This window comes from Lolium perenne, chromosome 7 (assembly GCF_019359855.2).
Source record: "Lolium perenne isolate Kyuss_39 chromosome 7, Kyuss_2.0, whole genome shotgun sequence".
Classification (NCBI taxonomy): Eukaryota; Viridiplantae; Streptophyta; class Magnoliopsida; order Poales; family Poaceae; genus Lolium; species Lolium perenne.
In genome coordinates this window covers 123,087,605-123,159,693 of record NC_067250.2, presented here as the reverse complement: position 1 = coordinate 123,159,693, position 72,089 = coordinate 123,087,605, and the positions used below count along the sequence as shown (strand labels likewise).

The window sequence follows — 72,089 nt, the reverse complement described above, 5'->3', positions numbered from 1 at the left end:
TTGGCGGCGCCGCCACCGAGCCTTCTTCTCCAGCTCCACCGCCCTCCGTCCTTTCCACTCCGCCGTCGATAGCTTCCGGCGCAGGCAATCTTGCTGCCATTGATCTTCGGTCATTCCTTCAGGCTTCTTCTTCGCAGCCGGCGCCTTCCGCGGCTTCGCGAACGGCGCTTTCGCCCCTATCGTCGCATTGCCCGGCGGCTTCTTGGCCGCTTTCTTCGCCATCTTTTTGGGGGCTGTCGGCGGCGCCATGGAATGGGGAGAGGGTAGCGGCGGCGGGTGGACGGCGGGAGGGAGAAAGAAATCGGCGGGATAGGAGAAATGAATCGGCGGCGGGATATGTTTTGGGAGGCCTGTGCGCGGCGGTATAGGCGCGATTTGGCGGGAGCGGCGGGATTTGGCGGGAGTGTGAGACGACTTTTCCCTGTGCCGCTGACGGGTCGGCCCCGCGTCGGTTGGCCTCGCTTTTCGTTGTGTCCGGCGTCCCCCGACCGTCCCCTCGGGGACGGGGACGGGCTCGGGGCGCCGGACACCGTATAGGGGCGCGCCGGACAAAAATGGGCTTTGGGGGACGCGGCTGGAACGCTTTTTTTGTCCGGCGCGCCCCAAATCCCTTTGGGGGACGCTTTGGGGGACGCGACTGGAGATGCTCTGAGAAGTGCATTGTGGCTCTCGGGTGCTACACACCTCCATATTTGGAAAAATAAAAAAATAGTTCAATAAAGGTTAAAAAAATTAAACTTTTTTGAAATCAAACATGATCAGATATTATACTTGTATAAAAATACTTCCCTAGGGAATTACTTTCATTGTATCCTGGGTAAAAAAAATAAACTCGAAACGCTCTATTACCAGATATTATTCACTTTATATTCATCATCATTTTGTTTTTTTTTCCATGAACACCATGAGAATCATTTCCTAGGTAAATATTTTTTTACGAGTATAATACCTGATCATCTTTGATTCTAAAAAAAAACTTTGATTTCTTTGGCTTTTTTAAATGATATTTTTATTTTTCCAAGTATGGGTGTGTGTAGCACGCGAGAGCCAAAATTCCCAGTCCTTAGATCCATAGAATTTTTTCCTAAAAACGATTGTTTGATTTCATAGGATTGTAATTTTTGGAATTCATACAAAAAGATTCATTTGTATTATGTTTTGGAGGAAAATTTCCTTTCACTTAAACCTCATTTTACAATTCCTTTGAATCAAACAAACTTTTAGTCGAGAACCAACCTGAGGTTGGGTGGTTAAGAGGGTGGTTGTACCTCTAGCCCACTAGAGTTCAAATCTTAGGTTTGTCATCTGTGTGTCTCATAAAGGCCCACATCATGTTGTCGCGCTATTTGTTTATGCACTATGTTGCCGAGACAACACACGAGTACCCATCAACTTCCTAGTTTTTTTAAATATGGGATACACTATTTTGATATGGCAAATTAGACTAGTTACGATGGCACATCATACTAGTGTATGATACTATCTCTATGATGCATAGTATCATTTTGTATTAGAATAGTCTATTAATTATATTATGGATTTGTAGAATCTCAATTTACAAATTATATACAAGATTTGTTTGGCATTAATTTTTCTAATTCTACTATGTGTTGTGGCACGGTATCTACCATCATTAATTGTGTGACACACTAGCTTTTCTGCATGCATGTAATGCATAATAGTACTAACTATTATACCCCCATTATGGGTAGTTTTAGGTGGAATCGACGACAATCGGGCTCGATTAGCGCTTCTTATCTATTGTGTTGGCACAACTCTTCTTGGTTTGGTTTCTTCATCTTGTTGGAGCGTTTACCAGTAATGACGATCTTCTCTCCAGCAATGGTGCGAGGCCATCTGATCTTGATGGAGTGAAGTGGTGCGTGAGCTTGATTCTCGAATCTTGAGTGGATTTGGCACTTTGGCGAGTGTGGGCATCGCCATGTGACGTGGTGTTGGTATTGCTGTATGATTTTGGTCCGATTTCTTGCTAATTAACTGGGCATCTTTTAATGGATTAGGCAAAACTTTTACCTTTGGTTTGAAACAAAAATAAAGCTTTTCCAATTTTTTGCAGCATCTTCAGGGCGAACAAATCCCCAGGGAAACAGCACACCCATCAGGTTTCATCTTCATCCATTGTATCATCATTGCGATCAAAAAATTTGACGACAACTGGGCTCGATCATGGCCAGGCCAGGACCGGCAACCACTAGGATTAGCGCTTCTGATCCGTCGTGTTTTGTTTGCCTCGGGAAAAGGTCCCGTTCCCAGTTAGTTCACGCACAGTCGCCGTCGAGGCGGGCCATGTTGCCGGGCCGACGAGGAGCCTACCCACAAGGCCACCAATGGCGGCACCGCCCTCCTGTTCCCTGCGCGCCTGGACACCGCGAGCCCACGCCATCTTTGCTCGCCTGCACGGCTGCGGCACCGTCCCTGTCATTGACAGTTCGAGAGGCAAACTCTCCTCGCCGTCTCTGTCTCGATCCTCCGATGGAGAGCCGGAGGCCCGGGAACGCAGCGACGGCGATCTGTGCCGGAATCGGTCTGGGATTGGATCGCTACACCTGGACTGCAGCCAGAACCGGCACCGGAGCTTTTGTCTGGAGCGCAGGGGACTGCTTTTCGGCCGACCGCGACCGAGGTGGACGCTAATTAGGACAGAAAATTCAGGTCGATCAGATTTTCTGTTCTTGCAGATACACGAACTAGCATTGACAGGTGAAGTTTCTGTGTGAAAAAATGTCGTGGAAAGAGAGAGTATTCCTCGAGAAATGTTGCTAGGTTCTGAATATACTCCGCTAGCTGGTCCCATAGTTCTGTACTCCTACAAGATTGGGCAAATTTAATTCATCCCAGACAAATGGACCTCATTCGAGCAGAGGATCAAGGAGGGCCACCGCCCTGAGCGAGCCCATGACCCGGCGTATTCATAACTTCATATCCTGATGCCAGCCAGACAGCTGATTGTACATGAACATCTAAGTACAGTACAAGATCTTGCATAATTGCGTGCTACCCTACTGCTACCGGCCTACCACCTCAAATATTTGTCGCATTTGTTAAAACAAAACTATTTGTCGCATACGTTTGCATGATCAATTAGCTTATCTAGCTTAATCTGTGCAGCTTATACCCCAAAAAAGCTTAATTTGGGAGCTTACGATACAGTAGAATATGATCAGACATACAGTAAATTCCTGGACATGTACTCATTGATGATGGAGTGACAGTTATCAATCAAACTCAATAGGATTTACCAACTTAGAGCATTTCTAGTTGTGTCCCCTAGCGGTCGGTCAGATCAGGTGTTTGTGGGGCGCCGGCACGAACGGCCACACTGCCCAGCCGCGCCACCCATATGGCGAACAAAAAAGGTTTTTTTTTGCCATATAATTCACACTGTCCGTCACCAAAAACACCGTCAAGTCCGGCGATATATGTTAGAATGCCTAGTGAATCCAAAGGATATCAAATGAAAGTGGGCTCATCCCACACCGGTGTTGGCTGCGGCTCTTCCATGGAAGAGGACTCTTTCATCGCTGCCATCGCCCGCTGGCGTTGCAAGATGGAAGCCCCTTCCTCCATGTACCATGCCTTTGTCTTCTCGTGCATCTTGGTCATATCGGCGGTCATGTAAGCGAAATCTTCCTTCCATTTCTTCACCGCAACCCATTCCTTCTCGAGCTCGATCTTGATGTCTTTTTTGTTAAACATATCCTTCAGCCTTGCGTCGCTCTTGCCTTGCACGACATGACCTCAGCGAGGCACTTGTCAACGATTGAACCCTCTCCGCTTGTGCCGTTGCAGCAACAACCTCCTCTGCCTTCTTGTTTCCGATGGGGCACCCCACTGATGCCGCCACCACCTTGGCTGACCCTTCTTTGCCTTTCTTTTTGAGCATTCTTTGAAGGATCCTCCACTTCTCGCAATCTTGAATCTTGGAGAAGCAACACATCAAGGTGAATGCCTTGTCTTTGCTCAACCGCTTGAACATGTCATCGGCCATGATCTATTCACTAAAATCATGCTCACAAATAGAATGTCAAATTGAACAACAAGAACATTAGATCTGTAGGCTACTTGCCACTCTCGTCTCGCATGTGAATAGTATCAAGGTGGCCTTGGTATCTGTTCACCACGGCTTGAATGATGCTCAACCTATGCGCCATCACAATTTGGGTGTGTTCCATTTGCATATCGCGGTATTCTTTTGGGGGTGCACCGGCTCTCATGAAACCCCGCCTTGATCCTCTTCCAATAGACACACCACTTGTTTGATTTGCATCGCCAATGGAATCCACGCTCACGACCTTCCAAAAATAACAGAAGCACATGTCCTCTAACGACTACCATGATCGGGCCTCGAGATATGCTCATATGCATAATGCCACCTTAGCAAGTAACCTACGTGGCATTTTGCATATGTGAAAGAGAGAGGCATAAAAAATGAGGGGAGTGAGTTCTAATGCAAGAGCTAGCTGCAACACGTGCTATTAGGCACTTTGTAAAAGTGAAATGTGAGTCTTATAACTATAAAGTAGCAACAATGCTACACATATGGAAGGATTTTACTGAATGGCTTACGGACACTGTCGTGGCACCCCTCGGTTGGCCCAAATAGAAGCAGTTGGTTCTCAAGTTCAGCCCACGATGAAGCAAAACCAGCCACGTATGTCTGTAAGAAAGTTTCCTTAGAAACTTGCCCGTATACATAGGCACATAGCATTATCGATAAAGTAGTACACTCTAAGCTAACTATTATGTATATTTGGCTCTAAACTAACTGTAAATAACATGACACTAACTTATAGCCAGGCATTGGCTCTGTTGTTGTTCTTGCTCTCAGCGCCCTCCTTTCCCCTGCAACTTACCACCTTGATCTCGTTCCAACGCTACCATAAAAAGTGAAGCGCGTAGGCTGCCATGTTTGGATCGTTTAGAGCAAAACTGAAAGCTACCGATTGCCCACTCATAGCCGCCAAGACCTAAGTAGCCTCAATTTCAACACTTGGTCATTGCGATCATGCAGTTCATCGGCAGAATTACGGTGGCGCACAAAATGCACATAACGTAAGTGTTTTGCTAACTAGCGCACAAAATGAACATAAAGTCCTCCCCGTTTGGCCTCCATTCCAATCATGCGTCTAGCTTTGCCCGTAGGATGGGTGGAGGTTGTGGCGAATCTCGCTAGATTTGGTATGTGTTTCTTTTGATCTACGTTTTTGTTCACCGATGATGGCTACTGCTCTCTTGTGTTGGTCATTTAGAAGCTTAGCACGACGACTTTCCGTATGTATATCACAATAATGTGTAGTACGACAAGCTTTTAATTGACTCTAATAAGGGAAGGGCGAGGACAGCGGCACGACATCGGCTCGTTGGTCTGCTTGTGGTCTTCAGTGGTTCAAAAAACATTTTCTAATTTTTATTATTTTTCAGATTTTCTTGTACCACTATTGAAAATTATGAATAGATCGGTGGAATTTTTATGAGAGTGGATTTTGACTTACACATGAGCATGGGTGTTTTCGTCACCCTCGATTTATTTCTCGAGATTCGTGCTCATCCGCATCCATGTAACCACAATAAACCGTGACGGAAAACCCCCATACCAGTGCGTGTAGTACAAAAGTATTTCCCTTCATTCAATTCATGATATTTTTGTTAAATCGCATATGTGTAGACATATCATACTGTTTGTACATACGTACCGTACCTGTCCATAAGTGCTCGCTCTCCCCGTTAGCGATGCCTCCTCGGCGCGATACTGTCTACTGTATGCAGCAATCGCCCGTGTACGTACGTACACGTGCGTAGGTCCCGCGGCATCATGTACCGATACGTACACGGCGGCATGGCACCTTCCTCCTCGGTCTCCGCGCGTCGCTCATCATGAACACATACTGTACCGGTCTGCCGGATATCGGCTATATTTGCTACGAACGTACGTACGTGCGCGACATGAGATGATTGAGATCGGTCGATCGCTGGCCGGCACCTCACGCCACGCGCGCGGTGCACGTACAACGGTACAAGTACAATCATGCGCGGAGATAGCAATACGGCCAGGGGGCACCCCAGATATACGGATCGGGGTACATGACCCAGGGCCAGGTCATCGGTTGGATCAGTCGAAACGCGGGCATTTATCTGAGACATTGCGTCCTTGCTCACTTCATGCTAACCATGCACGCACCCACGCTGACAGACGCCACAACACGAGTACATCTTTTAGACGGTAAGTTCTTAATGTCAAGTTCTCAATCCACTCTCAGATGGTTGAATGCGTATACAACTGCATGAGGGAGCGCACTTCTATGCGTTCATCTGAACTGTATGTCCATGTGCTTTGTAAATAGCAGATATCTACATACATATGATTTATGGTTAATATTTCGCTGATTGAGACGTCGACACAACATTCGATTTTTTTTGTACTTTTCACAGTTCACATTTTGTGTCCAAGGATCCCAGTGGGCACACGACGTCTAATATGAAGAAGCGCCGATAATTAGCCTACATCACTTGTAGGTGAAGGGATATACCTGCCGAATCTAGTGGTGTTATCAAAAACCATTCGTTGTTCGTGCTCTTGGTTCGGAAGGATCATCTCTTTTCTCTATGTGTGCTATGTTCTAGGGTCTATCTTGATGATATATATTAGGAAATGATCGATGATTGTCTGTGCTACTTATGTTGGTGCTTATCATTTGTCACACTATGTGTCGATGGGGTGGTCTATTGACCCATGTTCCATGTACTACTTGGTTCACTAACTCCATCAATGGAATTCATATGTTCAATGTAGGTATAAGGAACAAATATGTTCATTTTGCCTCTCTTTGTTGCATTGGTCCATAATTAAATTGTGTAGCCCCGTGTGTTCAAGGGATAATCTTGCAAATCCTAGTGTCATGCATAAATACATTGCTTCTGCATGATCCTTGGTCTTACGGGATTGTCTATTAGCCATATGTGTGCTACGTTAATATAAGGCCCCATTTCTGAATTATGTTTGCAATTTTCTCAAATTGGTCGAAGGTTACATGTGGCACCATATTATGCAAAAGGTTGTCCATAAGACCCTCTCCTTTCTGTGCATGCCCATTGCTTGCACATTTGATGGGATCTTGAAGGCATTCCTTTTGATTTTCATTTTGTTGTATGAGCATATATCTCTTTAACACAATTGCTTGTTCATGTTCTAATTGGGGTTCTTTTTGCAGTGTTTCAGCATGATGATGGGTGATGCTATCCACCACCTTGGTGAAAGGTGTTCCAAGATGCTGGAGAAGGCAACACCACCAAGAAGCCGAGGGGAAGGCCTCCAATCGAAGGTGGGGAAGCTCCATGATGATATTAGTCCAAGTCATTTCACTAAGGTCATAATGGCACCAGGGTTGGATTTGCTACCAATTCATCAAGCCTTCCATCAGTATATTGGCACTGTCGCAAAGATCATCGTCCTGAAAACCACACGTGCTCCTCCTAAATGGTGAAGCTGAAGGAAGTCAACAACAGGATTTCCATGGATCAAGGTTGGGATCGATTTTCAATTGCTCACGATATTAAGATTGGGTACTTCATGACCTTCAAGCCGCTCAAGGGTGATGTCTGCAAGGTCATGGTATTTGACCACAACAAGACTGGGGTGGTGAAAAAGTGCTGACATAATGAGCTAGCCCTTGCCATGATCGACGAATCAACATTGCTCTTGATTATTTGTTTGTCATTCAAAATATATTTACTTTGTATCTATCATCATGAACTATGTTCTGCTAGTTAGCGTAAAATGAACAAAGTAATTTTGGCTATCTTGTTTGTTTACTATGATATAGCTTATAGTGTAGTCTTACGGCTGGTATCCTTACCACTTGAGGAACAGGTTATAACCCCCTCCCACATTCTGCACAAAATCAAACAACGGGTTCGGTATCTTGCAAGCTTAAAAATCTCACAAAACAACGGGCTTCTTTTTCTCCAAGAGTGAAAAGTGGGCTTTCCCTCAACCAAATTATGTCCACAAACAAGCCCAAGACACATTTTCACTCATGCAGAGGGGCATGCGAGCAACCAAACTCTCCCTAATGTACCACGCATGTTGGATCTCAGGTTGGGAGTAAGAGCATCTTTATCGGAGCGACCCAAACAAACTGAGGTGATCTTTTTCGGTCCTTGCGGATAGAAGGAAATCAGTTTTGTGGCCCAACAAGGCAACACACACAGACATACGACGATGGACTGATACATTCATGGCTCAAATTTGGGCTGAAACTTTGGTTGTGTAGACGTGCCACTGACCGCTCGGATGTGTCCACCTATACTCCCCTCAGTGTGCATGTAGCCAACGAGCTCAATGGCGTGCACCTCCATTCCTAACGCCCTCTCACGATCCTTATTTGTTGCATGCGTGGCGATCTTTGCCTACTCGGCATCCATTGAGAACCGCTTGCACAACATGTGTGAGATCTTGGCTCAGGTGGTGATCTTGTGGTGAGGCATGGACACTAGGCTAGGGTTTGCCCTTCGAGGATGAGGCAGTCCTTCGTATAGCCCACGACTAGGTAGGGAACCATGCGGCCACGCGAGAACGTGGTGGGGAGGCTACGCACCTGCTTTAACTTCACACTGTCATCCATGGCGGCGAGTGAGAATACAAAACTACGTAGGCCCGCTGGGTTCACACCCACCCTAGACGAACCATGTGTGGACAGGGCCCTATTTTCTATCCGTGGGTCGTCCTAAATTGACCAAAACGGCACATTCGGTGTCCGAAATGGTTCGTACCATTATAGATTCCCTAACGTCTGACAGAAAAAATGATCGTTAACTTAGAGTGTCTTGCTCTCTCCATTGACTAGGTCCCACACTGTGAGGTTTTCCCCGATGTCCAACACACATGGCACCGGCATGTCGCCCGTGTTGGTAGAGTTGGTGGTGGTCGAGGCTAGACTTCTTTAACCTAAATTGCCCTTAAGGAAACTTTTAATCACCTCATGCCTTTAAAATAACTTTTAAACATCTATGGACTTTCGTGGTCACACCATGTTGGGTGACTTATCTGAAATAGAAGACGCTTCAGTTTAGTTGTAAAGTTTTTATAAATTATGTGCTGAAAATGATTAAGTAATTTGAGTTTAGAAATATTAGATGGCGTGACTTTCCTGATTTCCTTTTTACCCGGAGAGTCCAAGAACATTTTGATAGGACCCAAGATCTTAGAAAATTAGCCAACCTAAACGATGTTACCTAGCTATGTTAGGTCAAAAAGACTAAATCATTTCAGTCCAGCTAGCTCAACTGGTGTTTATAGTGTCCAAATAAGTCAGTCCAACTGGGAAGTCTAAAAGGGACCAGTGATCTTTACATTTTTTGAAAGGGCTAAAAGTTTTTTTTTTAGGGGAAACACATTAATCATCTCTCACACAACAGTATACAGAGTCATGATTACACATTTCCTTAACAACTTCAGGGACAGGGTCTAGCCACACAGTACTGCGGCTAGAATTCCTAGCTAGTTGAGCTAAATTATGAGCAACAATATTACAACTCCTTCTAATTTTAGAGACAATACAGTTCGGTAGCATGCTTCTAATTTCGCTGATGTTGTTGTAGATATGCCAGTTCCTGGATGCACTCGGAGCGTGGTTGTTTACGGTAGACACTGCCACCGCACAATCAGATTCTAAGGTAGCAGGGTTGAGGTTGTGATCGACAGCTATTTTCAGTCCTTCCCATATCGCATAGGCTTCCGCTTCTTCTGCATTACTGCATTTCGTCCCTGCGATGCTCGCCGCTATGACTATAGAACCCAGGTGATCACGGATGAAAACACCCGCAGTAGATTCATGCGATGAAGCACAAAAAGCCGCATCCACATTTATCTTCGTCTCGCCTAGACTTGGCCTAGACCAAGCATCAGCCTTGTTCTGAACACTCCTGGGAGGCATAACATTCGAGCAACCAGTGTCAGAAGAAGAACCAGAAATAGAAGTCGACAAACCTTTCTCTGGATTAGCCTTGTTGCTCAGGTTATTGAGGAAATTGTCGTAACCAATGAGAAAGGCAACAGATCTTGCAATGGTTTCATCCCCTTTGCCATGATAGATGTCACACCTGAGGTGCCATGATCTCCAGAGAAGCATTAACACTTGGCTCCTTTGAATTTTGTTCGAGTTGATAAGTATGTTCTGGAGCCAATCAGTTCCAGTATATGAGAACGCACGTTCTGGTGGAAGGTTCCAGTGTTTCCTCATCTCATATCTTAGTGCTCTTGATTTTGTGCATTTGACCGTGGCATGGTAGCTATCCTCCTCTTCTGTACCGCAAATATTACAAATGCTATCCATTTCAAGGGTTCTCCTAAGCTTGTTTCTCTTAGTTGCAAGGTTATCACAAGCTACTCTCCAACCAAATATTCTCACCTTCTTAGGAACATTTGCTTTCCAGATTATTTTCCAAATCTTCCTACTATTATCTGGTTCACCACTATTTCCTGCACGCCACCTGATACCATTCTTTAGGTTGTAGGCTAGTCTGTAGGCGCTCTTGACAGAGAAAACACCTGAAGGGTCATAGTGCCAAGCCACAAAGTCATCGTATGGGTTCTTTGGTAGCTTCAGATTCAGAATGCACTCTGCGTCATTGCTATAGCACACTTTCCTTACCAAAACTTCATTCCAGGACTTCCCATCTGGTTGCAGCAGTTGGTTAACACGTCTAATCTTGGTTCTTGACTTCCCTTGCGTAACCTTTAGGTTGTAGTCTCTTGGGAGTCAATTATCTCTCCAGATGTTCACATCCTTACCATTACCAATTCTAGAAACTATGCCCTCTTTAATCATGGTGATACCATGTTCAATACCATGCCACGAAGGAGAGGCGTCCTGTCTGAACACAGTGTCAATAAAATTTCCACGTGGAAAATAGATGGACTTAAGAAGCCTTGTACAGAGACTATTGGGGTTCTTGATTATTCTCCAACATTGCCTAGCAAGCAAATCCTGATTCATTAAAGCAGTATCTCTAAACCCGATACCACCTAGATCCTTTGGACTAGTGAGAATATCCCACGCTGCCCAATGCACCTTCCTTTTCTTTTCATCTTCTCCCCACCAAAATTTTTGGACTAACTTCATGTAGTCATCATGGAAACCAGCCGACAACTTGAAAATACTCATGACGTGGATGGGGATTGCTTGAGCTACTGATTTGATGAGTTCGTCTTTGGATCCCATAGACATTAGTTTCTCAACCCAGTTATTGAGCTTCTTTGATAGACGGTCCTTGGATGGCTGAAATTTACCTTTATTCATACGGCCCTCTGATACGTCTCCAACGTATCTATAATTTCTTATATTCCATGCTAGTTTTATGACAATACCTACATATTTTATTCACACTTTATAATGTTTTTATGCATTTTCTGGGACTAACCTATTAACAAGATGTCACAGTGCCAGTTCCTGTTTTCTGCTGTTTTTGATTTCAGAAAAGTTGTTTTACAAATATTGTCGGAATTGGACGAAACAAAAGCCCACGGCCCTATTTTCCACGGAGTGTTCCAGAAGACCGAAGAGGAGTCGAGGAAGGCCAGCAGGGGGCCCTCCCCATATGGCGGCGCGGGGGCCCCACTGCCGCGCCGAGATGTGGGGAGGGATCCCCCTGGCTCCCCCGACGCTGCCCCTTCACCTATTTATTCCTTCGTCCCCGAAAACCCTAGTACCGAGAGCCAAAAATACCAGAACAGTTCCAGAGACGCCGCCGCCTCAACCCTAACTTGGGGGGTTCAGAAGATCTCCTCCGGCACCCCGCCGGAGAGGGGAATCATCACCGGAGGGCTCTACATCACCATGCCCGCCTCCGGACTGATGCGTGAGTAGTTCATCCTTGGACTATGGGTCCATAGCAGTAGCTAGATGGTTGTCTTCTCCTATTGTGCCATCATGTTTAGATCTTGTGAGCTGCCTATCATGATCAAGATCATCTATTTGTAATGCTACATGTTGTGTTTGTTGGGATCCGATGAATATGGAATACTATGTCAAGTTGATTATTGATCTATCATATATGTGTTGTTTATGATCTTGCATGCTCTTCGTTGCTAGTAGAGGCTCTGGCCAAGTTGATACTTGTGACTCCAAGAGGGAGTATTTATGCTAGATAGTGGGTTCGTGTCTCCATTGAATCTGGGGGAGTGACAGCAACCCCTAAGGTTGTGGATGTGCTGTTGCCACTAGGGATAAAACATCAATGCTTTGTCTAAGGATATTTGTATTGTTTACATTACGCACAGTACTTAATGCAATTGTCTGTTGATTGCAACTTAATACTGGAAGGGGTGCTGATGCTAACCCGAAGGTGGACTTTTTAGGCATAGATGCATGCTGGATGGCGGTCTATGTTCTTTGTCGTAATACCCTAAGTAAATCTCATAGTAGCCATCATGATATGTATGTGCATTATTATGCCCTCTCTATTTGTCAATTGCCCAACTGTAATTTGTTTACCCAACATGTTATTTATCTTATTGGAGAGACACCACTAGTGAACTGTGGACTCCGGTCCATTCTTTTACATCTGAAATACAACCTACTGCAGTCATTATTCTCTTTTGTTTTCTGCAGGCAAACATCATTTTCCACACCATACGTTTAATCCTTTGTTTTCAGCAAGCCGGTGAGATTGACAACCTCACTGTTAAGGTGGGGCAAAGTAGTTTGATTGTGTTATGCAGGTTCCACGTTGGCACCGGAATCCCTGGTGTTGCGCCGCACTACACTCCTTCACCAACAACCTTCACGTGATCTTCATATCCTACTGGTTCGGTAACCTTGGTTTCTTACTGAGGGAAAACTCGCTGCTGTACTCATCATACCTTCCTCTTGGGGTTCCCAACGGACGTGTGCTTTACCGTCACAAGCAGCTACTTTTCTGGCGCCGTTGCCGGGGAGATCAAGACACGCTGCAAGGGGAGTCTCTCACACCCAATCTCTTTACTTTGCTTATTATCTTGCTTTATTTTATTTTCTGTCTTGTTTGCTTTCTTTATATCAAAAACACAAAAAAAGTAGTTACTTGCATTTAATTTAATTTATTATCATGTCTAGTCCTGTACTTGTTACTCTGTCACCTGAGGAATTGATCTTTACTTTTAAACAAGGGGATGAGGAGAGTTTAAAAGAAGCTTGGTCTAGAATTTTTGATTCTTATGGTAAAACTGAACCTAAAATGACTCTAAGCCTGCTTCTTAGTAACTTTTATTTTGGGCTTATTCTTCGCTATAGATATGCTTTGGATGCTGTAGTGGGAGGAGATTTCCTTCACTGCGATGGGGATCAAGCTTTTAATGCCATAAAAAAATTGGTTGCATCATCTAGCTCAGCTAATAAATTTGATTCATCTCTTGCTAGCATTCATGATAGATTAACACTCTCGAGACAAATATATCTTGTTTAAAAGAAGGGTATAATCAGATTCGTGAATATTATGATTATGTTCCAGTAAACTTTGAACCTTCAATGTGGGTCCCTACTATTAAGATTCCTATTTGCGGTGAAACTTTTTATGTCCATTGTGATATTATGTCTGAGTTGTGCCTTATGCCTAAAAGTATTTATGAATCTTTGAAACTTTGGGGACTTACTGAAGGTGGAGAAGGAATAACTCTTGCTGATAATTTTGTTATAATTCCTAAGGGGATAGCTGATGGTGTGTTCACAACCTTTCTTGGAAGAACGGTATCCATTGATTATCTCGTTATTGAATGTGTAGGGACAGGACAAATCACACTTGGAAGATCCCTGCTGAAACTCTTGGGAGCAACCGTAGATGTGCGAAAAGGCACTCTAAATTTTACCTCTACATCTGGATGCGGTCATGTATTCCCTAGACCAAAGAGTAAGAATAAGAGTAAGAGGGTTAGGCGTAAAGCCCTTGGTAATAATGTTGTTGCTTCTTCTCTTGATGTTACATGATTTTCACTTTCTGCGCCTAGCTGAAAGGCGTTAAAAAAAAGCGCTTATGGGAGACAACCCATTATTTTATTTCTGCAATTTTTGTTTTATATTTGAGTCAAGGTGCTTGTTACTAATGTAGCAATACCTTTATATCTTTATTTTCTTGCATTGTTGTGCCAAGTAAAATCTTTGATAGAAAGTTGATACTAGATTTGGATTTCTGCGCAGAAACAGATTTTTAGCTGTCACGAATTTGAGCTTTTCTCTCTGTAGAAAAATCTAAAAATTCTGAAAATATTCATGAGTAATCCTCAGATATGTACGCAACTTTCATTCAACTGGAGCTTTTCCATCTGAGCATGTTAAGTGCCTAGAAAAAATTCGTCTTTACGGACTGTCCTGTTTTTGACAGATTCTGCCTTTTATTTCGCATTGCCTCTTTTATTGTGTTTGAGTGGATTTCTTTGCTCCATTAAATTTCAGTAGCCTTGGGTAATGTCCAGAAGTGTTGGGAATGATTGTGTCCTTGCTGAACATGTGAATTTTTGATTATGCACTAACCCTCTAATGAGATTGCTTTGAGTTTGGTGTGAAGGAAGTTTTCAAGGATCAAGAGAGGAGGATGATATAATATGATCAAGAAGAGTGAAAAGTATAAGCTTGGGGATGCCCCCGTGGTTCATCCCTGCATATTTCAAGAAGACTCAAGCGTCTAAGCTTGGGGATGCCCAAGGCATCCCCTTCTTCATCAAACTTATCAGGTCACCTCTAGTGAAACTATATTTTAATTCCGTCACATCTTATGTGCTTTACTTGGAGCGTCCGTGTGCTTTTATTCTCGTTTGTTATTTTAAGTTTTCTGAATAAATCGGATCCTAAGAGCAACTCTAACAGATCTCGTAAATCCCGCCGGAACCGAACTTTTCCGGCGGATTTACGGGTTCGGGCCAAAACGCGCGCCGATCAGTGACCGAAAACATGGGCCGGCCCGAATACGGAGTTCAGGGGCCCGAACATTTCCCCGCACGGACCCTATTAAAAGGGTTCGCGGAGGGGAGTTCAGTTTGCAAACCCTACTCCCCTCCGCCGCTCGTCTCCCGCCGCCGCCCGGTCCCCGCTCCGACGAGCGATTCCGGCCGCTCCGAGGTCGCGCCGCCGCTTCGGCCAGCTCCCCTCCGTCCAGAATTGCGCGTGCTAGACGCGTGGGTAGGGGAGGTGGCCGATCCGGCGAAGGTGCACTCGGCGTCCGCCGGGTGCACGGGCGTCGCCGGAGCTTGGCAGGCGTAGGCGCTCCATCGGCGCATGGAGGAGGGCCCACCGGAAGTGGTCGGAGATGATGGCGTACCTCGCTGCACGCGCGGAGGAGGCGGCAGAAGAAAAAGCCGAGGCGCCCCTCGCTGCCGCGGCGTGCAGCCCTCCTTTGCCGGCGCTGCCCCCGCACGGCGACGACGACGCCGCCGGGACGCCTCAAGCATGCGGGTGTTGGAGATATGCCCAAGAGGCAATAATAAAATGGTTATTATAATATATCTTTGTGTTTATGATAATGTTTACATACCATGCTATAATTGTATTAACCGAAACATTGATACATGTGTGTTATGTGAACAACAAGGAGTCCCTAGTAAGCCTCTTGTATAACTAGCTTGTTGATTAATAGATGATCATAGTTTCATGATCATGAACATTGGATGTTATTAATAACAAGGTTATGTCATTATGTGAATGGTGTAATGGACACACCCAATTAAGCGTAGCATAAGATCACGTCATTAAGTTATTTGCTATAAGCTTTTCGATACATAGTTACCTAGTCCTTTCGACCATGAGATCATGTAAATCACTTATACCGGAAAGGTACTTTGATTACATCAAACGCCACTGCGTAAATGGGTGGTTATAAAGGTGGGATTAAGTATCCGGAAAGTATGAGTTGAGGCATATGGATCAACAGTGGGATTTGTCCATCCCGATGACGGATAGATATACTCTGGGCCCTCTCGGTGGAATGTCGTCTAAATAGCTTGCAAGCATATGAATGGTTCATAAGAGACCACATACCACGGTACGAGTAAAGAGTACTTGTCAGGAGACGAGGTTGAACAAGGTATAGAGATACCGATGATCAAACCTCGGACAAGTAAAATATCGCGTGACAAAGGGAATTGGTATCGTATGTGAATAGTTCATTCGATCACTAAGTCATCGTTGAATATGTGGGAGCCATTATGGATCTCCAGATCCCGCTATTGGTTATTGGTCGGAGAGAGGTCTAAACCATGTCTACATAGTTCACGAACCGTAGGGTGACACACTTAAGGTTTGATGTTATAATAGTAGAACTTGAAAATGGAATGGAGTTCGAAGTATTGTTCGAAGTCTCGGATGGGATCCCGGACATCACGAGGAGTTCCGGAATGGTCTGGATAATAAGATTCATATATAGGAAGTCATTTTATAAGTTTGAAAATGATCTGGTGCATTTATGGAAGGTTCTAGAAGGTTCTAGAAAAGTCCGAAAGAAATCACTTTGAAAGGCGGAGTCCCGGAGGGACTCCACCACCCATGGCCGGCCAAACCTAGAGGGGTGGAGTCCCAGGTGGACTCCACCAAGGTGGCCGGCCACCCCCTCCCAAGGAAAGGTGGGAATCCCACCTCAAGTGGGAATCCCACCTTGGGTAGGTTTCATGTCATATGGAAGGTTTTGGTTTGGGGTCTTATTCGAAGACTTGTAGACCAACTCTTGGGTGTTCCACCTATATAATGAGGAGCAAGGGGAGGGGGCCGGCCACACAAAAGCCATTATGGCCGCACCCCTCATAGTGGCCGGCCACCTCCCCCTCTCCCAAACCCTAGCCGCCCCCCTCTCCTCCACCTCTCCCGCAACACTTAGCGAAGCTCCGCCGGAGATCTCCATCGCCACCACCACCACGCCGTCGTGCTGCCGGATTCAAGGAGGAGCTACTACTTCTGCTGCCCGCTGGAACGGGGAGAAGGACGTCGTCTTCATCAACATCGAACGTGTGACCGAGTACGGAGGTCCTGCTCGATCGTGGCACCGTGATCAAGATCTTCTACGCGCTTTTGCAAGCGGCAAGTGATCGTCTACCACAGCAACAAGAGCCTCATCTTGTAGGCTTTGGAAATCTTCAAGGGTGAGTCTCGATCATCTCCTCGTTGCTCCCGTCTTCTAGATTGCATCTTGGCTTGGATTGCGTTCTCGCGGTAGGAAATTTTTTGTTTTCTATGCAACGAATCCCTACGAAAGGTATCGAGCTGTGTCTATGCATAGATGGTTGCACGAGTAGAACACAATGGTTTTATGGGCGTTGATGCTTATGTTGTCTTTAGTTTGAGTACTTTGCATCTTTGTGGCATAGTGGGATGAAGCGGCTCGGGCTAACTTTACATGACCGCGTTCATGAGATTTGCTCCACGCTCGACATGCAACTTGTATTGCATAAGTGGCTTTGCGGGTGTCTGTCTCTCCTACTATAGTGAAGATTCAATTTACTATTCTATTGACAACACTAGTATCACCGTTGTGGTTCATGTTCGTAGGTATATTAGATCTTACTCGAAAACCCTAAACCACGTAAAATATGCAAACCAAATTAGAGACGTCTAACTTGTTTTTGCAGGGTTTGGTGATGTGATATGGCCATAATGTGATGATGAATATGTATGAGATGATCATTATTGTATTGTGGCAACCGGCAGGAGCCTTATGGTTGTCTTTAAATTTCATGTTGAGTAGTATTTCAAAGAAGTTGTAATAGTTGCTACATGGGAGAACAATCATGAAGACGGCGCCATTGACCTTGACGCTACGCCGACGATGATGGAGATCATGCCCGTTGATGATGGACATCATGTCTGTGCTTTGGAGATGAAGATCAAAGGCGCAAAGACAAAAGGGCCATATCATATCACATATGAACTGCATGTGATGTTAATCTTTTATGCATCTTATTTTGCTTAGAACGCGACGGTAGCATTATAAGATGATCCCTCACATTAATATCAAGATAATAAAGTGTTCTCCCCTCGTATGCACCGTTGCAACAGTTCATCGTTTCGAAGCATCTCGTGATGATCGGATGTGATAGATTCTACGTTCATAAACAACGGGTGTAAGCCATGTTTGCACACGCAGAATACTTGGGTTTGCTTGACGAGCCTAGCATGTACAGACATGGCCTCGGGACAACGGAAACCGAAAGGTTGAACACGAGTCATATGGATGATATGATCAACATGTTGATGTTCACCATTGAAGCTACATCATCTCATGTGATGATCGGTTTTGGTGTAGTGGATGTGGATCGTGTACCACTTAACAACTATGAGGGATGTTGTATTAAGTGGGAGTTCATTACTAATTAGATTAAAACATGAACTAATTATCATAAACATAGTCTGAGTAGTATTTTGAATTAATTTTGTAGTATTGGCTTCCGTTTTCTACCATGCGCTAGTCTTGTAATTGAGATAGAAATACTGTTAAAGTCTGACAAGAAACTTTACGGACTGGTACCGTATTGTTAAAGAATCAAGAAATGATTAAGTCTTATTGCAAACTTTTAGTAAACCTCACATTGTTGATTCAAAGAGTTGTGGTTTCAATTAGTACCTAAAGTTATCTTGTCTCCGTGAAACTTGAAATTCAAATCTGTTTGAAAAGTAAGGAGCTGAAAATTTAGTTTTCAGAAATAATCAAGGTATGAGATACATGAGATATCTAAGACCTTATTGCAAGATGATAGAATATAATTTGGTGAGACTACATAAACTCATAAGTTTTATGGGAATGTACGAAGGTTGAAGACGCAAAGCATCCCAATCCTCCAACTATTGGAGCACTAACGATATTCGCATATCCATGAAGTGATTGTCCTTAGTATGCACCGTTGCTAAGACTCGTTGTTTCGAAGCATCACGTGATGATCGGCTGTTATAGATTCTACGTGTGCTTACAACGGGTGCAAGCCAGATTTGCACATGCGAATACTAAGGTTAAACTTTATGAGCCTAGCATGTACAGACATGGTCTCAGAAAGTCATCATGAATTGATGGATAAAATTATGAGTGAAATTGTTCATCATATTACAAAGTTACTAATAGTGAAATCTAGAACACTTGTCATATGATGATCAACTTCAAAGTAAGAACCTCAAGGTTATTGGTATTTGACCAACAAACTTAGAAGTTATTAAAGATGAAGTGTTTTTCTGAATAATGAGGAAAGCTAAAAGAGAAACTACAAAAGATTATTGGCAGAAAGAAAAGACTAGAAAGTCTAGCTCAGGTGTATATAAATGATATACATGTTATGGTTGTATTCCTAGTTAGGTCACACAATGAAATTCTTGGGTATTAGTACCATATTGGTTGGTATGAAGTGTCATACAAAACAACGCAATACAAGAATACAATGGCCTAAGTGATTGATAAGGAATATGGTAATAATGCACGTCTGGAACATAATAAAGTGTTGTTATGTTTATCGTTGGCATTCTAACTAGCCCTTAGAATTTATAATAAAGAACTTAATAATTGTTATTTTGCTCTGGTCAAATGAAAACAATGAGTTGTTCAAATTATGACATTACTCCATGTATGATGGATAAGTTATTATAAATCTTAATGGTGAAACACACATACATAAACACTGGCGCTAAAATGCCATAAGGCAAATGATTTGAATTCCACTTATTTGTGGTACCGCCATTTAGGTCATGTTAGAGAGGAACGCATGAAGAAACTCCATGCAAATGGATTATTGGAGTCATTTGATTTTTTGAATCATTTGGCACTTGCAAATCTCTTCTAAAAGGAATGACTGAAATACCGTTCATAGGCCAAGATTTGAACGAGCAACTAACTTAGTGGAAACATACATGATGATGTATATGGTTCACTGGGCATAGTTGTGTGCGGGAGATTCTTCTACTTCATGAAAACTTCTAACAATGAATTGAGTATATATATGTGGATATATTCGATAAGGAAGAAGTTTGAAACATTTGAATGGATTCAAATAAATTTCAGCATGAAGTGGAAATCATCGTAATAGAAAAGTCAAATATCTATGATTGGATCATAGTGGAAATATTTGAATTACTATTTTTAGCGAACATCTAAGAGAGTTATGAAATTGTTCTACAACTCACATTTCTTGGAGTATCATAGTGATGATGAAGTATCCGAGAGATATATCCAAAACTTGTTGGGTCAATGATGAGATAAAATATTAATGCCATTATAATATTTGTGGATTATGCTTTAGAGACTACCGCTTTTACACTAAATAGAGCATCATCATGATCCGTTGAAATGACACCATACAAGATATGGCATGGGTATAAACCCTAATAGTCCTTTCTTTAAATTTTGGTCTAAGAGTTTACAACCAAAATCGGATGAATGTCTTTGTTGGTTATCCCAAAGAATTGATTGGGAACTCTTTTCACTATGAAGTAAAAGACAAAAGTGTTTGTTAATGTTACTTGCTTATTTCCAAGAAATTGTTTTCTAGCGAAGTATTTGAGTGGGAGGACAATAGAACTTGATAAGGTTTATGAACCTGAGCATAATGATCAGAGTAGCGCAGCATCGGAAATTGGTTCCGGAAGCGGCCACGACGATCATGGCTTCCATGACTACAAAATGTTTTAGCCATGGAGATCGAAGTACTTATTGAACCTTGTAGGTATGGTTTACTTTGTGATCAAATAAATGATTTGTGGACAAAGGATTGATTTTGAACAATGATAAACCAACTACAAACAAAGAAGTTATGATGGGCTCTGACTCCGTTAAAATGGCCATGCGCCATGAAATCCATGATAGATGAATACTTTTTGAAAGTAAATGGATCTATAAAATTGATGGACTTGGATGGAATATCCTTGAAGAAGCTCGACTTGTCGAAAAGTTGTTTACGAAAAAGTTCAAAGAGTTGATTACGATAAGATTAGATCTTCCGTAGCAATGCTTATAGTCTGTGTGGATTATTCTAGTAATCGCTACATATTTCTTTCATGAGATATGATAGTAGGATGGCAAAATACATTACTTAACAGAAGTGTGTATTAAAGGTGTATACAAGATACAACCAATTGTTTTGCTAGTCCGTGGAATACTAGATAGGTATACGAACTTCAATTGGATGAAGTGAGTATCGCGGAGTTGGAATCTTCACCGGATGAAATAGTCAAAGAGTTTTGGATTTCATCAGAAACGATGAAGATGCTTGCATTTGCAAGAAATTAAGTGGGAGCGCTGAGACATATTTATAATACTTTATGTAGATGACATATAGTTGGTTATAAATGATGTAATTATATACTTGATTATAAAATGTTTCATTGAGAATTAACTTCAATGAAAGAATATGGATAGAAACATATTTAGTGTCAAGATCTATGAAGATAGATTGAAACACATAATAAGTTTAAGTCAAAGTACATAGAATGGATATTGAAGTAGTTCAATATAGAAATATTAAGAAGGTGTTCTTTTCATGTGAAGTTTTAACAAGACTTGAGTGTATCTGACACTCAATGAGTAAAAACACATGAGTGATTATGGATCACGAATAATATGTACACAATCAGATGTCCTGTGCTCTAAAATGTTATGAGAATATACCAGAATGATTCATGTGATGATCATTGGACGACAATAAGAATATCCTTTAGTACTTTAGAAGAACCAAGGATATATATATAATTTTATATGGGGCAATGTCAAACAAAACGTTGTAAGGTGTTGCACCGATATTTGTTTGGTCACATATAAAAATGAAATTCAAATCTCAATTAGGCTAAGTATTGTTTAAAAGGTAACACAATGCTAGATTTAGAAGAGTTCTAAATATTTTGATGGATTCTACAAACATAGGCAAAGCATGACATTGTTTTGACAATGACTGAGGATGTTGAGTCGAGAAGTTCTTTGAGAACTTGGTGTAGTTCCGATAGTGTCAGAACTTTAAAGCTATATTGTATGTGACAATATTAGTGACATATTTCAGACCGCGGAATTAAGGTTCCACCAGAAGACCGAACATATTTAATGCCGACTCATTTGGAAAATGAGTGATGCGTTGAGACGCAAATTAATTGCAAAATAAATACGTTTCTGAGCATGTTAGATCTGTTGACTAAAACTTCTCCCATGAGAAAAACATGATAAAGTACCGGAAAGCCAAGGTGTTATATCTTTACATATGTAAACTAGATTATTGACTCTAGTGCAAGTGGGAGTCTGTTGGAGATATGCCCAAGAGGCAATAATAAAATGGTTATTATAATATATCTTTGTGTTTATGATAATGTTTACATACCATGCTATAATTGTATTAACCGAAACATTGATACATGTGTGTTATGTGAACAACAAGGAGTCCCTAGTAAGCCTCTTGTATAACTAGCTTGTTGATTAATAGATGATCATAGTTTCATGATCATGAACATTGGATGTTATTAATAACAAGGTTATGTCATTATGTGAATGATGTAATGGACACACCCAATTAAGCGTAGCATAAGATCACGTCATTAAGTTATTTGCTATAAGCTTTTCGATACATAGTTACCTAGTCCTTTCGACCATGAGATCATGTACTTATACCGGAAAGGTACTTTGATTACATCAAACGCCACTGCGTAAATGGGTGGTTATAAAGGTGGGATTAAGTATCCGGAAAGTATGAGTTGAGGCATATGGATCAACAGTGGGATTTGTCCATCCCGATGACGGATAGATATACTCTGGGCCCTCTCGGTGGAATGTCGTCTAAATAGCTTGCAAGCATATGAATGGTTCATAAGAGACCACATACCACGGTACGAGTAAAGAGTACTTGTCAGGAGACGAGGTTGAACAAGGTATAGAGATACCGATGATCAAACCTCGGATAAGTAAAATATCGCGTGACAAAGGGAATTGGTATCGTATGTGAATGGTTCATTCGATCACTAAGTCATCGTTGAATATGTGGGAGCCATTATGGATCTCCAGATCCCGCTATTGGTTATTGGTCGGAGAGAGGTCTAAACCATGTCTACATAGTTCACGAACCGTAGGGTGACACACTTAAGGTTTAATGTTATAATAGTAGAACTTGAAAATGGAATGGAGTTCGAAGTATTGTTCGAAGTCTCGGATGGGATCCCGGACATCACGAGGAGTTCCGGAATGGTCCGGAGAATAAGATTCATATATAGGAAGTCATTTTATAAGTTTGAAAATGATCTGGTGCATTTATGAAAGGTTCTAGAAGGTTCTAGAAAAGTCCGGAAGAAATCACTTTGTAAGGCGGAATCCCGGAAGGACTCCACCACCCATGGCCGGCCAAACCTAGAGGGGTGGAGTCCCAGGTGGACTCCACCAAGGTGGCCGGCCACCCCCTCCCAAGGAAAGGTGGGAATCCCACCTCAAGTGGGAATCCCACCTTGGGTAGGTTTCATGTCATATGGAAGGTTTTGGTTTGGGGTCTTATTCGAAGACTTGTAGACCAACTCTTGGGTGTTCCACCTATATAATGAGGAGCAAGGGGAGGGGGCCGGCCACACAAAAGCCATTATGGCTGCACCCCTCATAGTGGCCGGCCACCTCCCCCTCTCCCAAACCCTAGCCGCCCCCCTCTCCTCCACCTCTCCCGCAACGCTTAGCGAAGCTCCACCGGAGATCTCCATCGCCACCGCCACCACGCCGTCGTGCTGCTGGATTCAAGGAGGAGCTACTACTTCCGCTGCCCGCTGGAACGGGGAGAAGGACGTCGTCTTCATCAACACCGAACGTGTGACCGAGTACGGAGGTGCTGCCCGATCGTGGCACCGTGATCAAGATCTTCTACGCGCTTTTGCAAGCGGCAAGTGATCGTCTACCGGAGCAACAAGAGCCTCATCTTGTAGGCTTTGGAAATCTTCAAGGGTGAGTCTCGATCATCTCCTCGTTGCTCCCGTCTTCTAGATTGCATCTTAGCTTGGATTGCGTTCTCGTGGTAGGAAAATTTTTGTTTTCTATGCAACGAATCCCTACAGCGGGAGCACCTCGGAGGCGGCGGTCGTCGAAGTGACGGCGGTCGTCCTCGCCTAGGAAGACCGGCGAGCAAAAACCCTCCGCCGGCTTTGTTTAGCTCCTCGGTGACAGTATAGTCACTCCGGGGACTAAAATTCTAGTTGAATTTAGGTGCCTAGATCGTAATGTACGTGCAATATGCATGTATTTTGCCTAGTATTGTACAAATTATGAACGAATTTAGCTTCATGCGACGAAATCGAGTGCGATCGCAAATTTTGGTTTCCCGCGATGTTTGATTTCATCGAGTTCGGTCACCTTTTCGGTTTCTGTTCTGCGCCATCGCTAAATCCGCAACCAAATTTTTTTTCGGGAGACTGAACGCTTTTTTCAGTTCCGATAAATAGGGGCTCTGTTAGAGTTTCTCTAACATGCTTGTGTGGGAGAGAGACATGCTCCGCTTTTTCATTTGAACACTTGTGTTCTTCGCTTTATTTTTCATGTTTGTGGCGAAAGCTGAAAGCCGCAGCACTTATTGTTATTTGGTTGGAAACAGAAAATGCTTCATGTGGTAATTGGTATATTGTCTTGAATAATTTGATACTTGGCAATTGTTTTGAGCTCTCAAGTAGATCATGTTTACGCTCTTGCATCATGTAGTTTAAACCTATTAGTGGAGAACTACCGTAGAGCTTGTTGAAATTTGGTTTGCATGATTGGTCTCTCTAAGGTCTAGATATTTTCTGGTAAAAGTGTTTGAGCAACAAGGAAGACAGTGTAGAGTCTTATAATGCTTGCAATATGTTCTTATGTAACTTTTGTCAGATCGGTTTATACTTGTGTTTGCTTCAAACAACCTTGCTAGCCAAAGCCTTGTACTGAGAGGGAATGCTTCTCGTGCATCCAAAATCTTGAGCCAAAACCTATGCCATTTGTGTCCACCATAACTACCTACTATGTGGTATTTTTCTGCCATTCCAAGTAAATAATTCATGTGCTACCTTTAAACAATTCAAAACTTTATTACTCCTTATTTGTGTCAATGTTTTATAGCTCATGAGGAAGTATGTGGTGTTTTATCTTTCAATCTTGTTGGGCAGACTTTCACCAATGGACTAGTGGCATATACATCCGCTTATCCAATAATTTTGCAAAAAGAGCTGGCAACGGGGTGCCCAGCCCCAATTAATTAACTTTCATTAATAATTCTCTTCACATGTTTTGCCCTGATTTATCAGTAAGCAACTTAATTTTGCAATAGACACTCCTCCATGGTATGTGAAATGTTGGAAGGCACCCGAGGATTCAGTTAGCCATGGCTTGTGAAAGCAAAAGGTTGGGACGAGTATCATCTATAAATAAAACTAAAATACATGTGTAAACAAAAGAGAAGAGGGATGATCTACCTTGCTGGTAGAGATAACGTCCTTCATGGGAGCCGCTCTTTGAAAGTCTGTTTGACAAGGGGGTTAGAGTGCCCACTACCATTCGTTGACAACAACAAACACCTCTCAAAACTTTATTTTTATGCTCTCTATATGATTTCAAAACTTGAAAAGCTCTAGCACATGATTTAATCCCCGCTTCCCTCTGCGAAGGGCCTTTCTTTTACTTTATGTTGAGTCAGTTTACCTACTTCTTTCTATCTTAGAAGCAAACACTTGTGTCAACTCTGTGTGCATTGATTCTTACATGCTTGCTTATTGCACTTATTATATTACTTTGTGTTGACAATTATCCATGAGATATGCATGTTTAAAGTTGAAAGCAATTGCTGAAACTTAAATCTTCCTTTGTGTTGCTTCAAAACCTTGTATTAAGAATCTATTGCTTTATGAGTTAACTCTTATGCAAGACTTTTTGATGCTTGTCTTGAAAGTACTATTCATGAAAAGTTTTTGCTATATGATTCAGTTGTTTAGTCATTATCTTTTTGTTAGCAAACTATAGACCATTGCTTTGAGTCACTTCATTCATCTCATATGCTTTACAATAGTATTGATCAAGATTATGTTGGTAGCATGTCACTTCAGAAATTATTCTTTTTATCGTTTACCTACTCGAGGGCGAGTAGGAACTAAGCTTGGGGATGCTTGATACGTCTCCAACGTATCTATAATTTCTTATGTTCCATGCTAGTTTTATGACAATACCTACATGTTTTACTCACACTTTATAATGTTTTTATGCATTTTCTGGGACTAACCTATTAACAAGATGCCACAGTGCCAGTTCCTGTTTTCTGCTGTTTTTGATTTCAGAAAAGTTGTTTTACAAATATTCTCGAAATTGGACGAGACAAAAGCCCACGACCCTATTTTCCACGGAGTGTTCCAGAAGACCGAAGAGGAGTCGAGGAAGGCCAGCAGGGGGCCCTCCCCATATGGCGGCGCGGGGGGCCCCACTGCCGCGCCGAGACATGGGGAGGGAGCCCCCTGGCTCCCCCGATGCTGCCCCTTCACCTATTTATTCCTTCGTCCCCGAAAACCCTAGTACCCAGAGCCAAAAATACCAGAACAGTTCCAGAGACGCCGCCGCCGTCAACCCTAACTCGGGGGGTTCAGAAGATCTCCTCCGGCACCCTGCCGGAGAGGGGAATCATCACCGGAGGGCTCTACATCACCATGCCCGCCTCCGGACTGATGCGTGAGTAGTTCATCCTTGGACTACAGGTCCATAGCAGTAGCTAGATGGTTGTCTTCTCCTATTGTGCCATCATGTTTAGATCTTGTGAGCTGCCTATCATGATCAAGATCATCTATTTGTAATGCTATATGTTGTGTTTGTTGGGATCCGATGAATATGGAATACTATGTCAAGTTGATTATTGATCTATCATATATGTGTTGTTTATGATCTTGCATGCTCTCCGTTGCTAGTAGAGGCTCTGGCCAAGTTGATACTTGTGACTCCAAGAGGGAGTATTTATGCTAGATAGTGGGTTCATGTCTCCATTGAATCTGGGAGTGACAAAGAACCCCTAAGGTTGTGGATGTGTTGTTGCCACTAGGGATAAAACATCAATGCTTTGTCTAAGGATATTTGTATTGTTTACATTACGCACAGTACTTAATGCAATTGTCTGTTGCTTGCAACTTAATACTGGAAGGGGTGCGGATGCTAACCCGAAGGTGGACTTTTTAGGCATAGATGCATGCTGGATGGCGGTCTATGTTCTTTGTCGTAATACCCTAAGTAAATCTCATAGTAGTCATCATGATATGTATGTGCATTGTTATGCCCTCTCTATTTGTCAATTGCCCAACTGTAATTTGTTTACCCAACATGTTATTTATCTTATTGGAGAGACACCACTAGTGAACTGTGGACCCCGGTCCATTCTTTTACATCTGAAATACAACCTACTGCAATCATTGTTCTCTTTTGTTTTCTGCAAGCAAACATCATTTTCCACACCATACGTTTAATCCTTTGTTTTCAGCAAGTCGGTGAGATTGACAACCTCACTGTTAAGTTGGGGCAAAGTAGTTTGATTGTGTTGTGCAGGTTCCACGTTGGCACCAGAATCCCTGGTGTTGCGCCGCACTACACTCCTTCACCAACAACCTTCACGTGATCTTCATCTCCTACTGGTTCGATAACCTTGGTTTCTTACTGATGGAAAACTCGTTGCTGTACTCATCATACCTTCCTCTTGGGGTTCCCAACGGACATGTGCTTTACCGTCACAAGCACCCTCCGGGGTGGGATATCCAAGGTATCTGTCTTCAAAAGTATCACGGACAACTTCCATGATATGTCTCACTGCTTGCTGATTTGCTTCAGGACAGTTCTCACTAAACAACAGGGAACATTTGTTGACACTCAACAGTTTGCCAGACGCCTTCTCAAATACTGATATAGCATTTTTAACCACAGTAGCTTGATCAGGATTGGCACGGAAAAACATCAGACAGTCATCGGCAAACATCAAGTGAGAGATACCAGGTGATGTCCTGCAGATCTTGAATTCTTGCAAACTACTGGACCAGACAGCTCTGTTGATCACCGAAGAAAGGCTTTCGGCTACAAAGAGGAAAAGGTAGGGGGATAGAGGGTCTCCCTACCTTAAACCCCTAGTGGGGATGATTGTATCTGTAAGCTGACCATTCACCTGGATAGTAAACTTGACTGATCTCACACATCCCATTACCCATCCAACCCATTTGCTATCAAAACCCCACTTGAGGAGCGCTCCCTCCAAAAACTCCCAATCAACTCTTTCATAAGCTTTAGAAAGATCCATTTTGTATGCACAGAAAGAATCCTCTCCTTTTCTTGACCTATGAATAGCATGAAAGCATTCAAAAGCAATAAGAGCATTATCCGAGATGAGTCTACCAGGGAGGAAAGCACTTTGATTTTCTGAGATTAGAGCATTGAGATGTGGTCTGAGCCTATTAACAAGGCATTCGGACAGGATTTTGTAGAAGACGTTGCACAAGGAGATGGGTCTATAATCCTTGAGGTCCGAGGTATCACTCGATTTAGGAATTAGGACAACCTTGGTCATATTAAAATCATCAGGGATTGTGCCGTCTCGGAAAAATTGCTTGATGGCAGCACAAACTTCTTTTTTGAGCAAGCCCCAGTTTCTTTGGAAGAACCTAGCGGGTAATCCATTAGGGCCCGAAGCTTTTAGTGGCCCAATTTGAAATAGTGCATCTCCGATCTCGTCGTCAGTGACCTCAGCCATTAGAGCCTGATTAATCTGGTCAGAAATAGCAGGTTCAATGAGGTCAATCAAACCAGTAGGATCAACCAACGGGTCATCAGTATAGAGGTCATTAAAAAAATCGGTAGCCAACTTCAGAAATTCCTTTTCATTGGTTGTTTCAGAGCCATCTTTCTTCTTTAGTTTTCTGATTTTGTTCTTCTTTGCTCTTCCAGTAGCTTTACGATGGAAGAACTTGGTATTTTGATCACCTTCTTTTAACCATTTAATTCTAGATTGTTGTCTCCACGTGATTTCTTCTCTATGGAGGATTTCATCCAGCCTAGCTGCCACACACTTGATTTCTTGTTGGTTTCGACTATAGTTCCTTTTCTGCAGATTTCCAAATCTTTTCTTCAGCTTTTTTATTTCTTTGTTGATGGACCCAAAGTTTTCTTTACTCCATGCATTCATTGAAGCCATTGTAGACGCAAGTTTACCCTGGACCTCCTCCAGGGATTTAGCTGGGCTTAGCTGCTTCCACGCATCCTCCACACAATCAGCAAAAGAGCACTCCCTCTCCCACATGGCTTCATATCTGGGGGCAGGGAGGATTGTTGGGACCTCTCACTCTTGAGGCTGATGAGGACAGGGCAGTGATCTGAACATTTGAAAGGGCTAAAAGTGGCTACCACTAGCAAAAGGTAGACCTTCGGAAGACCCGTTGGTGTAGCGTGGAGCCCTCTCGTGCTTATACGTGTTGCAGGCGGAGCGGTCTCCGTAAGAGTACTTTCACTGTGCATCATGAAGGTGTACTCCAAAGTGCAGCATATGTGTACTCCCAAGTATCTAAAAATACAAATATAGCAAATATCGAAGCGCAAGCTACACTAAAACAAAAGCAAACCGATATACAAGTGTGCTGAAACAGAAGTACACTGAAAATACATCCACAGTAAAAACCGAAATACAAAACCCGAAGTGGACCGTACACTATAAACCCGAAGTGTGCACCGTACATTTGAAACCCAAGTACACTACTTGCGGTTAATTCTGTTGCACCACGATTAAGCCACGTATAGAACGCATCTGTTAGATTTGCGGCAAAAGTGATTAACTTTTTTAATGGTGATTCAGGACAAAGAAGTCTGGAGACCGCCGCAACGGTCATGTGCACGTGCCCGCTTGTAACGCCTGAGCCTGACAGCCATTGTTCCGATCGACCCGGTTGCTCATGCCCCCGGCGTGTCACCGTCGTAGCGTGAACCACACGTGCATGAGATGGACGGAGCAGATACTGTAATGTACTAGTATCGGCTTTGGTGTTGGCGTGCTGCAGCCGTCAGTGGAGAGAACAGGATCCGTGTCGAGCGGTGGCGCCACGTCCTAGCGTCGGCAACACGGCGGCTGTGCATGCAAAGGAAATAAGAGCAAGTTTAATAGCAGAGTTGTTGGTTAAACCAAATGCTATGTTATCTATAGTTAATTTAGAGATAATATATACTACAATGAGATAAAATTGCATTAATTTATTATTGTATGTCTCACCTTTCACTCACGTAAACTGTCTAAGACTGCTCATAGTGGGAGTAACATCACACATCCCAAGCTATTTTAATGACATGACATGACAATAAATAAAAAAAAAAGTGAGGTGGTAACTAGCTATGTTAGAGTAAATTCAATAGTATAGCCAACAGTTGACTATAAGCAAGTGTCATGTCATTTATAATTAACTTATAGTCAACATGTACAATAGTAAGCTAAAAATATGTCCTACTTTATCAATATGTGGCTTAACTTCCACTCTCACAAAGTGTCTAGAAACACATGCTAGACTGGCTCTTGCATTAGAGCACACTCCTCTTATCTCTCCTCCTCTCTCTCCTCCAACTAAGCAATAATATATTATTTTAATCCTTATAGCCAGCTGACTAGAATTTTTTGTACTTGCTCTTACCATAACATCACACATTATAAGGCAATATGAGTCTACAACATAATAAATAACACAATGCATGAAACAACATCTAAGTTACTGTCCACTATGGAGCTAGTACTCTAAGTTACTCCCCACTAGAGTACGTGCTAGAGCTAGCTCTTCATGAAAGCCCACTCCTCTTCTCTCTCATTTTCTCTCCTCCAACTAATCAACAATATATTATTTTAATCCTTGTAGCTAGATGATTAGAATTTATTGTACTTGCATTAAGAAAACTTGGGCGTTGGATCACGCTGGCTGAGTTGAATCATTTGTGAACCACATAGATGTGCAGAAAATTTAAAATGCCACTTCTTCCGGCATACTTTTTTGTTAGAAAATTGGGATATTGAAAAACAATTTAACTAATCCCTGTTCACTTTTCTAATCCGTGGAAGGTTTTTCCGTCGACAAGACCCAAAACACAATAGAATTATGTTTATACCCAATCGATCGATCCCTGGGTTTGAATTTTGAAATAAGTACGCCATCGATCTGCTTCTTCCCCGAGCGATTGGTGGCTTCGGTACTCTCACGTCGTCTCCCGAGAAGTGAGAGGATGTTCTTGGGGAAGCGAGGAGCGGTGTCGCGACATGGAGGAAGCGAGGCACATTAGGCGGGAATTTCGTGCATGCGACGGATTTTGACGGCCAATTCCTTCGACGGCTTAGAAATGTGAACTGAGTGATTATCTATAAAAAAAACTTCAAAAAAATCCGATATCAAACGAAGGTCCCAGAACGATGGTGGCTCCACCTAACACGACACCACAACGACATTTCACATGCATAGATCATCCCTGCTGATTTCTGCATAATAGCACAGGTACCCCAACAAAAACCAGTTCGACCGGTCCCAAAAAGCTGGTGCACCCCATAGATAGTGAGCTGGGAGGTGAACCAAACCACACCAGCCTCCGCCCTGCGGCGCTGCCGCTCCGGCCACCAGCCCACGAGCGCATCAGAAGCTAGCGCTGGCTTGTTTTCTAATCATTGGCAATTTGGCATGCATGTGCACACAACCTCGGAAAATTATTATGCGCCGCATGCACGTTGACGCGCGCAGAGGAAGCTGACGGGACGACGGGCTGGCTGCGTGTCGCGTTCCGGCGAGCCGCGCCGGCGCCGGATCGATCCGCGATTGGATCTAGGCGTTGGCTCATGTCGTCGGCAGCGGAGCTCTCAAGATGATGATGGGTTGTTTGACATTATCTTACTTCGCTAGGGCCGTTCGGTGTTCCCTCGGCTTGGGAACGGTTTTGTCAGCCTCCTCGACCACATAGTACTACTGCTTCCACTTTCCAGCGATTGTAACGTGAGACATGTGAGTGAGTAACTCATCACTTTTAATCACCGGACATGTGAATGAGTCGAGGTCATGGCCTGCACGGAGCAGGGTTGAAACGGCCACGCCTACCAAGGTACTGTCTTGTGATGCTGCTCTTACGCCAACACTGAAAGTTACGGCCCTATTTGCTCAAGGGTTCAACAACATTTCGTTGCTGATACTCTACAAACGTACTTCCAATAAACCTTTTTTCGATACAAATGCCATATGCACCAACAAGATGAAGAGATACACACTGTCAACAAAAAATAAATAGAGAAAACAAAACAAAGACGCCGCCGTGGTGTTGAATCACTCGTAATAGTAGCACTCTAATCACCACTGAAAACAACACCTAGACTAGTAACGAGATTGATTCGAAAAAAGAGAGTACAAAGTAGAAATGAGATTCTTCAAAAGTAACGCCTCGAAGAAAGAAACAATGCATGAGCGTTGCCGTCGCCCGATCAAAGATCCTGAGTTTTCAACTTGGAAAATGTCCGAGTTTCCAAAGCGATGCAATCCAACTGTGCTGCAAATCGTCAAATGCTTGACACTACGGGAGAACCTATGCCGCATTGTTTTCATTGCAACCAGTACCCTTTCCACCATTACCAACCTCCCATATCTCACTCACCATGACTCTCCACATGTGTCAATTTCGTGAAAATATGTAGTAAGTGGCACTTTTACGGTACCTTTTACTGCTCATGGGTGAGGGAGAGGTATGAACTCAATGGACGGCTTAGATTCAGCAATGGAGATTAGACACAACAGGCCCATGAAGCTATAAGTAGCAGAAAAAACGTTTGGTTGATAAACTAGTTGTGGCCCTATCGATTAAGGTTTCTATAACATTTAGTTGCTAATTAAATTAGTTGGTATTACTGATACACATGCTTCTACTTTTAAAGAAAAGATAACCATGCTTCTAGGATAGTACAACCTTCACTTAAAAATAAGTGACTCAACTTTATTAAGTCGTTGATGTATCTAGACATGTTTAGATACTAGTTGAGTCACTTATTTTTGAACGTAAGGGAGTACATGAGTTTAGCGTGCATCCGAAGATGCTGATAGGGACATTGTGTGTATCCTTTTGGCATGGAAGAATACCAACCAAAAAGTGACAAACCAGGAGACGAGATGGAAATTATACTTCTCCAGCACAATTAATTCTCCAGCCCACTTTCCATACAGAAGAACGAAATCTTTTTTATTTTCTTGTGTGTTCATGTTCGGAAAGGTTTCTTGTGAGTAGTTAGTTAGTTAGTTAAGGAACGAAATATGCTATATTCGATAGACACCACAATTCCATCATGTGTGATTGTGGTCCAAGAATACCACCACACACTTACTATATTCAGCCTATGCTCCCCTGCCAAGCAAATGAGCCAAACTCCGACACACTTCGCAACAAAAGAACAGCGAAAAAATAAGATCAAAGTTTCACGACAGAAATCCACGCGCGAAGCCTCCAAAGAAACTTCATCGGTGGCAACGAGCCAACATAACGTGCACGCGAGGACCACCGAAGGATTCTTGGAGATTTCAGCTGCCATGCATGTCTAAAACTGCAGAGCTGTTGTGTCTAGCATTGCTCATGATTCTCGATCCGCGCTCGCTACAGCCATATGCATGGGTTTATCGTTTGCGGCGTCTGTTCTTGATGCAGTGCCAACATTGCTTCGATGCTATCATGCGACCGGATATATATGTGTACCCTAGCTAGAGCTTCGAGATCGTGAGCTCGATTTGTCTGTGGGATGGTACGTACGTGCAAGATTTTAATAGTAACACAATGATCTGTCCATGGCGTAAGTTAATAGTAACACAATGACCTGTCCATCGCATAAGCACCATCCAGGTAATCACCATACACGCGGGAAAACGTCTGGATCGCTCGCGTGGCTCCTCGGGCGGCTCGATCGGGCCAAACCCTAGCCGCCGCCCTCCAACCCTCCTTCCCCGCATCTTCCCGCCACCACCGGAGGAACCCGGCAGACAAAGCCCCTCCCGACAGGCGGTGGTGGCGGGCTCTCATCTCCGAGGACATATGCTGGTGGCAAGGGCCTCCTTTTATTCGCATGGTGGGATCTCTAGCAGGATCATAGATTCATAGTGATGGCCTTGGACGGCGCGGCTCGTCTGGCAGAGATGGAAGCCGGGACAGCGACTTTGGACTTATTCATCGATCTTGGCGAGATCACTGTGACCGCAAGGGCGGCACGACACCTGACTCGGGGGGACTCGGTATGGGTCGTCCCCTCATCTCCGCGTGGTGGTGGTGGTGGTCCCCTTCGATATCTCTTATCTGTTGTTGCGAGCCGGCGAGCAGCGGGTGGGGGCCTGTTGATCCGCCTAATAGAAGAGGTGGTCCTTAGGTTTTTCTCGCGAAGCTAAAGATGGTGTTCTACTTGATGTCGGCCCTCATTGATTTGGCCAATGAAGAGTTTCGGAAGGCTCCGTTGGCGATCTTCTTTAGGCGCCTGATACCTGTAGATTGGTTGATCGGCTGTGATTAGGTCGTGCGCACCCATATTTTAGACGTGCGGCTTTAGGAGGGGGTGACGTAAAGCTTCACTATCTTTCTCCATCATGGGATTTTTAGGTTTTCGACTTCCGTGAGGGCAGACATCGTCCATCACCGTCATCGGCTCCGGCGACAAGTAGACGATCTACCAGAAAAAACCCTACTTTCTAGGGTTTATTATTATTCGCGTTCAATTTTATTGGTATCACTTTTGTGTAACTGTTAGTGTACCGTTTGCATAACTATTTTAGTCTTGAGCATATATGCAGTAAAAAAAAATTCAAAGTTGTGTACCAAAAGGTTTCAAAACAAAAAAAAGCGACGGCGCGTTTGCTGCAGCGCGCGGATACGGGCGGTCAGTGTCCACGTTCTTCGCAACCAAACCGTTATTTGGCGGACTGGGTGTATGATTGACCATTCCGATTTCCGCCGCCAGTTCAAATTACAAAACCTGCCCGAGCCCCGACCAACGTACGCAGCAGAAGAAGTGCACAGAAAACGCCCAGCGCGCGGCAGCCAACACTGACTTGAATCCAATGAAAGGCTGACAGCTTCGGGGAAGAAGTGGCAGTATGGTGGTAGTACTGCCCATCCCATTCAAATCCTACCAACGGTCGGGGCAGGCGGGCGAGCCAGCCAACCGCACAGGCTTTCCCTCCTCCATCCTGTCCAGTGTCCAGGGGGAGAGAGGCGGACACGGGCGGCAGGACCACCGGCACGTCGGTCGGAGACACACACGCGGACACGGGGGAGCGCGCGCGCACCGCTCGCGCGTCGCTGTTCGGCGCCGCTTTACGCACGGAGCGCACGCCCCGGCGTTGATGAATGCGGAGGCGCCTCCCCCAACCTCCAAAGCTGACCTGTTCTCTGCGGCGTCTCTGTCACCGGAAGGAGGGAGGGTGAGAAGAGAAGTGAACGCGGCACGCCGCGGCAGCAGCCTTGTTCCGCCTGTCGCCGGCGCCGGCACGCGCGCGGTTCAACCGAGGCTGCTCCGGCAACGGCACGAAACACCACCTAGCTAGACTTTTTGCGGTTTTAATCAGTTGATGGGCTAATCTGTTGTCTTGCTCATCCAATCAACTAATTAGCTCGGTCGCGGCGAAACAACAGCTACGTATGTCTCGCATGCACTGCTTCAGTAGTACACAACTTTTAAAAACGTTACTACTATGTCATAAGCTTGGATGAAAACTCATTTTTAGGATTTCTCAAAGGTCATGCTCAGTACGCATCGAAAAGGATGTCACAGATTTATCTCAATTCGAATTTATCTAGACATCAATTTGCGTATTGATACATACGAATGCAGACCAATCTCTGACGTCCTTTTCAAAAGGGTATACTTTTTCAGTCTTGTTACCAAGGCTAAATAGTCAAATAGATAACAAAGTGATTTTGTTTTTCTAGAATACACCCTAGAAGGCAGTGGCGGAGCCAGGATTGAAGCAAGCCCCGGGCTAAAAACTAAACGCAAAAGTAACTACTAAAAAAATCTTATAATAGCACAGAAAAATTGGTACGGTAGCAAGAATGAACATATTTTTTCAGATCCATTGTTGATTCTCCAAGAACATGCATAAGAAATAACTAAAAAACTTAAAATAGTTTAATGGGATACAAAATATGGTACCAATTCACTAGTTTTGTGCGTCCGTGCCTCCCATGAACCTCATCAACATTAGAAGAGGAACCAATACCTTCAAGAAAGCAAGAATATTTCTTATGGAAAAGCGCAAACATGAAGTGCAATAGAAAATCATTCGTACAAATATGAAAACTTACTGAAACGACGAGGTAAAATTCCTCTTCGTGAGCTATATCCTTGAAAACGATATAAGATATCATCATCATTGATAGAGTGAAATACGTCTCGTTCAATATAGCATACCATGTTATAATTCATCCAATCATCACCCATTTTATTCGTCAACTCGATCTTGATAATGTTCATAGCCGAGAAAGCTCTCTCTACTGATGCCGTTGCAACGGGCAAAATCAATGCCAACTCAATAAGACGATACACCAAAGGAAAAGCAGTGTGTCTATCTGTTTGAACCATCTTCACATCAAGATTACCAAGGTCATGACAACTCAAAAAATCCGGATCACCTCTCACATCAGCAATGGATGTCTCAAGTTGGTTTCTAAGAACAAAAGAGATCTCATATATGGAGAAGTCATCAGCATACATCATAGCAAGTTCAACAAGTTTATCTTCATCAAAGTTAGCAAATGAGTTCTTTGGATCAAGACAAGCGATGCACCTCAACAACTGAGTTGATTTTTCAGCAAAGCGGTTATTCAACTCAACAATAATTTGGTCATGGACAACATTGAATATTTCATATCTAAAGCGGTGATAGTAAGTTACCATTGTACTTCCACAACCCATGGAGCAAACTCGAGCGGGTATTGTATCATCCATGTTTGGTACTACAATTTTATATTTGACACAAAAGTCATTTGTCTCATTGAAGAGTTCACCCCAACCATTTTCTCTGATACCTTGAAGATTTTCCAGTGTTACGTCAATCAAACTCACAACACGAATAATGGTTTGATCTTTCTTTTGCAAACAATGTGACAAATCATTAGTCTTGCCTAATAATCTGATCATAAGATGCAATATGAGAACAAACTCAAAGCTCTCCATCTGAGTAATCAAGCCACCAGCTGTGGTTCTCTGTGTAAGATTTTATGCATCATCATGAACATTCTCTAATACATGAAGAACAAATTCTCACACTGAAATGAATCTACACAAAGTTTTATGGTGTGTGCCCCACCGTGTATCCCCAGGTTTTACAAGATTGGTTGCTTGGTTTTTTCCTCTTCCTGAAAATATTTCTCCAGACTCTAGTTTGCCCACCATTGTGTCATGTTGATGTTGGGCTACTTCATCATGTCTTTTACAAGAATCATTAAAAGTATTGACAATCAAAGTGGTGTTGTTAAAAAATCCAATATGGAGGAACAACACTTGGCCACTGCAACAACCACTAACTGCAACTGATGGGCAAAGCAATGAATGTAAAATGCATATGGATTTTCATCCAATATTAACCTTTGCAAGCCACGAAATTGCCCTCTCATGTTAGAAGCACCATCATACCCTTGCCCTCTCAAATTGGACATAGACAGACCATGATCAAGAAACATACCATCCAAAGCTGCCTTTAGTGAAGCTGCTCTCGTGTCAGGAACATGAATAGTCCCAATAAATCTCTCAATCACATACCCTTTTTTGTCAACATACCTACATAAGACAAATAATCATTAGTAAAAAAATAACTAACTAACATGTAAATAAAAAAATAAAAAACAAGCTGCAAACCTCAAAACCATAGCCAGTTGCTCATTTATAGATGCATCTCTAGATTCATCAAAAGTAAAGAAAATTTCCGGTCACCAATATCGGCGATAATGGATCGGGTGGTCTCTTCTGCGCAAGCCTTGCACAAGTCCAACTGTATCTGATGACAAGTCATCAAATGGTTCCCACCGGCACTTTCAAGCAAAGTCCTAGCATTTGGATCTTTTTTCTTGTACCATTTCATCATTTCCAAAAAGTTCCCCTGATTCTTTGAGCTTGGAGACTCATCATGACCACGAAAAGCAAGTGCTTGCAACATAAGAAATCTGATAACACCTAAAATAATGATAAGATGAGCTTTGTACTGTTGTTGTTCCTTTATGGTACCACGCTCAATCACATGTGTCACTGATTGCCTTTGATTCTTGAAGCCACATAACATTGTCTAGATTTATTATGAGCACTATCAAGTCCACCAACGTGTGCATTAAGAACACTAGGTCCATCTTTCCTATTTTTGAAGCCCACCTTAGTGAATGATTCAATGCCAAAGTTGTGTGCTTTACTTTTCTTAAAAAGAAAGCAATAGAAACAAAATGCAGCATTTTTAGCAACACTATACTCTAACCAATCTCCATGATTCTTGAACCAACTATCATGAAAGCTTCTAAGCCTACCGGCTTTTCCAAACGGTGTCCTCTTATATTTGTGACCAATAGGTTGTCATGGACCTAAATTAAGATACTCCCTTCTAGCAACATCTTGTATGTTAGGATCTAAATCCTCAATAGGTGTCCTAAGACCGGGATCCGAAATAATAACATTCATACCAACTCCGAGATGATTATTTGCATTGGCAACACGAGATGCGATGGATGATCCACTTTGGGGAGTCGATTCAATTTCAATAGCATTTTCACTTTGAGGAGGTTCTTCGCTTTGAGCAGTTTCTTCATATTGAGGGTTCGTTGATGCATTCGCTTTTGAGATCGATGGAAAAAATATCTTCATCTGCTGTTCCTAAACATAAAACCAATTACAAACAATTGTTAAACCATACTTATTCATTATTTATTCCAACTTCCTGAATCCTAAACCTTGTCTATTTGTAAAACAAAAAATTACCTAGTTTAAAGTTGTGCCCAGAGATCAATCAGAAGCACTGAAGCAGGGACCGATCAGAGTTCAGGCAGGCAGGCAGCCCGCGGCCGGGCAGCACTGCAGCAGTGACGAAGGATGGAGGCGCGGCGATGTACGCGCACACAGGCAGGGGCGTCGGGGCGGGCGGCGGCGAAGCGTCCGACGTCGCTGTTTTGATGAACTGACGAAGATCGATCTACGCGAGTTGCGCATGGCCTGGGCATCGTGGGGCGAGTTTGGAGAGAATTACGGAAACGAGGCTTCCTCTTTCAGCTGAGTTGGGCCAGCGCCCCGAGCCAATGTTTTTTTTTGGTTATGGCAAGAAGAAATTTTCCTGCGACCCGGGCCATGGCCCTTGTTGCCCTGGGCATGGCTCCGCCCCTGCTAGAAGGTGTATCTTAATTTATAAAAGAAGTGCCAAGCGGCAAGTTTACAATGCCGCGAAGCAGCATATGTTGCTATACCAACAAGAGGTGGCAGCTCCTCCGCCCTAATCATACGCTCAATCTAGCAACCCTTAAGGTATCAGAGGCTGCAACAAGGGGTCCGCCTTCTTTCAAACCTCAAACTCTAAACGGATCATTTGGTTGATCATTCGAAAGTCCGGTCTCTCAACGTTGAAGAGGACGTCGTTCTGATGTTTACACATACATCAAAAGACGAGCGTGACTCCCGTCCATAGGTCTCTTCTCTCCTTTTTTGGCACCAATCTACTGACCCACCAAGGCAAGAGGGGGGGGGGGGGGGTAACCGCCTCCGAAGCCCACTCCGGTTTGCCCCACCGAGCCACAAGTGCCCACACCTCACGAGCAACCACACATCAACAATCCATGAGGATGATTGTTGTCCTCAAAATTGATTTTGAGAAAGCTTTTGAAACGCTGGATCATGAGAAACTCTTGAAAATTATGAGAGCAAAGGGTTATCCTGAACTTTTTCTCAGATGGGTAAAAGAGGTTCAGTCTTCCGGATCTTCCTCCATCTTGCTTAATGGGGTCCCAGATAAACCTTTTTTGTGTAAGAGAGGTGTCAGACAAGGTGATCCACTATCACCTTTGTGGTTTGTACAAGGAGATGATCTTTTACAGTCTTTAGTCAACTTTGCTAATCAGGAGGGCTTGCTAACTGCTCCTATTCCCATTAGAGCCGATTACCCAATAATTCAATATGTTGATGATATCATTGTTGTTCTTTGTGTTGACCCTGTCCAGCAAGCCAAGTTCAAGGAAATGTTGTGTCAGTATGCTGATTTCACTAGTCTAAAAGTGAATTACCACAAATCCTCTATGATTCCGATCAATATTCCTCATGATGAGGATGTTTGTTTGGCTCAAGGTTTTGATTATCGGTTGGGTTCTATGCCTTTCACCTATCTTGGACTACCCATGGGAACCACTAATCCAACTATTAAAGATTTGTCCCCACTTATTGATAGAGATGAGAGGATATTATCTGCTACTACCTCTTTCCTCTCATATGGTGATAGACTGGTCCTTGAAAACTCTGTGATATCTTCTTTGCCCACTTTTTTCATGCTCTCCTTGATGATTCCATTGGGGATAATTGATGTAGTTCATCGAGCTAGAAGGTCTCTGGAGAAGGAAGAATAAGTATAAGATCCATTCCCTTGCAACTTGGGATATGATTTGCAAACCTAAAAAAGAAAGGTGGATTGGGAATTATTAACCTCAAAATCCAGAATGCTTCTCTTTTGCTGAAAGATTTGCACAAGTTTACAACAGTGATGCAACCCCATGGGTCCAGCTAATCAGAGATACCTATTACTATGAATCAGCCCCTCATGCAATCATGTTGTTAAGAAGACATTGGAATGTCACCAACAATCATAGTTGTGTGTTATGTCATAGCAGCTCCTTGGAAGATTGGAGACATTTATTCTTCAATTGCATGTTCAATACCAAGATTTGGAACTATTTGCAGATACCATGGATTCCTGGGGAGAGCATCGTTGATCTTCTTACTGCAAAAAAAGACCTTTGGTGGTCCTTGTTTTAATGAAGTGGTTATATTGGCTTGTTGGGGCATATGAAAGCAACGAAATTCTTGGATTTTCAAGAACATCAAGCGTACTTTCAGAAGTTGGAAAGCATGTTTCTTCCATGATATCACCATGCTTATGCATAGGGTCAAGAGTTCTTCTGCTCATAATCTTCAGTCATGGCTTGATAGTTGATTCTCTAGTTTAGTCTTCCTTATATATATTGTACATATGTTGTATTATATGACTGGTGAGTTTTAATGAAAGGTTGTGGGGGGTTCCCTCAGAGTAAAAATTTCAAAAAAGGAACTCCGGTGATGATAAAGTGGTGAGCATTGTAACATATTAGAGCACCACTAAAAGTTTCATCGAGACGGTGGTTTGTACAACGCATAGACTAGGATATGACGAAAGGTGCAATTTCCACCATAAAATTAGCCTGAATCTAACCGAGATTTTACTGAACAAAAACAGGCCCCCGCGGTACTCCACATTTTGAAAAATATAGAAAATATTGGTACTAGTGATAGAGTAAATAAATCTTAGAAAAATAATTTCGATAACTTTAAGATGTGTTAGCTTTTTAAAGTTATAGAAGTTACTATTGATTTTGAAAGACTAACACACCTCATAAATAAACCGAGGGAGTTCCAAAAAAAAAGAAAAGTCGTTCCCACGAAAGGTCACTGACTTTTCTCCGACCATACAAAATTTGCACGGAGTTTCTAAGATCCGTTTCATGCGACGAGTAATTTAGTAGGCCAGCCACATGGGATCCGTTTTATAGTGGGGCTGAAATCGGTAGATCATCAGTAGATTAGCAGTAACAGCAGACATTGCCACCCAGCTGACCCCCAAAAGATTCGACAAACAGTTCCGTAAAAAATTGGGAAAATCAATCAACCAATCTAAAAAAAAGAAAGAGAGGGGAAGCAAAATGATTGGGGCTTCAGTATTTACCGTTACTACTCTACATTTCAGAAGAAGTCGGCGTGCACGTGATCATGGTGTTAATGCTTATTTCCTTTCTTAACTTACAGGTATTCTTTCCTTGTATACTGAAAAAGTCAGGGAAAAAAGAGCGAACTTTTTCTCACGGAGAACGGCCAGGTGTGATGAGTGGGTTTCCGGCGGCGACGGTGGCGCGGTCACGGACTCGCTACCGACTGCGCGAGCCGCTCGACCTTCACGGCGATCTCCGGCGGCACCCTTACAGCGGGCCGAGACCGCTCCTTGCATCGGCGGAGATCGAGCCCGAGCGCGTCCGACACGTCCTCGGAGGTCCACCCGGCCCGGCGGAGCGAGTCGGAGCAGCGGTCGGCCTTGAGCAGGAGCGCGTCGAGCACGGCGTCGGTGTCCACCGCCGGCGCCTCCTCGCCGTCGAAGAGCCCCGAGGCGGTGACCTCGACCATCTCGTTCACCTCCATGTCTCTCCACCCGCCCTTCTTGAGCACGGACCCGAGCCGGTCGAGGTAGCTGTCGACCCAGTGCGGCGTCCTGGACATCCTGGCGGCGGCTGCGGGCGGCGAGGAGCACCCGGAGGAGGACGAGGACGCCGTGGATGCCTCGGAGGAGGACGAGTCGCGGCGGCGCCGGTCGGACGCGGCGTCGCTCCAGAACTCGATCCAGCGCGGGGATTGCCCGCCGCAGGCCGCGTCGAGGCTGCGGCGCGTGTATGGTGACGGCTCAGCGGTGGAGGACGACGAGGAGGGGATGCGCAGATCCGGCGGCACGGGCTGGAAGGAGGAGTCGCGGGTGAAGAAGTGGAGGACGTCGAGGCCGCAGCAGAGCACGCGGTCGTCGGTGACGAAGAAGACGGGGTTGCCGGCGAGGCAGGGCTGGCAGGGCAGGAAGCAGCGGTCGAAGAGCGGCACGAGCAGCGGCGCGCGGCGGATGGCGGAGCGGGCGAGCCGGAGCGCCCGGTCCGGGTCGGCGGGCCTGGGGCCCCAGCAGCGCGGCCAGAGCGCCCCGCGCGCGATCTGCAGGGACGCCGCCGCGATGGGCAGGTCGAACGCCGACCGCAGCCCCGCGCGCGTGCGCCAGTCCGGGAACCCCGGGCCGGAGGGGAGCCCCATGGCCAGCACCGCGCGCAGGTCGGGCGGGAAGGCGAAGCCCATCTCGGCCTCGGCTCGCGCCAGCTCCGCGTCGGTTAGCCCCGGGAGCACCGCCACCCCGGACGCCCGGAGGTGCGAGAGCACCGCGGACGCGAGGGCGCTGAAGGAGTGGAGCCCGTGGCGCGGCGACGCGGACGCCGACGAGGGCCCCGCCGCGGCGCGCGTGGAGAGGCGGCGCAGCCCGGCTGCGTGCGCCGCCGGGGAGGACAGGCCTGCCATCCGGCGGTCCACGTCCACCATTGCGACGGCCGTCGTATGTGCTGTTCCCTGGTCCGTACGTCGTCGCGCTGCTTTGCTTGGTTGAGAAAGGTGGTTAATGGCTGTAGCGACTTAGCGAGTGAAGGAGTAGTACAGCAGAGGCTAGAGAGGGAGTGGGAATGGAGGAGGCGGGGATTTTATAGAGGCGGCCATTGCTGAGCGCGTAGTGGTTGTAGTAGTACGTGTGTTTGGCCCCACGTCAGAGATCCTTGGGTCACTCTCAAGGCTCAACGAGCACGGGAAGGTGGGAGGGTCAGTGAGTCAGTCTTTGAGTTTACTTCTTCTTAGATATGTCAGTCTTGAGTTGGAGAAACCGCACAAATTGCCCAGCTTTAAACTAATAAAGCTCATATAGCTAGGTTTGATACAAGATGTAGAGCAACAGCATACAAGCAACACAGACAACAGCAAACAAAGAAAAAACAAGAAAAACGGTTGGAGTCCTCGATGCCCTTCAAACGTGAGCGGAGCACCAGGGGGCGTCCAAGGGAGGTCTCGAAGAAGAAGCGTCGTCAACGGAGTGGCCGTCCTCATCTGCACCAGGAGAAGCGAGCCATTGCATGAGCATTCTCTTCCATGACCGGAGAGGGATCCCTGCCCCCTCGCGCTGGCTCGAAGGGCGCCACCCTGTCGTCATTAGAAATGTTGACCCTGAGCAGAGAGCTGTCCAGGAACCAGACTGCCAATTGGGCACGAAAGAGTCGAGCTACACGTTGCACCGAGCTCGCCTCGAGCTCGCCTTGAGACGCCTTGCCGCCTGCCATGGATCCACTCACGCCGAACCGAAGCCGTGGGTTTGATCGTTGATGAAGAAGTTGCAGAGGACTAGGAGATCACCACGGTACACAAGGAACCAAGGCGATCCCCGAGCCACACCGCCGCCACCACCACCAGCCAACACATAGCCACACCCACCGCCCCATCGATCCCAAGGCGACGCCTTCAATAAGGTAACAACGCTACCAGCGCCGCCGCTGCGCCAACAAAGTTGAGGTTTTCACCCGGGAGATGGAAGGGGAGGGGGAGGAGAGTAAAGACGGTACCTCAAGAAGGACGCACGGCTCCCGCAGGCGTCATCACGTCGGAGAAGCAAGGCTGGCTAGGAAGTTCCCCCTCTCACACAACACGAGAACTAGCATATAACCCGCCCAGAGATCCGGGGAACGAGGGCCGCTATGGACAGTAGCCGGGGATGCAGGGTGGGGAGGACGAGCTTCAGATTTTATAAACCCTGCTCACTAAACCAATTTATGGTGCCTGGCATCAAAATAAACCTATTTGTAGTGCTAACAGTATAGCTGAGCCCAATTGTTTTGATTTTTTTTGAACGGGTACGGGTCCCAGAAGGACCCGGAAGCTGCTTCGTTTATAAACGGTTGATGAACAAGTTACAGGGGAGTCCACAGACAAAGTATGAACTGCAGAAAAGACCCCAGGAATTACAACAAGGCCGTCAGGACAAAAAGATAAAAAGCAATTGGGTCTCGAGATCCTTCTCCACCATCGAGAGCTGAGCTCCGCCACCGCGCCAGGAATACCGGCACCGGGGACAAACCACTTGGGCCAGGACCACTGGAAAGAGTGCATCAGCAGGAGCTGAAGATCCTCAGTGTTGGCTTGAAGCCTGGAGGAAGATAGACCATCGAAGCGAGGCCTAGGAGGGTCGCCTTTCGACCATGATGTGCAGAGGCAGGGCGGAGGTAACCGCCGGCTTCAGCCCTCTGCTGAAGAACTCCAGAAACGAGAGCATAGAAGCTCCCCGACACAGCAGATGTTCCTTGCCGTCTCCAATCCACAGCTCCCTGAACAACCACAACTCCCCATCCCCCCCTCGCCCCCACGGCCGGCCAGAGAAAGGAGATAGACCATCCAGAGAAGCTTGAGCTTGGCAGCAGATAAAGGCCCTTTTTTTGTGGAGTAGCCCGCCGCCCAGATCTTCACCGCGTCCGACTCCGACCGCTGGAGTATCTCGTCGGGGAAGAAGGTCGCAGGCCAGCTACAGATCTCGGCCAAGAGATCTAGCAGCCAACTCCCGGCATAGTGCCACACACCGGCATAAAGCCAAGAAAACCTAAATCTACTAGTAATATACACTAACCTAGCTCCGGCGCCTCCCCTAGGCCATCTCCGACCGGCTACGCCGGCGGAGAGGCCATCGGATCGGCCCGGTCTCCGGTGGGAGACTCTCAGTTACTGTAGCAAGAGGAGAGAGGGGAGGGGGAAATGTGCGTCTCTTCGTGACATCTTCTATTCCCAATTGTTTTGATGATTTGGCATCACCGTGGAGGGTAAGAGAGTGCATGTACAATTTTGTAACTTACAAAAAACCATTGCTTAGTGGAATTGTTGTACATTACACACAAAAAATGCAAAGAGGAATTTTACACTGAAATTGATTCAGTAACGACGGCGTGTGGGCTCTGTCGTTTGTTGTGCCACTCGAGGCAGGGGAGAGCGAGGAGGACGCCTACGCCATGATCGTCGCCTGGCCATGGCGACGGCCTTGGGAAGCAGCCACGTATCATGCAATGGCGGCTCGAAGTAATGCCAATTACCCATACCACCCTCACTTGCAGTGAGCGATGGATTAGGATAAGTGAGACAATGGGTATTCCTAGCCCGGATTATCCTTTTCCTGGCATACTAAACAACTCTAAGGTTCGATTTTAACCAGGATTAGTTAGTTCATAGTACAAATGATAGAGATTTGGTGTTTAGGATTCATTTCGCCGAACCTCGCGAGTTTGGAGTTTGAAATAGACATTTTTTTTTGTGTAAAATGACGGGTGGATCGCTAGCTCATGATAATCACAGGTGACTGAAGTGTTCGGGGAGTGATCCATGTCGTTTGTGCTACTAGTAGACCCTGCGGCGCATTTCACTAACCAGAAGGTTTTTTTTTTTTTTTTTTGACCTCTGGCACTAACCAGAAGGTTGGAACGATGGCATGTGGAGCTTTGCCAGAGAAGGGGCCGACGTGAAGCTCTGAATAGTTGGATCTGCCGTTGCCGGTGGAGAGGTTCAATGGTTGTTGAGTTGGCGGAGATCCTGAGATGTTCATCTCCGCAGACAACTAAACAGTGTTCTAGGGAGAAAAACTGAGAAATGATTTGGGAAAAAAAAGCATGTTCAGTTGACGAAGAAAAGATGCCTGCACAGCTGCATTGCATTATTCATAACGGGCACCCACCGACTCACTGTACGACCATGTGTGCGCTGAAGACATTGTTCGGAGAAAAATCTAACCCAGATGAAAAGAATGAGATTTCACACGTTCAGATTGGATCGGCGTGGCCTGCAAGCTGCAACGGGAAAGAGCCAACGGGTCTCGAGCTCATTCTCAAGAATAAAATATTTTTTATAAAACTGTTTTTACGATTACCAGTTGCATCAAACTCGTCCTGTGTTGGAAAAGGAGGATCCTCATTTTGTGCGCAAGTGTATCTCCTGACCTTTTCACTGTCTGCAGTAACAAACCGAGCTGAACTTTGCTGGGTGCTTGTGCTTTTCTCTGAATCAAGTCGACGTGTAATAATTAAGGTTTAAAATAGCACGCTATTTCTTTGCTAATAGCACGCTATAATATATTTTAACAGTTCACGTTAAATTTTACTCCCTCCGTTCCTTTCTATAATGTCTATTGTTTTTTAGCATTTGTTTCAGAATATAAGAGTAAAGCTATGTTTTTTTTTGCAAAGAACCCCTTCCACCGATCAGGTCAAGTCCAGAAAATCTGGAAACCGATCTGGTCATGTATTGCTGAGATCTGTTTTCAGTTTCCTATTTTGTCTGTGATATCTTTAGGGGGTTTTGTGTGAAAAAATGGCTCGCGCTAATTTCCGTGCCAAAAAACAATAGGCACTATAGAAAGGAACAGAGGGAGTAGTAATTTTGCTCGCTATGACTCTATTCACGAAATAACATGTTATATCGCATTAAAATATTTCCCTCATTAAGGAAAGAAGAAGTTTTCTTTTGTTTGTTGTGTGATGAATGCTAATCTGTTGGTTCCTCTTCTGAATCGGTAAGATAATATCGATAATACTGATAATTTTTAACAAATAATTTATACAATGTCGTTACCTCGTGAAATATTGATGTTTAAAATTGGAAAAACTATTTTTGTACGTGATCATGTTTGTATGAATTTGTCACTTTTGGATTAAAATCCTTTATTTTAAAATTTTATCTTATATGTTTTAAACGATATTTAAAATATAGCAAGCTATTAGCACGATATAGCGTGCATAACATTTTTAGATGTCACCGCTATTTTTTTAGCACACTATTTTAAACCATGAATAATTCATGGCACTACAGCGCGATCGACTTTCGTTGTTGTTGCACCGCAGGGGCACGTCCAAATTAACACCAGTAAAGAAGACCTAACACCGAGGATACGTTTGGCCCAGACATGACACTAGCCTTGCCTAACAAACTTTAGCTTAGCTTGTCAGCAGCACATTTAGATTCTTAGTTGACTTAATAGCTGGGCAAACAACAAAATTTACGTATGAAAATTTCAGACGATACAGGGAGAAGCTGGTCCACCGTCAGAACTCTACGTACTAACGGCGGTGGGGGCCAAGATGATACTACGCAAGATTGCATTTGCCCATGCACGAAGGCCGACGCCTCAAGTTGATGATATGCTGACGAGCTCGTGGTCGTCGTCCTCTGACCTTTGATGAGTGCGACTGCCAGTGTCACGTTTTCGACTGGTGCCATATCTCGATTGCTTGCAGCGTTGGATCTCATGCAAAGCTCAAGGGAACATTACGAACAACTCGTGAAGTGCCGAGTAGGCATTAATTCCTTCAATTTGCGACCTACCATGTCAAGGCTAATCTACCCAACTCCTTTTCTGTTCTTCCGCTCCTCACAATTTTTAGGGGGGTAAGTAGCTAGTATTGACAAAGAAAAAAAAACAGATGATGACTCTTCTCTAGTGCTACCATTAGGGTTATCATATCTTAATTTTACGATAAAGATAATTATGTGGATCTTTCAATGCATAAGCCGGAGATAAGCCATTGCCGAGCAAAAGGAAAAACACTAACATTCAAAGTTCAGATAATTTTTTTGTAAAATAGAGAAACTAACATCTAAAATTTCATTCTGGTGTAGTGTAGTAGTTTCTAGTGCAAAAATGTATTTTCTTGGCCGATTGAGAAAAAGCTTGGACAAACTTACAACTCTGTTCATACATATTTGTAGACAGGTTTACATCATGTAACATTTTGTTCAGCTAGTTGAAGAAGACTACAATGTTTGTTCTCATAGTTTAAATCTTGCACGTACCTCAAGTCGGATCATAACTAAGAAATTCCAGGTCGGCAGAAAATTAGCAAAGTCGTATAAAATTTAGGTTTGAGAAAGTAACACAAGACACATACATGCTTAATTTTAGGACAGGGTTAGTTGCCAAGCTCCAATGTTGATATACTTATTGTTTTTAGATGTGATTTTGCGCATTACATTCACTAACAACAATAAATATACGAAAATCGTGACAGTAGTGCGACCTTATAGGCTTATACAATGGTGCCAATAGAATTGGAGAGAAAACAATGGTATGTAAATGTGCAAAGAAATTGTACCAAATGCTATGCGTGAGCATGAAATATCTGAAATTTTCTCTTTCTTATGTCTTGTGAATGTCAAAACATATGACCGGGAAATTTTAAATGGCATACCAGATTTGATATTAAAATGTTCAGGTATTCAAAATTTTTGGTACAGTTGAAATTTGGTACATCCACTGGTGGAAAAACAGGCTTCGGGTGAGCCCCATAAGTCGCGATGCTGCAGGATCCGCGACAAATGGTACCTTTAGTCGCGGTTCGGGAGGAGAACCGCGACCAAAGGCCTGGGCCCAGGGCGCTCGGTGGCCAGCCGGTGCACGTGGGGGGTCTTTAGTCGCGGTTGGCCAGGCCAACCGCGACTAAAGGTGCCCGAAGGCCTTTAGTCGCGGTTGGCCAGGCCAACCGGGACTAAAGCCCCTCCCCTATATATACCCATCCAGCAGCCAACACTTAGCCATTTGGTGCCATTCTCTTCACAAGCTCACAAGTGGGTGTTAGGTTTGCTTTTGGTTCCTCTTATGCACATAAGGTGTTTGATGAAATGCCCCAAGAGCATGAAACAAACATGATATGAAGTGTTGGAGCCACACTTGAGCTTTCTCATTTATTTTTTCCTCCTCGATCGCGGTTAGCAACTTGAACCTTTGATGTGTCGTTGATAAAATGTGCATGTGTGTGTAGTTCATTGTTTAATTTATATTGTTTGTAGCTAGTTAGTTTAACAAATGCATGATGGTTAATTATATATTTTATATTATAATAATGCAGATGAATCGACAATGGATGTACGGTAACCGACTCTCCGGCGAGTTCAGTGCGGGTTTGAAAGATTTCCTCGTAGTGGCTAATGCGAACAAGCAGGAGGGTTTTGTTATCTGTCCATGTGTTAAATGTAAGAATCAGAAGGGTTACTCGTCCTCAAGAGATGTTCACATGCACCTGCTTCGGCACGGTTTCATGCCAAGCTATAATTGTTGGACCAAGCATGGAGAAAGAGGGGTTATAATGGAAGAAGATGAAGAAGGGGATGATTTCATCGATGAAAGCTATCTTGCTCATTTCGGTGATACTTTCATGGAGGATGCTGAAGGTGAAGGGGAAGGTGAAGGGGAAGGTGAAGAAGAGGCACGTGATGATCCCGTTGATGATCTTGGTCGGACCATTGCCGATGCACGGAGACGACTGCGAAACTGAAAAAGAGAGGGAGAATTTGGATCGCATGTTAGAGGATCACAGGAAGGCGCTGTACCCCGGATGCGATGATGGTCTGAAAAGCTGGGCTGCACACCGGATTTGCTGAGATGGAAGGCACGGGCAGGTGTAGCTGACTCGGCATTTGAAAACTTGCTGAAAATGTTGAAGAATATGTTTCCAAAGAATAACGAGTTGCCCGCCACTACGTACGAAGCAAAGAAGGTTGTCCGCCTCTAGGTTTAGAGGTTACGAAGATACATGCATGCATCAACGATCGCATCCTCTACCGCGGTGAATACGAGAATTTGAATGAATGCCCAAGTATGCACCGCATTGCGTTATAAGATCGAGGCGATGACCCTGGTGACGATGTTGAGGGCCGAAACCCGTGAAGAGGGTTCCCGCCAAGGTGATGTGGTATGCTCCTATAATACCACGGTTGAAACGTCTGCTCAGAACAAAGAGCATGCCAAGTTGTTGCGATGGCACAAAGAGGACCGTAAGTCGGACGGGGAGTTGAGACACCCCGCAGATGGAACGCAATGGAGAAAGATCGACGAGAGAGTTCAAAGATTTTGCAGCTGACGCAAGGAACATAAGATTTGGTCTAAGTACGGATGGCATGAATCCTTTTGGCGAGCAGAGCTCCAGCCATAGTACACGGCCCGTGACTCTATGCATCTACAACCTTCCTCCTTGGTTGTGCATGAAGCGGAAGTTCATTATGATGCCGTGCTCATCCAAGGTCCGAAGCAACCCGGCAACGACATCGATGTGTACCTAAGGCCATTAGTTGATGAACTTTTATAGCTGTGGGGCAGACCTGGTGTCCGTGTGTGGGATGAGCACAAAGAAGAGGAATTTGACCTACGAGCGTTGCTTTTCGTAACCATCAACGATTGGCCTGCTCTTAGTAACCTTTCGGGACTGTCAAATAAGGGATACAATGCATGCACGCACCGCTTACATGAGACCGAAAGTGTACATTTGCCAAATTGTAAGAAGAACGTGTACCTTGGGCATCGTCGATTTCTTCCGAAAGGTCATCCAAGAAGAAAGAAAGGCAAGCATTACAACGGCAAGGCGGATCACCGGCCGAAGCCTGCGGAACACACTGGTGCCGAGGTATTTGATATGGTCAAGGGTTTGAAAGTCATCTTTGGAAAGGGTCTGGCGGACAATCAGTTCCGAAGGGAGCTGACGGGCACGTAGCCATGTGGAAGAAGAAATCTATATTCGGGAGCTAGAATATTGGAAAGTCCCTAGAAGTCCGCTCTGCAATCGACGTGATGCACGTTACGAAGAATATTTGCGTGAACATCCTAAGCTTCTTGGGCGTGTATGGGAAGTCAAATGATACAAAGGAAGCACGGCAGACCAGCAAAGTTTGAAAGACCACGATGACCGGCATCCGGAACGGTTTCAAGGTCGTGCCGCCTACGCTCGACCAAAGAAGAGAAGGTCATCTTTTTTGAATGCCCGAGCGGTATGAAGGTCCCGTCAGATTCTCGTCCAATATAAAGGGAATAATAAACATGGCGGAGAAAAAGTTCCAAAACCTGAAGTCTCACGACTGCCACGTGATTATGACGCAATTGCTTCCGATTGCTTTGAGGGGGCTCTGCCGGAAAAATGTTCGATCGCCCATTGTGAAGCTATGTGCATTCCTCAATGCAATCTCTCGAAGGTAATCAATCCAGAAGTTCTACCACGATTCTGAACGATGTGATCCAATGTCTTGTCGGTTTCGAGTTGGTGTTCCCGCCATCCTTCTTCAATATTATGACGCACCTCTGGTTCACCTAGTCGATGAGATTTCCATTCTCGGTCCTGTATTTCTACACAATATGTTCCCCTTCGAGAGGTTCATGGGAGTATTAAAGAAATATGTTCGTAACCGTGCTAGGCCGGAAGGAAGCATCGCCAAGGGCTATGGAAATGAGGAGGTAATTGAGTTTTGTGTTGACTTTGTTCCCGACCTTAAGCCGATTGGTCTTCCTCAATCGCGGCACGAGGGGAGACTAAGTGGAAAAGGCACGATCGGAAGGAAATCAATGATATGTATGGACGGCCATTCTCTCGACTGAAGCACACCACACGGTTCGACCAATTCCAGCTTGGTTGCTCCGTACTTTGAGAAACACAAGAATATTTTACGCTCGGACAACCCTGGAAGCTTTGAATCCTGGATTAGGAAGGCCCACATGGAGACTTTCGGCTTGGTTGAGAAAACATTTAATGAGTGACAATAAGGTTGTAGATCAGTCGTACATGTTGGCCAAGACACCATCTTCGACTATAACGACTTTCCAAGGGTACGAGATAAATGGGAATACATTTTACACGATCGCCCAAGATAAAAAGAGCACCAACCAAAACAGTGGTGTCCGCTTTGATGCAAGCAACCGAGAATGGGCAAAAGGTCACATATTATGGTTACATAGAGGAGATATGGGAACTTGACTATGGACCCTCCTTTAGGGTCCCTTTGTTCCTGCAAATGGTTCAAGCTAACAGAGGTGGGGTAAAGGTGGACCAGCAATACGGAATGACAATGGTGGATTTCAACAATCTTGGTTATCTTGACGAACCATTCGTCCTAGCGAAAGATGTCGCTCAGGTTTTCTATGTGAAGGACATGAGTAGCAAATCGAGGAAACGGAAAGATAAGAAAACGATCGGTACATCATGCGATGATTCAAAGCGCCACATTGTTCTTTCAGGGAAAAGAAACATCGTGGGAGTGGAGGACAAGACAGACATGTCGAGAAGATTATAATATGTTTGCTGAAATTCCGCCCTTCAAAGTGAACACCGACCCAAGCATTAAGTTAAATGATGAGGATGCTCCATGGATACGGCACAATCGTAAGCAAGCGGGGACACAAGGGAAGAAATGATGTGTAATAATTTATTGTACCAAACTTTGTTGAATGAATCATGTGAATTATATTACCCGTGATGTGTTTGGTGTCCATTTTCGAATGATTCAATTGACTCGAGATAGCACCGATGATACATGAAATTTGGAGTGACTAAGTCATACTCCTGCATGCATACATGAAATTTGGAGTGACTAAGTCATACTCCTTCATACAGAAATTTGGAGTGACTAAGTCATACTCCTGCATACATGAAATTTGGAGTGATTTAGTCATACTCCTGCCTAGGCGTATAATATGCATACTCGTAGTCTTCATAGCCGCCGCCGTTGTACTTGGTAGTCGTCGCCTTCTAAGTTGCCGACATCGTCGCCGCCTGTCGTCGCCGTCGCTGTCGGGCGGCGCTCGTGGCTCAACCGAGGGTAGCGCAGCGGGGGATATCGCCGGCCGTGATGTAGTCCATGACGCTCTGCAGTCCGGCCGTACCACCATAGCCGACGGCCGGCCTCGTGGAAGTTTCCGGGAGGCGGACCGTCCTCCTCATACTGGCGAGCGCCCTCTCACGCCGATTGATGAAGAAGGCGTCCCAAGTATGCTGGTTATCGGGATGCCAACGGGATTCATCCGCTGCTCCGGCGTGAGGTCGAGGTAGTAGTGGTTCGTAATGGCCGCCCGGCGCGCAGCACTCGAGGGACGGGAGGGACCGGCACGCCGCCGGCGCTTAGGCTCCAGCTCCGGCAGGGACGCGGTAGCCACGAGGGCAAGGGTAGTTCGAGGCGCAAAGCTCCTCCACCTGCTGGTAGGTTAGAGTGGGTGCGGTGGAAGCCATGAGAGAGTGATGAGAGATTGTAGAGATGTGATGTCGGCAAGGCGGGCTACCTATATGTACCGACAAATGGCGGGAAAAATGGGAGCGGGAAGACAGACGCGGGAAGAAAGAGGCGGGGAGAAAGTGGCGGGAAGAAATTGGCGGGAAAAAATTGGCGGGAAGAAAGAGGCCGAAAGAAATTGGCGGGAAACAATTGGCGGGGAAGAAAGAGGCGGGAAGACAGGGAAGAAATGGCGGGAAGACGAGGAGGGAAGAGGGGTCGGCGGAAAGAGGCGGGAAGAGGGGGTTTTAAAATTTTGAATTGAATTAGTTTTATTTTTCTGAATTTTTTGATATATTATTTGTAATTTAATATTTTGAATTTAATTAGTTTTATTTTTATTAATTTTTTTTTATAATATTTTTATTTTTAAAATTTTTAATTGAATTAGTTTTATTTTTATGAATTTTTTGATATATTATATGTATTTTAAACATTTTGAATTGAATTAGTTTTATTTTTCTTAGTTTTTTGATATATTATTTGTATTTTTAACATATTGAAATGAATTAGTTTTATTTGAATTAGTTTTTTTTTCTGAATTTATTGATATATTATTTGTATTTTTAACATTTTGAATTGAATTAGTTTTATTTTTCTGAATTTATTGATATATTATATGTATTTTTAAAATTTTGAATTGAAGTAGTTTTCATTTTATGAATTTTTAGATCTATTATATGTCTTTTTAAAATTTAGAATTGAATTAGTTTGATTTTTATGAACTTTTTGATATATTATATGTATTCTAAACATTTCTGAAATGAAATAATTTCAAAAAGTTTTAGTCGCGGTTGGCCAGGCCAACCGCGACTAAAGGTCATTTTCCGCGGAACCTCAAATGGGGCGAAAAAGGCTTTAGTCGCGGTTGGGGTCACCAACCGCGACTAAAGGGTAGCCTTTAGTCGCGGTTGGTGACCCCAACCGCGACTAAAGGTCATCCGCTATAAATATCGCGCGGCCGAACGGCCGCGCGCTTCCTTCTTCCTCCGCCCGTTCGTGTACCGAGACGATCTTCGCCGCGCGCCTCGACGACGCCGCCGACGCCTCCTCGACGCAGACGCCGCCGCGCGCCATCGACCGCCGCCACCCGCCGCGCACCATCGACCGCCGCCACCGCGCGCCATCGACCGCCGCCACCAGCTCGCCGTAGCCCCCGTAAGGATCCAAACCGCCCGCCGCCGCCCGCGCCGCGCCCGCAGTCCGTGTCGCCGCCCGCCGCCGCGCACGTACCCCGCGCGCCGCCGCCCGTAGAGAGAGGCGCGGGCCCCGCGCGCGCCACCGCCGTAGAGAGGCGCGCCGCCGGCCCAGAGAGGCGCGCCGGCCACAGAGGGCGCCGCGCGCGCGATACCGGCCGGCCCGGCCAATTTTTTTTTCTTTTTTTTTAGTTTTAGTTTTTGTTAATTTCGAAATTAAAATTAACTAAAAATTGAGACTTATAATTTGAGACTTAAAAAACTACAAGAAGACATAAAATTTGAGACTTAAAAATTTGAGACTTAAAATTTTAGACTTAAAATTTGAGTCTTAAAATTAACTACATAATTGAGAGTTAAAATTTTGAGACTTAAAAAACTAAAAGAAGACTTGTAATTTGAGACTTAAAATTTTGACTTTTTGACTTAATAATTTTGACTTAAAATCTTGACTTAATAAAACGTACTAGATCTAGGGGAGACGGAGGCCCGAAGGCCGGCCGGGGCGCGCGCCACACACACGCATTAGGACGGCGTGCCACACACACGCACTAGGGCGCCGAGGACACATAACTTAACCACCGCGCGAGGGTTATGTGTCCTCGGCACCGCCACCGCCCTTTCGCCACCGCCCTTTCACCACCGCCACCGCGCGTATACCGAGGGGAGCGAGCCCCTCGTCGCCCCCTCCGCATACGCCTCCCTCTCCGTGACGCCGTCGTCTACCGCCCCGTCTCGCGCTCTTCCGCGACACCCTCTCCCAACCCCTTCCAGCTCGCCGGCCCCCTCCTTTTGCCACCGCCCTTTTGCCACCGCCACCACCCCTTCTTCACTTAATTAATTTGTTTTGACTACATGTTTTCAGGATCGACATATGGCGGACGATAGAGCTGACCCGATTCTGGACAACTATGATCCGGACGCTGAAGACCATATGTTCGGCATCATAAAAGGCGATATTCCATATGTGCCGACCGGAGAAGAAGAAGATGATATCTCTTCTTATCTGAACCTTGAGTGTGAAGATGAAGGGCGCCGTCGGCAAGCGTGATGATGCCGAAGAAACGTCGATAAACGACGATCTTCAATTGGAAGTAGCAACCACCTCCGGCGCCGAGGTATATATATATATATACATATTGAGCGTCCGGTGATACAACTAACTGATTTGAATAAATGTGTGTGTACTAACGCGCGCGACTCTCTTTCTTATTTTAGCCCTCGGCCGGATCGTCGAAAAATCGAGTACGTCGTCAAAGCGTGGCGCAACCAAGACGATGAAAGCAGGAGAAACATGCACCATCGATGTTGTCGACGAAGAAACCGGCAAAGCCGCCGGAGCCCAGCAAGAACGCCACCAAGTTTGTCGGCCAATGCGGAGCCGTTGTTAGAGACAACGTCTCGATCACCCGCCAGAGTGGAATGAGCCAAAGAAGGCACGTGTTGGTTTCACTTTTGTCGATAAGAGAGAAAAAAAGATTGCTTCAACAAGCTTATGGAACATTTCGTTCTACCTCCGGAATACCGCAAATACGATGAGGAGGGTAACAAGATTGCGGAAAACAAGAAGAGGCGCAAGCTAGTCAAACAGTTCGCTCTTTCTAGGATGGCCAACGCATTCCGGAAATACAAGCAAAATCTAGCCCATGACTTTGTCAACCAGGGCAAGACTCCGGATTTCAAAGGACAATATGAGAAACCGCAACATGATTGGCCAGAATTTGTGAAGCAAAAGAAATCGGAGCAGTTCCTTGAACTATCGAAAAAAATAAGGAAAATGCGGCCAAGAAGGAGTACAATCATAAAATGGGGCCAGGAGGGTATCGCTTTTGGCAGCCTAAGTGGGAGAAGATGGAGAACGAGCTGAGGGCGCGAGGAATCCGTCCAGGTACGGAGGGATGGGACCCAAGGGCCAAAAGCTGGTGGTACGGGCATGGGGGATCGCTGAACCCGGAGACAGGGGAGTGTGTTTATCAGGGCAAAATAATTACACCCACCCAAAAGCTTATTGAGGCAATGAGGGAGGCTCAAGAGGGGAGGATCAGGTTCAACAGAGAGAACGACGCCCTGACAAAAGCCCTCGGGAATCCTGAACACGGAGGACGTATACGAGGCATGGGGCCCATTCCGTGGAAAATAGGGTTCCCCCGGAACGATGACCCGTACGGTTACAGAAGCCGTAAGAGAAAGATGGATCGGGATGCAGATGTTGTGGCGAAGTTGGTAACGGAAATGGATGTGATGAAGAAAACCGTGAGTGTACTAGTCGCCGAAAGAGATGCGGCGCGGGCGCGACATCTTGAAGATCATCCAGTGGATCTCGGAAGCCAGCGAGAGAAGAAGCAGCGTGGCTTCCACGGAGGCCTCACCGGCTGGTGCACCGACGATAGAAATTACTGCACCGGAGCCTCTGGTGGTCGAAATTACTGCACCGGAGCCTCCTCGCTACCCCGTGGACGATATAAAGGAGATGAAAGCATGTCATCTGTATTATCCTATCGGGAACATGTCCATGAAGGTAGCCATCGGCGTGCTTTACCACCTGGAGCACTCCACCACAACAACCCCATTCAAGATGGCTATGCTCGTGTGACGGTGGAGGAGATAGTCCAAGGGTTTGAGAACCTGGACATTGACATTGCTACACCTGAAGGGGTGAAAAGACTTGGAGATGTCAAGCGCCAGTTCATTCTATGGCAGAAGAAATTTATCAAGTTTCCAGGCGAGGCGCCAACAAGTCCACCCCCGTACGGTGGTGGTGGTGGCGGTGGCGGTGACGGTGGCGGTGGCGGTGGCGGTGACGGTGGCGGTGGCGGTGACGGTGGCGGTGGTGCTTCACCTAATACACCTCATTCACGTCAGCCCACGCCGCCGCCCCCCAGTCCTCGTCCGGCGGGTGATCAGACACCGGTACCGCCCCCCAATCCACCTCCGGCGAAGAAGCAGAAGCAGTCCTGGGTTATTAACCCGGACCCTTACGTACCTAAGAAAACAAAGGTACCGGAGGTATCACTGAAGCCTCTCCCCACGAGGCCTTGGGAAAGTAGTGCCGAGGAAGTCGAGGCGGGCGCGGCTGCTGATTTAGAGAAATGGAAGGCGAGCGTCAAGAGGAAAATAGAGGGCGAGCCCAAGCCAGTATATTCTGACAAGGAAAAGCAGTGGGCTAAGTCATTTTTGAACACACCGTCCCAAGCCGCGAAGAATCTGCCTGACGACTATTTACGTGAACTTCGTAGGCAAGCACTCGCGTTCAAGAACAGGAAAGAGTTGGCGGAGAAGAAAGCCGTGAAGGACGAGGCCGAGTCAAAATTAGAAAGGGGGAAAGAAGTTGCCCAGCTCGGGGAACAAAGTAAACAATCGATCGCCCCGCTCATAGTGCAAGCCGCCGATCCGGATGCCCCCGATATCGTAGCAGCTGCGGCAGCACATGGATTGACTGTAACGAGTGCCGAGAGAACAAGCGGCCGAGTTAGGTATCACTCTTCGTGCAATCGCTAGGCCTTGATGAGGCGACAATGTAGGACGTAGTTTTTACTTATGTGAAGAATGGCCCTCTCGTCGAGCCTGCGCAGGAAGGGGATCTACCTCGACAAATGCTAGGTCTGCTAAATTGGTACAAGGGTTACATAAAACATAAAAACGCCAAAGACTATATCTATGCGGAAGTTAGATATGAGCATCACTTCAAACATTACAGGGTACAAATTCCTCTGAGTGAATAGATCCATCTGTTCAAACTGCGCGACCTCGACAAATCTATCATCGGTTGCTACGTTACGTAAGTGATTTATTAATTTCTACCCCATCTCGTTCATTGCCTCGCACCGTCCTAACTATCTTGTTGTGTACGCTTGTAGGCAGAAGGAAGAAGCGGGACATGCGAATAATGAACATCCCTGATGTTGGGTTCCTTGACCCACACATCGTTAATTGAGAGGTGTTAGAACCCCACCACGCCGCCGTGGTGGATGACCTGTTGCGGTTTATTAGAAAACAGCAACAGCAAAGAAAAGTGATATTCTATTTCCTTACCATTTTGGGTGAGTGTTTCTGTCTTGAGCACATTCTCTTTTGTTTACTCCATGCATGGTATGTGGCTAACCGATGAGTTATGCATGACCGTGCATGTATCGTGTCCGCAGGTTCCACTGGATTCTTATGGTAATTAAAGTTCAGACCTCCTCAGTTCTCGTCCACGACTCTCTGAATATGGATCCGGCGCTTTGGGGCGACATGAGAAAAATGTTGCAAAAGTAATTATTTTCATTCATTTGCGCTCTATATCGATCGGCCTATTTCGTTCATCATTTCCTAATATCAAGTAACTAATTAATAACTCTCTTGTTTATTTAATTTTCTTTGCCTCGTAGGGTTTGGAGACGGTTCGTAGATACCAAGGTCGGTGAATTCAAAAAAGAGCTATCTTTTAAAATGGCAGTGCGGACGACTGGGGATACTCAGCCACCGGGGACCAATCTATGTGGATACTATGTTTGTGAGAGGATCCGGAGATACTGCAATGAGCGGGACCAGACGTGTGAGAACAACATCCTGAGGAATAACCTCCGGAAGACGCTTAGTCCAGAAGCTCGCTTCCGACCACTTCAAGAGGAACTAGCTGGATGGTTGGCGAGGGAAGTCATCGATCCTAGAGGAGAACACTATTACGATGACGTAGAACTTTATATGCACCAGAATTTGTAACTAACTTGTTCAAAATTGTATATGGTCATCCGATATTGAATATATATTGTATATGGTGATCCGATATTGAATATATATTGTATATTCCTCTTGAATTCTTTTTGGTTCTAATTTCAAATTTGTTTGAAATTGTACATTCATATGCATGTATGTATACAGTACCGTAGAATATGTGAAACTCCTTCAAAATTAAAACCCAAAAGAAATAAAATAATACAAATTAAAAAGAAACCAGATTTAGGGGGAGGGGGGCTAAAACCCTAAACCCTGCGGAGGCCTTTAGTCGCGGTTGGCCTAAATATGTGAAACTCCTTCAGAATTAAAACCCAAAAGAAATAAAATAATACAAATTAAAAAGAAACCAGATTTAGGGGGAGGGGGGCTAAAACCCTAAACCCTGCGGAGGCCTTTAGTCGCGGCTGGCCAGAAGAACCGCGACTAAAGGTCCTCCGCCCTGGCGCTCGCCTGCGGCCCACGTGGACGGGCCTTTAGTCGCGGTTCGTAAGGAACCGCGACTAAAGGGGGGGGCCTTTAGTCGCGCAGCTTTGGTCGCGGTTGCGCCACCGCGACTAATGGCAGTTGCCAACCGCGACCAAAGCCCTTTTTTCCACCAGTGATCCGTGCCTAGAAAAGTTCACAAAATGATCAATTTTGGAGATCTATCTATTACAGTGAACTAACAAGGAAGAAATTCCCGAAGATGTGGGATTTCTTTCACATCCACTGACTAGTACATACACTCATGCATAGTGGTGGTGCATTATGATGTCCCTAGCTATGCCTATACTAGGTTGTCCGCTCTAATGCCTTTTCGCTTTGATAATCTCCCAGAATTTATGATAAAACTCAGTTGGAAAACCCTCTGGGCCCTGGACTTTGTTATGCTCCATTTAAAAAACCATGTTCCTTAACTTCATCCTCAGAATAAAGTGCAGTGAGGTGGGCACTCATTGGAAACTTGCATAATATTATTTTTGGGATTCGTCCATTGAGTTACCCTCTTCTCAATCATAGAATTTTTTTGTAGTAATTTGTTGTATAAGATTTGAGTTGCTCATGTCCCTCGATCGTGCCTTTATGTTGAACAAGAGAGTGAGTAAGTTTCTTCCGGTGTCTACTATTGATGAAACTATGGAAGTATCTTTTATTCGAGTCTCCTTTCAAAATAAATTAAGGTTTAGAGCGTTGGTACTTATTGTGTTCCTCTTCACGCATGCATACATGATTTAGCATTACGACGCGTTCAGGATTTTTATCGAATTTTGGTACACTAGAAAATACCCAAAGATGTTAACATGCATAGGTACATCCGTGCTCGGAAAAGCTACTCTCTGTCGCAACGAAAAAGATAAATTTTAGAGATTTATCAAGTAGAGTGAATTTTTTCGATAAAGGAAATATATTAATATCAAAAGATTTATCAAGTAGAGTGAATTAACCAAGAAGAAAACTCCCAAGGATGTGGGATCTCCTTTACATCCACTGACTATTTACATACACTCATAGTGGTGGCGCATAATGTTGTCCCCAGCTATCAAGCTATGCCTACACTACACTACGTTGTCTTGTCCGTTCGCGCCTTTTCGCTTTGCTTTACGATGTCTGAATCTGTGATTCTACAATCACAATGGTAAAGGGGTGATTACTGATTAGCTGCTGATTAGACAAAGTCAATATCGGGAGATGCACGGTTGTGGTTTATCACTCGCAAACCGTACTGCGGTACCATATAACAACGTCAGAAAGCTAATGCAATATTCCATCCAGGTGCTGGCGTGCTGATCTTCCTTTGCCAAGCTAGGCAGCGCACTCTTTGTTCGTAGTAGACCAGACCGTGCGCCAACTCTTAACTGGCGTAGGCATGTAGTTTATCTGCCTAGGTAGACAACACTACTGATGGACCACACCCACACGAGTGGCGAGAGATATGTTTATTTGCGTATTGTTTCGTGATGGTTGATGACAGTTAGGACAACCGTAAAAAATCAGTAACAAGCCATGCATGTATTCCCCTAGCACGACCATAGATGCCCTCTAGTCCCCTTTGTTTTTTTTTTTCGATTAAAGGCGTTTTTGTTGTTCAAAAAGTTTGAATATTATATCTAGACTCTGCATAATTAGGATGCACACCTAGCTGTTAAGGTATGCAAAAAAGGCACAAGAGCTAAAAAAAAAACTAGCAAATCAAATTTGCAACATAGAAGACCATGATCGCCTAGGAAGCTAGTGGACCTATCCGTAGACTACACCGCCAACTATGTTGGGTAAAAAAAAAATCCTTGTCGTATCCTTGTCAAAAAAATTGGAGTTTAATTAAGGAGGCTGATGACTATGTTTGGTCATTTTTAAAATGGTGGCTTCCTCTAATTTAAGCTTAACTTTGGGATTATTACGCAGCTTCCTAAAAAAGAAAATGCAATGCAAATTCAGCAATATAGGCTGATTTGCTTGCTAAATGCCAGTTTTAATTTTTTTACAAGGTGTCTACCAACCGCGTGTCAGATGTGGCGCATAAGGTAGTGAGACCGTCACAGACGGCCTTTATGCCGGGTCGCCATATTTTAGAAGGAGTTGCCGTGTTACATGAGATGATCCATGAGTTACACCATAAGAAGTTGGATGGAGTCCTTTTTAAAATTGATTTTGAAAAGGCATATGATAAGGTGAAGTGGCTTTTCCTTCAGGTGCTTCGGATGAAGGGGTTTGATCAAATTTGGTTCGATCGTATTAGGAGTTTTGTTGAAAGGGGAAGTGTGGGAATTAAGGTCAACGATGATATTGGCCAGTGATTAAGGCAAGGGGGTCCTTTATCACCTATTCTCTTTAATATTGTTGCGGATATGCTGGCAACTTTGATTGCATGGGCCAAAGAGGAGGGTCAAATTGGAAGTCTTATTCCTCATTTAGTAGAGGGTGGGATATCAGTCTTGCAATACGCCGATGATACCATTTTTTTATGGAACACGATTTAGCTAAGGCCGTAAATATGAAACTCATTATGTGTATTTTTTAGCAATTATCTAGTCTTAAGATTAACTTCCATAAGAGTGAGTTGTTATGCTTTGGTAAGCTACGGAAATGGAACACCAATATAAACATATTTTTAGGTGTACATATGGAACTTTACCTTTCCGATATCTTGGGATTCCTATCCACAGCCGGATGCTTCGTAATTCTGAGTGTAATCCGGTGGAAAATTGTTTCGCCTCAAAATTAGGGTGTTGGAAGGGAAAAATGTTATCTCATGGGGATCGTCTTGTGCTCGTAAATTCTTTGCTTACAATCTTACCCATGTTTATGTAATCCTTCCTTGAAATCTCTAAAGGGGTGAGAAAGAGACTTGATTATTATCGCTCTCGCTTCTTTTGACAAGAGGATGAAGGCAAAAAGAAGTATAGATTGTCTAGGTGGAATATAGTTTGTCGGCCAAAAGACCAAGGTGACCTGGGAATTGTGGTTCTTGAGTTGAAAAAAATGTGTTTGTTAAGTAAATGACTTTTCAAATTATTACATGAAGATGGGATGTGGCAACAATTATTGCATAATAAATATATCAAAAATAAAACATTGGCTCATGTTGAGCCTAAACCAACTGATTCCCCTTTTTAGAAGGGTCTCATGCGGGTTAAATGGGAGTTTTTTAAAAGAGGTACCTTTAAGGTTGGCAGTGTGACGGCGGTGTGTTTTTGGGAGGATACGTGGCTTGGGGATTCTCCTCTTTCTCTCCAATATCCGTTGTTTTATAATATTGTCCAGTGGCAAAATGTGTTGGTTTCTACGGTTTTGACGCAACGTCCTCTTAATATTGGTTTCAAGAGAAAGTTTAAAGATTACAAATACAATCTATGGTTACACCTTTGTCAGTGAGTTATGTCTATTCATCTATCTAATGAACCCGACAAATTCATTTGGAATTTAAATGAATCTGGTTTATTCTCCGTTAGATCTATGTACCTTGATCTTATGAATGGCCACATTAGATTCTTACGGAAATATCTTTGGAAGATCAAAATTCCTCTTAAATTTAAAATTTTAATGTGGTTTCTTAGTAATAAAGTTTTGCTTACTAAGAATAACTTGGTGAATAGAAAATGGACGGGACGTCAAAAATGTTGTTTTTGTAACAATAATGAAACCGTCGATCATTTGTTTCTTCATTGTCCTTTTGCAAAAAATGTTTGGTGGATGATATATTTTACTTATAACATTCCACCTCCATCTAATGTGACTATTATGCTTGGTCATTGGTTAAATGGAGTGGAGGAAAATGATAAAGTTCATATTCGAATTGGTGTTTCGGCAATTTGTTGGTCTATTTGGGCTTACCGGAATGATATTATCTTTAACAAACAGAAGGGGACAAAAAAATTGTTATTCTTCGTGCGGCGCATTGGATACAACTATGTGCGTATATGCTTCCACAGGACCAGCGGGTTACTATGGTTATTGGGTGCAATCGGCTGCTGGAGGTCACTGAGGATTGCTATTTCCATGCTACTGGATGGCGACATATTAGCAGAATTCAAGATGGATAGTTTTTGTGTACTTTTCATCTTTCATTGGTTGTTCAGACGCTTCTCTTGTAATAAGCACTTTTTGGTGACAATACTTAAATAAATAAATGGATGCGGGCATCGATTGATGCAGAGGTCGGAGCGATGCTCCCATATCTAAAAAATGTAGATACCTCCGTAAACAGGTTCAGATTCTTCATACGTTGTAGAGACGATCATAAATGAAACGTCGCGGTGCACCGGTAGATAATCTGCAAGAGAGAAGAATTCTTATTATTAAAAACTTTGTTTTCCTACATAGGCATAGCGAACCAATAATGGGAATCGCTCCCACCCTAATAAGTCTCTTGAACATATTTTCCACCTCATTTAGCCAGTTGACAAAAATATTTGCAACGCTACATGGTGGGTATAAGGTCGAAGATATCTTGATGATTGATCATAGTACACTGGAACAAAGGTGTTGATTGTCTCGTCGTGATGACAGAAAATATATTTTTTACAGCCATGATAATTATGCTTTGCAAAGTTATCATCTTTTGTAAGAATTATGCCTCGAAGAAGATACCATGTGAAACCTTAGTTTTAAGTGGTATCTTCGTCTTCTAAATTTTACTATTATTATCAACTTCCTCGACAAGTTCTAATAACGCTTTGTACATAGAATGTATTCTAACATAACTTACCTGGACCCCACATAAGATTGATCGTAGCCAATATCTGAATCAAGGTATTCGAAGATATAAATCTTGGACCAATGATATCACGTCTAAATGTTACGCCAGGGGGGTGAAGTACCCATAACCATAGCTATGGTATCATTTTTATGACGAATAATATTATACAACACCGGATATTGTATAGGGAGTGTAGTGTTATCTAACCACTTATCTTTCCAAAACCTTACTTAAGAACCATCCTTAATCGAGAATGAACCATTTGAGAAGAAAATTTTCTTCATTGCTATAAGATCGGTCCAAAAATGTAAATCCCCCGGTTTTCATAGGACCTAAGATATAGCGTTTGAGCCTATGTACTTTCTCTTTAAAAGAGTTTGCCATATCCCATCTTCGGTAAGAAGCTTAAAAAGGCACTTACCTAGAAGAGCTCTATTCTTGACTTCTAGGTTATGAATTCCGAGCCCTCCCTGTTCTTTTTGTTCCTCTACCAGTTTTCATTCAGCATTTGCTAGTCTTCGATAATTAAGTCGTCCCCCTTTGCTTGTATGGTGTCCTTGCATAATGCTCTCAATTTTCGCCATAGCAAAAGACAGTCTGGTACAGGTAGCCAAGGACTTCAGTACTTACTAAAGTTGAGCTATTGAGGTGTAACTAAGGAGTTAACCAAGATGCAGAAACAACAACAGGATGCTACGCAGTACAACTTACGTACAAATCCTTCACTTGAACGCCACTGTTAACTAAGTTTCCCTCACTGAATTCAAAGGCAAATAGGCCGTCGCTTTAACTTTAATCATGTATTCATGTGATGCGTCCGGCAACTGTACAGCTGAGTTGAAAGAGTTGCCCAAAAGTGTTCACAAACCACACGCACGAACACATAATCAACCATCGGCCTTTTGTCTCGTGCGGTCTCGAAGGAAAGGAAAGACGGAGCGTCTTTTCGTTTTAGCGATGAATGGCTCGAAAGGTAGGCTCCAACAAAACAGCAAGTTCAGTGGCACAAGCAAGCACTAGCTACCGCTAGATGAATCAATCGCTAACTCCTAGGTAGAAGGTAGTACTGGTTCGGGAAATTTTGTAACTTTCAGTTGGCGCATTATTGTCACGCACGGGGGGAAAAGGATATGGCTGCCGTTGATCCGCTTTGGCGACGCAGACGGTTCTTCTTGCCACAGCTCATTTATCGATAAATGACGCTTTATTATTTAAAAAGTTCTGAAGCAATACATCCAGCTTCTACGTAATCAGGATGCACACAGCCGTTCAAAAATTTAAAAAGTTTGACAAAAGAATTTTTATATAAAAGATAAAAACAGGTGATGATCACGGCTAAGCCTCATTTGCTTCAATTCGCCTATTATGCTTGCCACAGCTCATGGCGAGATATTTAGAGCATCTCCTGTCAGGTTCCTCAAATGACGCCAGGTAGAAACGCCGTCACTCATAGCGTTGGTGTGGTCGCGAGGTAGAAACGCCTCCTCAGCTTCCTTTTTCTTCGATGACGGCGTTTCTACCTCGCGACCCTTGGACTTCAAGTACAGTATAGCAATGCCGACATCGAAGAGAAAGGAAACTGAGGAGAGTTGTGAAGGACCAGTGAGAGTCCCAGGGAACATGAAAGAAAAATAATAGGAACTGATATTGGTTTCTTGTGGAGCCTCCTGCTAGTCATGTCCAACAGGAACCTAGAACCAAATCAGGGCAACCTAGTTTCAGTGCTGATCTGATCCGATCGGCTTCAATCCAATCCGATCCAATCATTAAGACTGGGTAAATCCTCCCATTGAATATCATGAGTCCTAATGTTTTCACAGAGTGCGAGCGTCAGAAGAAAAGGCTATTGTTGGATATTCATGCGGTTGACTGAGATTCAGTATTGCAGAGAAGTCCAGAAGGGCTGAAAATGTGCTCAATATATCAATGCACTACGTACAGTCAAAGAAAGAACATCATTTCAGAAATAGAAAAGCTACACTGGAGCTTGGCCACTAAATCTCTCATAATATTTAGCATCTATGTGTCTTGTGCTACTTTCAGGACCCAGATTTTATATGGCTTTGCTAATTTTCCGCCGACTCAGAATTTCTTAGTTATCCGAATTTGAATTTCTTAGTTATCAGTACGGACAACTATTGATCTGACTCTGAGGTCCGTGCAAGATTGAAACTCTGAGAACTAACATTATATTTTTCTTCAACTAGCTGAACTAGTTGTTAGACCATGTAAGCATTAAACATCTCTTGTAATATGTATGGACAGAGTTGTAAATTTGGCTGAGCTTTTTTCTCAATCGACTGTTTTTTTAACTAGAAACTGTTACAACAGAATGAACATTGTTGTAGATCAACCTCGAAAAAAAACATTGTTGTAGATGAAGATGGCATTGGGACATGGCAAATCCCGAAAGGCAATGGGCTCCCTTCTCATGCTCGTGTCTTGGGACTTGGGAGATTTGGAAAGTGGTGAATGCAATGGTCTTCCATCGTCAGGCTTCGTAGGCAAACCTAGTTATCGCAAAGATCAAGGGGGCTAAAATGCGTAGCGTCGCCGATTCAAAATTCTTGAGTAATGTAATCCCAGGAAGTGGTGTATGCAAATTCCTTGGCTTACCAAGGCATTTGTTCCAAAAACCTCCTTCTTAATTAATGAAAATGGCAATCTTTTGTCTCGTTTAAAAAAACATTGTTGTGGATCTGTATGAACAGATTTGTAAAATACACTGAAAAATAGTAGATACAAATTCTAGGTCGAATAAGACATAGATAAACACAATTTTTTACTGTTACATGGGCCACAACTCCAATGATAGCTCTTCTTGTTTATGGCCTCATCGGTCAATGACAATCCGATTCAGACAACTCCATCATATTTTTAACGGAATGGCTATAAATCAGGCGCCTGATTTTTAGTATGTATCAGTCGACGTTTTTAGCCTTTGGATTTTGCCTCGCGATTTGTGCAGTGTGAGAACATAGTGAGTTTCCACTAGGTTGAAACTAAGAATTTAATGAGTTTCAACTAGGTTGAAACTGATAATTAGTACTATTTTTATAAGTTACAACTATATTGAAACTGAGATTTATCACATGACATAGGTGATTGAGACATATTATGTCTCAGTCGCCTGAGACCTAGACTCGCCCTATTTTTAACTTGTGAAGAACGTTCAGTACTAAGATAACTAATCAGGAGTCCTAACCATTAAGGATTTCAGGTGGTCCACATCCTACAGAGACAAATTAACAAGGCTATGGTGAATAAACAGGATTAGCACCGCTCTTTATCGCTTCATGGCGAGTTAAACAAGGACAAAGCCTATCAGCTAGCCTCAGGCGTAGGCAAAAATACAACTTGGTGGAAGAGAAATAAAGAAGATGCCATGATCAGTCGCCTTTTAGGTAGTAGTCGATGAGCATGCTAGGAATTGATTTATAGGTCGAGAGAGGGACGCATGGGCGTGCGGCTGATTGGAACGACCAAAAGATACCTTCTTCTCCCAGGTGGAGAGAAAGGCTGTCGCGATAGAGATGCATCTCTGAAAAAATTCGTGCTGTCTCCCTCGGGATATAGATATACAGATAGAGCTACCCTGGATTACTTTTAGGAATTCGTATGGTAAAAGAAAACAAATCAGCCTTCGTGCAATAGTGAGGCTTCTAGTATATATGTGGTAAATTTGTTGTTTCTGTGACATCTCATGCTTGTGTATATCTATGGCCTGCAGGTGCAGGATAAGGCATGCTAATTCTTCAGAATGTCAGACTATGCTAGCTTTTGGTGTGTTTGAAAATTGCTGGTCCCTGCATGGACACAGTTTGACGTTTGGGAGCTGCGATAGCTGCATGAGAGCTTCACACCAGCCTATGAAAAGAACTAGAGACAGGAGAGAAGAAACCACTTCCGACCAAAAGGAAAATAAAATGTAACGCCAGCTTTGTTTGGATTGGCTGTACAATAGTAGTTGTATAGTACATCTGTACGTACTCACTCCTTTCGTAGCTCAGTAGCTGTTCAAGATGGACCACATAGGGAACATCGTTGGAATACTGAATGGAGAATCGTACACATTGTAACAATAGCTAGTCATTTCTTATGCACAACTTAACTTTTGCATGATCTGTCTTGTGCATTGGTTTCACGTACATTGCTTTAACCACCTTTATTTATTTTTATGTCCTGCTTTTGCTGTTCCCAAACATGCGATGAACAGATGACAAACTTGAAAGATTAATAATTTCTTGCTTGTTCCAATCTACCATCACATCATGCTAATGATTATTCCTTTTGTCTAACGGCTATGAAGATTAACTGCCATAGGTCCATTGTATTGCAGGAGGGCCCAAGATTTGATGCAACAAGACGTGTTTTACATTTTCTTTAATCAAAATCCAAACACAAAAATGCAAAGTACTCTAGGCCTAGTGTGCAGATAGCTTAGGCCCAAGTTAACCCAGGTCTGATTTAGCTAGCTTGGGCCCAATCTTATTGCCGCCCGGAGCATCTCAATGCTGGACAGGCCCATGGCCCAACGGCTGCGCAGTATTTTACATCTTTTTTTCTTGTTTTTAATGTTTCTCTTTTATTTACTGTCCTGTTAGTGTTTCTTATTTTACGTTTATTTTTATTTTTATTTTTATTTTATTTTATCATAAGTATATTAATATTTTGTAACAATCCAAAAAAAATCTTTCTATGCAAAACAAATACTCCGTATATATTTATGTCACATGCTTCTTCCCATGATATATAAACATATATTATGAAATATGTGAACATTTTAATTTTATACCATGAACATATTTTGTAAGTTCGAAAAATCGAGGTCATCAACTTCTCTGTTAAAGGGCCGCTATAGGCATAACTCCTATGTGTTGGAATACTCCAAAGTTCCTATAGTAGAAGAGGAGTTATAACACGACAATAGGAAATTTCCTTATGGTGGAAATACTTATTACTTTGGTTCAAAAGGAATGAAACAAAGGAAAAACACATAAAAATTCTATGATCTCAATTTTATTGGAAAAAGAAGAATTTAACAATCCACTTGGACCTCTTTTCAAAGTTATACTTACGAGGTGACTTGCTCGAGTGAAGCCACTGGAGCGACCATGGCGCTGAGGAGCGAACTGCCGCCGCCGGTGGCCTGATCTCCTTCTGCCGGCGCCCCCCTCCACCGCAGAGACCAGATCCGGCCTCTCCTCCGCACGCTCTTTTCATCCTCCCCGAAGTCCGGCGCTTCCTCCCAGGGTCGAGCGGCCGCCTTCCTTTCCCTGTCGCCTGTCGGTAAGAAGCAAGGTGCGGCATGTAGCGGCCGGGTCAGCAGCTGCACCCTGGGCTCCTCTTGCCCGTTGCGGTAGCCACCATGGCTGCGCCAGTCACCGCCGCCACGCTCGCCGCGGCCACCCTCGCCTCCCGCAGGTCCGACGCAGCCATTCAAGGAAAGTTGTCCAAGTGCTCCCTCCTCCCCAAGGGCGAGAAAGCTGCAGCAGCTCCGGCTCCGTCGCCCGCTGCCTCTGCTCTCGTCGCCGGTGTTTCCTCGGGCCAGCGGCCCCCGGCTGTGCAGCCGCTCCGCCCAGGCAGGAGCTCCCCGCACCGGCCTGCTGCAGATTTTTCGTCGATGTGTATGTGCTCTCTTGTTGAAGCCAGGTTGCCGTCAACGGTGCTGATGGCAGCTCCCACTCCACCGGCCCCATTTTCGTGGGCCTCTGATGCTCACAATGACGGGGACGACAAAGACGACGAAGAGGAGCTGGCCCCCAAGAAGCCACCTGCTGCCACTAAATTCGTTGGAGAGGACAACCCCCTGTCGACGGTGGCCGCTCGTCCAACTGTTCCTTGCCCACCCGAGGGGCTGCTCTCCGACCCAGCTGTGTTGATCGAGGGGCTTGGGTCTTTGTCGCTGCCGTCAATTGCCGCAAGTGGCCTTACCGTGGTGCCCCTTCATGTTGGTGATGAGCTGCTGGTCCCAAGCTTGCTTTGGGATGCTTCTTTGAGCTCAGACGAGGTCGACGATGATGAAGAGTTGGCTCCGCGATCACCGTTAGCCTCCAGCAAAGGCGTTGTTTCTGGCTCGGTTCGTGGCACCACTGATGTGTGCCATGTTGAGGAGGCGCCATCGAAGCCCTGCAGTGGCCTCTCTACTGCTGATGGTGCTCTTGGAGATGAGGAAGGCTGGGTGCAGGTGGGACGAGGCGGCCACCCCGGCCGTGAGCCTTCGTCTTTGCTTCGGAAGGAAGGCTTGGAGCGTAGTGATACGTCTCCGACGTATCGATAATTTCTTATGTTCCATGCCACATTATTGATGATATCTACATGTTTTATGCACACTTTATGTCATATTCGTGCATTTTCTGGAACTAACCTATTAACAAGATGCCGAAGTGCCGATTCTTGTTTTCTGCTGTTTTTGGTTTCAGAAATCCTAGTAACAAAATATTCTCGGAATTGGACGAAATCAACGCCCAGGGTCCTATTTTGCCACGAAGCTTCCAGAAGACCGAAGAGGAGACGAAGTGGGGCCACGAGGCGCCCAAACCCTAGGGCGGCGCGGCCTGCCCCTTGGCCGCGCCGACCTGTGGTGTGGGGCCCTCGTGTGGCCCCCTGACCTGCCCTTCCGCCTACTTAAAGCCTCCGTCGCGAAACCCCCAGTACCGAGAGCCACGATACGGAAAACCTTCCAGAGACGCCGCCGCCGCCAATCCCATCTCGGGGGATTCAGGAGATCGCCTCCGGCACCCTGCCGGAGAGGGGAATCATCTCCCGGAGGACTCTACGCCGCCATGGTCGCCTCCGGAGTGATGTGTGAGTAGTCTACCCCTGGACTATGGGTCCATAGCAGTAGCTAGATGGTTGTCTTCTCCCCATTGTGCTTAATTGTCGGATCTTGTGAGCTGCCTAACATGATCAAGATCATCTATCTGTAATTCTATATGTTGCGTTTGTTGGGATCCGATGAATAGAGAATACTTGTTATGTTGATTATCAAAGTTATGTCTATGTGTTGTTTATGATCTTGCATGCTCTCCGTTACTAGTAGATGCTCTGGCCAAGTAGATGCTTGTAACTCCAAGAGGGAGTATTTATGCTCGATAGTGGGTTCATGTCTCCGTGAACTGGGAAGTGACAGAAATCTCTAAGATTATGGATGTGCTGT

General features: G+C 44.5%; 1 protein-coding gene and 1 pseudogene across 1 annotated transcript; both read right to left on the bottom strand.

The window, feature by feature from the left end:
• Positions 1-36,241: 36,241 nt before the first annotated feature.
• LOC139833690 (uncharacterized) lies at positions 36,242-37,830 on the bottom strand (annotated as a pseudogene).
• A 4,106-nt stretch (positions 37,831-41,936) lies between these two features.
• LOC127318460 (uncharacterized) lies at positions 41,937-43,426 on the bottom strand. Its single transcript, XM_051348946.2, has one exon. It carries the CDS (start codon positions 43,289-43,291, stop codon positions 42,086-42,088), a length of 1,206 nt encoding a protein of 401 aa, XP_051204906.1. The 5' UTR covers positions 43,292-43,426; the 3' UTR covers positions 41,937-42,085.
• Between the last annotated feature and the right edge of the window lie 28,663 nt (positions 43,427-72,089).

What these genes read in the sequence shown, in the direction of transcription:
- LOC127318460 (XM_051348946.2), bottom strand. Translation starts at nt 43,291, where the DNA reads ATGGTGGACGTGGACCGCCGGATGGCAGGCCTGTCCTCCCCGGCGGCG.